Below are 72,089 nucleotides of genomic sequence, written 5' to 3'. Positions count from 1 at the left end.
TACTAGACACTGGGATGACCTATCCAATATCAAACAGCTCATGGGTGAGCCCAGTACACGTTGTTCCAAAGAAAGAGGGATGCTAGTTATAAAAAATGAAAAGAACGAACTCATTCCGACACAAACAGTTACAAGTTGGCGTATGTTCATAGATTACCGTAAATTGAACCAAGCAACACGAAAAGACCACTTTCCATTACAATTCATGGACCAAATGTTGGAACGTTTGGCAGGACAAAAATAGTATTGTTTCCTAGATGGGTACTCAGGATACAATCAAATAGTAGTTGACCCGAAAAATCAAGAGAAAACCGCATTCACATGCCCATTCGGAGTTTTCTCTTACAGAGGATGTCGTTCAGAATTTGCAATGCTCCAGCCACCTTGCAAAGGTGTATGCTCTCAATTTTCACCGACATGATGGAAGAATCTATAGAGGTGTTTATGGATGATTTCTCTGTCTTTAGAAAGTCTTTCGAGTGGTGTCTAAAAAACCTTTCGGTTATACTTAAGAGGAGTAGTGAGACAAATTTAGTTTTAAACTGGGAAAAATGTCACTTCATGGTTACAGAGGGAATTGTCCTAGGACGCAAAATCTCTTCGACATGAATTGAGGTAGATCAAGCCAAGCTAGAAGTTATAGAAAAACTACCTCCGCCGGTCAATCTCAAAGGTATAAGAAGCTTTCTAGGACATGCAAAGTTTTATAGGAGGTTCAAAAAAGATTTTTGAAAAATCTCCAAGCCTCTTTGCAACCTCCTCACCAAGGACAGTGAGTTCAAGTTCGATAAAGCTTGTTTTCAAGCATTTGAGAGTCTAAATGAAAAATTGGTAACTGCTCCAGTGATCGTTTCTCCTTACTAAAACCTTCCTTTCGAAATAATGTGTGATGCGAGTGACTATGCCGTTGGAGCCATTTTGGGCCAACGTAAGAACATATTCTTCCATGCGATATATTACTCCAGCAAAGTTCAAAAATGAAAATCAAATCAACTATGCAACTACAGAGAAGGAACTGTTGGTAGTAATATTTGCTCTGGAAAAATTTAGGCAATATCTAATAGGGTCCAAAGTAACCATTTTTACTGATCATGCTGCTTTAAAATATTTACTAATCAAAGGGGATTCCAAACCCCGACTTCTTAGATGGATTTTTATATTATAGGAATTTGATTTAGAAATCAGAGATAAAAAGGGAGTAGAGAACGTGGTGGCTGATCATCTTTCAAGGCTCGAAAATAAAGAAGTGACAAGCAAGGAAAGTAGCATAAAGGAGAGTTTCCCAGATGAAGAGTTATTTGAAATTACAGGAAGAGCTTGGTTCGCAGACATGGTAAATTTCAAAGCAAGCAATAAAATGTCGGAGGAGTTAACATGGTACCAAAGGAACATATTCTATAAATAAGATAACAAATACATATAGGATGAACCTTACTTATTCAAAGTAGGGAACAATGGAGAACTCATACGATGTGTAGCAGAGAAAGAGGCTGAAAGCATACTATGGCATTGTCACAGCTCCCCAGACGGAGGGCATCATGGAGCCGATCGAACAACAGCCAAGATACTTCGAAGTGGTTTTTTTGGCCAACTCTATTCAAATATAGTTAAGACTTTGTGAAAAGATGCAACGAATGTCAAAGGACAGGAGGAATGTCTAGAAGAAATGAAATGCCCCAAAATGGAATACTAGAAGTTGAACCATTTGACTTTTGGGGAATAGACTTCATGAGACCTTTTCCTAATTCAGGCATCAATCAGAGTATTCTCGTTTGTATTTATTATGTGACAAAATGGGTAGAAGCTATTTCCGTGCCATGAAATGGCACGCAAACTGTGATGGCCTTTTATGAGAAAAAACATTTTTTATCGATTTGGAGTATCCATAATATTAATTAGTGATTGAGGGAGCCATTTATGTAACATATTACTAACTAACCTTCTAGATAAATACAAAGTCAACACAAGGTGGCCACCCCTTATCACCCACAAACCAGTGGACAAGTTGAAGTATCAAATAGGCAAATAAAACATTCTTGAAAAAACAATCAACAGTTCAAGAAAAGATTGGTCTAGCAAATTAGATGATGCATTATGGGCTTACAGGATAGAATTCAAAAGTCATTTGAAGTTAACCCCATATCAATTGGTATATGGAAATTCCTGCCATCTACCATTATAATTTGAACGCAAGGCTTATTGGGCTACCAAGTTTCTTAATTTCGACCCTAGAGCAGCAGGAAGAAAAATGATCAACCAATTACATGAATTGGAAGAAATAAGACTCAACGCGTATGAGAATGTAGTGTTATACAAAGAGAGAACTAAGAAGTACCACGACCAACACATAATTAAGAAGACATTCAATCCAAGACAATTGGTGTTAATGTTTAAATTCATGATTCAAGTTTTTTCTAGGAAAACTTAGATCAAAATGGACTGGGCCATAAAAAGTAGTAGAAGTATCACCGCATGGAGCAGTAGAATTAGAAGATCCCGAAGGGAAAGAAACATTCATGGTAAACGGGCACGAATTAAAACCATATCTAGGGTACCGAGAGGAAACATTGGAGGCAACCCATTATTTTTTATTTTCTGCATTTTCTTTTTGCTAAGCTGAGATGATCTAACTAATCAATTTCTTTTTTTTTCTATTGCTTTTCTTTCAAGTATTATCTAATAAAAACTGCACCTTAAGCAAAGAAGATACATGATCAAAAGTTGATCAGAAGCTGTATAGAGGTATGATAGGTTCTTTGTTATATCTCACTGCATCTAGACCTGATATTTTATTCAGTGTATGCTTGTGTGCAAGATTCCAGTCGGATCCTAGAGAATCTCATTTAACAGCTGTTAAGAGGATCTTTAGATATCTGAAAGGAATAAAAAATCTTGGACTCCTTTATAGGAAATCCCTAGATTATAAGTTGGTTAGCTTCTTTGATGCTGATTATGCTGGTGATAGGATTGAAAGAAAATCAACCAGTGGAAACTGTCAGTTTCTTGGTGAGAATATGATATCCTGGGCTAGCAAAAGACAAGAAACTATTGCTGTGTCTACAGCAGAAGCAGAATACATCCCAGCTGCAAGTTGTTGTACACAACTACTTTGGATGAAACATCAGTTAGAGGATTATCAGATTAATGCTAATAGTATTTCCATTTATTGTGATAATACTGCTGCTATTTGTTTGTCAAAGAATCCAATTTTACATTCTAGAGCCAAGCATATTGAAATCAATCACCACTTTATCAGAGACTATGTTCAAAAAGGAATCTTGGATATACAATTTATTGATACTGAACATCAATGGGCTGATATATTCACTAAGCCTTTAATTGTGGAAAGATTTGATTTTATAAAGAAAAATTTGAAAATGCACTTTGTGTCTGATTAAATGCTTGCCTCTGAATAGGAATTTAGGTTCTGAAGTTGTTCAGAAGCTATTGTACATCAGAATCTCTTCATTGAGGTTCTGAGGAAAATGTGCTTTTGATGACATCAGCATATGAACTCCAGATTCTGGACTTCTTGCTTCTGATAGCAGTGTTAGCGGAAACGTTGGAAGTTACTTTTTAGTGACACTTGTCCCACTAACATGGCAGTAACTCTGAGAAACTCTGACGTGGTTTATTTGTATTGGTTTATAACGTAAGAGGGCAATGATGATTTTTAGCTTTGAATGTACTATCTCGCGCCCCCTGTGTCATTAATGTCTATGTTTGTTTGTCCCCTTATTAATTGCAATCATTTTTACTAAAAACACTTAGACAAAATCACACACTCCTCACAACACTACCTACACTTTCAGTTTTTGAGCAGTTACTCTAAAAACTCCTCTTATTCAAATCAATCATCCTAGAACCCTAAAACTTCATCAAATCATCATGGCTTCAACAAGTTCTAGTCAAGCTCAATCTCAACCCATGTAAATAGATTCTGGTGAATCTTATCAGTTTAAAGACAGAACAATGAGGATCATAGAAGATGACTTGGTTGTTCAAGTTGAGAACCCAGTGGATTTTGTTTCGGTGAAACATCATGATATTGATATCTCAAAGTATCTTCTTCATCAACAACTGGATGACTATTTTTGAATGCTAAATGGACCAACGTATGAAGAGTTTGTGAAATACTTCTGGGTCAGGGCTGAAATCTACGACAAGTATGTGCTAAACTTGAAGAACAGGAGAAGGTTCTCATAGACCCTAGTCTGGAAGGCATGACTAGAGCAGAAATGGGTCTGAAGGAATTTACATGTATTGAGATTCGCTCCAATGTAATGGGAATTCCAATCACCATTACTGAGGAAATCATTGGAAAAGCAGCAAGAAGAGATGTTGATGGTGCATTTCAATGGAAGCTGAACAAGAAAACAAGCTCATGGATTCAAACAACATATGAAGCTTTGTATGCACACAATGCTTCTAACAAGGTCAAAGACATGCAGAAAGAGCACAAAGTTCTTCAGAAGCTGATTCAAGAGCGCTTCTTACCTAAGGGAGGAGGGGTAGATACTTTTTCTCTGGAACACAAGGTGTTCTTATACTTTCTTGTTAATTTTGAGAAAGTTAACCTGCCAAGATACATTTTTAATCACATGATTTGGGCATATTGACTGAAAGCCAAGATAAGAATAGAAGATTCATTCCTTATGGAAGGTTTCTCTCAGAAATCTTTTACCAAGGAGGCCTGCTGAATGCTCTCAAGCATTCTGGTGTTGTATCTGATGACCATCCAGGCACAGTTGTCTGTAAATACATCAATGGCAATACTTTGAGAAGTATGAGTTTGGTCAAGATTGTTGACAAGTTGGACACCGATATGAAGGAATCAATAATAGTGTCTGACATTATGGTTGATTTTCCCCTAATTTCAAAGGAAGACCACCCTGTGGTTCTTGCTGAATTTGTGGCTAGACATTTCAACGAGATTGGTGAAATCATCAATCACAAGAAGACCACTTCAGAAGCTGCTGAAGTTGAAGCTTCTGAACCAAAGCCTAATGTTATACCCTAATTTTGGACCTAAAAATACTTGCTCAAAAATGTTTTTTCTCTGATATGTGTCAATTATTATTGAGAGATTGTCAATTTGCCAATGTTTTACACTGATATTCTACTATGCTTTATCTGCATATTTCTACTGTCTATGTTTAAAAGCATTTTCAATTGTAACTTTGTCTATGTTTCATGCATTTTAAACCATCCAAAGGGTCTCTCTTGCATTCCAAGTCATTTGAAATTGTCTCTGATCAATTGCATCTTTCTCTGCATTTTATTTCAATGTTATTTGCAAAATTCATGAAAAAGGGTATTTTAGTCATTTCCTGCATTCAAACTCATTTTAAATCCCTGAAAATTGTCCCTGAGTCATTTCAAGTTGTTTGTATAAATCCTTGTTTCAATTCCATGTTAAAACCCATCTCAAAAATTGCATTTGAGTCATTTTGAGTCAGTTTAGTCCCTGAGGGCATTTTAGTCATTTCCTGTGTTAAAACTCTTTTAATCCCTAAAAATTGGCTCAGAGTCTTTTTAATTTGCCTGTATAAACTCTTGCTTTAATTCCCTGTTAAAAAACCATGTTAAAATTGCATTTGAGTCATTTTGAGTCAGTTTAGTCCCTAGGGGCATTTTGGTCATTTCACATGAAATTTTGACAGAGAGAGGTTACTTTGAAGTACCTCATTTATGTAGTTGGTTCATTTTAGTCCTTTTTGTGTTTTTTATTGGTTTCACTTTACGTTTTTTTTTCATTTTAACCAATTTTATTCCAATTTTCATTTTAGTCCTTCAAAGTTTTGAAAATTGCATTTAAGTCCTTATTGTTTTAAATTTGTTTTTTTAGTCCTTTTTCTAAAATTGCAGTCCAGTCCCTTATTGTTTTAAATTTCTTTTTTCAGTCCTTTTACTAAAATTGCAGATTGGTCCCAAAGTTCCAAAAATTGCAGGGAGGTCCTTAAGTCCCAAATTTAGTCCAAGTTCGAATCAAACAAGTCCAGTACAGGTGTCACAAGCTCATTGGTTCAGATATCACACTTGGCCTATAAATATAGGCCAACTCATCAATGCACAGGAACAACACCATTCATTCAGTGCCAAATCATCACAAACAGAATCACACTTTCTCTCTCCATTTAGTTACGATCAAAACACAGAAATTCCAAGAACACAGAGAACATTCATCAAACCCTAATTCTCCAGAATCCCAAACTGAACCAAATTGAAGTGAATTTCGTACTAGTTCTCAGTGATTCTCTGCGAAAACCATCATCATCGAACTGTATTTGTTCCTCTTCTTGCAATTCAAGCTCAAGGCGATCACAAGAAGAAGATTGAAGAAGAGAAGAAGAAGAAGAATCGAAGCAAGTTTTGAACCAGTGAAGAAGAAGAAGAGAAGAACACCGATTTATTTTCGGTCCAAACTTACCAGAAGCTTTCAAGGATCTTTTTGTTCGAATCTCCAAATCAAACTCAGGTAATCACCAAAAAACTTCTTTGTTTTCATCGCTGAGGCTCAACGAAGGATCATAGGAACAGATAAACGGTGAATCAAGGTAGATAAACAAGTCTCAAGACTTGTTCCTTCAAAAACTTCACAAAAAAATGAAAACCGAACCCTAAAATGTTAATCTACGAAGATTCACCGTTTATTTTCCAAATCTAAGCTCATATTCATAATCAGTGTAGAAAATAGGTTAGATTAGGGTTTCGTTCCAAGAAGTTTTGAAAAGATTTGAAAACGTTGAAACCGTAAGATTCAAGTGTAGATCTACTCTTATCAAAGCTTCGTTTCAAAAAACCAGTTTCAGAATCATAAAGAGGAGACAAAGATGAACACAATGATGTGAAAATTTCCAGAAAAGCATTCAGGTACGGCGGCGCCACCGGCGGACCACCGTACCTCTGTCGTTGTGTTCGTCGGAGAAGATGATCGAAGAAGAAGAGAGTTGTAGAGCTTCTCTCACTAGGAGAGAGCTTATAGAGAGAGAGAAGTGAAAAATGAGTTGAACCGGTCTCTAGGCCATTATATAGACCTCTGAACCAGACCGGTTCAGCCTTGGTTCACCTCTGCTTCGTTTCCAACCACTAGATCTAGGGGTTGATGGAGCTGGATCAATCCAACGCTCCTGATGCGTTTGGATAGTCCAGATCCACCCAGGATCTTGGGCCTGTGCCTGTTTCTTGCAGATTTTCGTTCTTCACTTGTTTTCTTGCTATTTTGTATACTGCTTTTGCTAATTACACCTCTTTTGACTTTAAAATCTTTTATAAAAATTCCTAAAAAATTCTTATGTGTTTCTTGATATTTTTGTGAATGTTTTACATGTGGAAAATTGATAAAAAGTATATGATATCTCTTGTGATTTGTTTGTTTTTTTAAAATTCTTGTGAATTCTTGCTATGTTTTGCTATGATGTTTTGTCAAATTGATATTGATACTTGATGTGCAATTTTGTGATATATTTGTCTCTGATTTGTGTCTTTTTTTTTACTGTTTGTGAATGCAATTTGTTAATTTCTTGTGTTGCAAATTATGTGGATATTGTTTGTGAAAGTAAAGTGCCAAATATGTCTAAAATATATCATGATTCTTGACTTGAATGTGTTCTTATAATTCTCATATTATTGATTGTGATAAAACCTTTGAAAATTGTCATGATATGGGGATTATAGGTCATATACTTGTCTTGATATTATGATAAATTTTAGGTATATTTTGCTAAGAGTTTTGTCACCTTTTGGGTTAAGCTTTTGCTACTTTGTTTAATGTTCCTGTTGTTTGTAATTTCTATCTTATTATGCCATATTATGTTACTAACTCTCTCATCCATAGTTCATTCATAGCATTCTCATCCCATCTCTCTAGATTTAATTTTCTTGCAATTTACATTTCTTGCAAAGAATTAGGATGTAAAGACCTAGGAGCTTTGTAATTTTCTTTATGTTTTTAATTTCTTGCAAGACCATAGCATGTAAACTAGGGCATATGTAAAGGACAATGGACTCTAATGATGTACACCGATACAAGCACCGACACATGCACACACATTACATGGATACTTTAGATGAATGTTTAGGGAATGTATGCTTTAGATGTATGCTTAGGAATCACGATACTTAGAAAAATTCTCCTTTCAAAAAAATATGAATGACTTCACTCAAATAATTTTCCAAAGAAACCTTGGGATCAAAATCGCATTGTATTTTCCCTTTATTTTCTTAAACAAAAACTTTAATGAATTATAATAATACTTAGACCTTTTTGCAAAATAACTAATTCCACCTCACATTTTCCAAATCTTATGCCCTTAAGGCCTCTTTCTCTTATTCTTCAAAATTCCATTTTCAAAAATTAAAATCAACCAACAAAAACAAAAAACATCTTTCGGAAGAGAACTACATGGAGTTTGATCCCTTAAAAGGGTATGTAGGCAAGAAGTCAAAATTTCTCCAAGTCCAATAAAACAAAATTCAAACACCTTCTTCTCCCTCCAATTCTTAACCTAGCAAACCCTTAGGTGTAAATATCATTTTTCAAATAGCATTTAAAAATAAAGCGCGCGCGTAGAAAGTAAAGACGGTTCCTATAGGATACTATAGTCGTTATGGGTGCCTAACACCTTCCCGTAGCGAAAACAACTCCCGGACCTCGATTCTCAAGGGTTTTTCTTATTTTTCCCTTCCCAAGAAAAAATGAGATATCAAAGGTTAAAAAGTTTCAAACGTAATCAATGTTTGACACCCGGAAAACCAAGATAAAACAGCTGGCGACTTCACTGGGGAGCTTCGAGAGTTACGCATAGTCTTTATTTCCACGCTTGTGCTTTTGTTTTTACTTGCTTCTTTTGCTTTCTTATGTGAATAAATGTTTAAACTCTTGCTAACGTGTGGGGGGTGAGAATATCAAAAGTCCTACACCCGGGCTGAGTGAACTTAGGATTTAGGGGGGATATAATCGACAATTCATTCCGAGGGTTGCCTCGTGTATTGGATTATGCGATCAATCCCACATAGCTGAGGCATTTTGGGCGTGATGTTGTCGGCGCGTGTTGTCGCGTTTAGGCACTTTACTTCTAATTGTTCTATGACGCTATGAACCATAGATAACCGAACCCATCCATGGCCATTTTCTAGGATGTAGTGCGGAGGCTAAACCGAGTGTTTGTCTCGAGTTTTAGTCGTCACGCGATACTACACTCAAGTTAGATCTTCTTACGGATAATCATGGAGCGAGTGTTTGTCTCGTGGCACCATGATATACGTCGGAGAGATTGCGACTTGAGAACTTTTTAGAACCCGGTTACTATTATCCAAAGCCCTAGATTCACCGAACACCGTGTCCACCCATGACTCCGTGACTTTGAATTTTAACCCACCATGTCTTCTTCGTACTTGAACATGATCATGCATACATGCATACATACATACATGCATAAACTTTTTCCATACATTTATCGAGGGGCTTAGACAAATCGAATTTGTAAACATTGTAGGAATGGGGAAGACTAAGTCCTACAAGTTCAAGGAAGTGGATTTGGCTAGTTTGAGAGATTTGGCACTCAAGATCAAGGATCCAACCGGTTTTCGACGTCGTTACGGAGACTTATTTACTCTTCTCCGGACTAATGTGGATGAGAAGCTTGTGCACACTCTAATGCAATTCTTTGATCGGGATTACCGGTGCTTCACTTTTCCCAACTTTCAGTTAGTACCCACACTCGAGGCTTATTCTTGCTTGATGGATCTATCTATTGCTAAGGGGATACCTTTCACGGGTCTTGAGCATCCTTCTACTCCTTTGGTTATTGCCCGTGATCTTCATCTCAAGACCACCGACGTCTCCAAGAATCTTGTCACTAAGGTTCACATTCGAGGATTCACTCTGGAGTATTTACTTGAGAAAGCCAACCTCAAAACTACTTGTCAGGACACTCTTGAGGCTATTCTTGCACTACTCATCTATGGGCTTATTCTCTTTTCGAATCTTGATGACTTCGTGGACATGAATGCTATTATGATCTTCCACTCCAAGAATCTGGTTCCTACTTTGCTAGCTGACACATACCATGCTATTCACGATCGATCCGGCAAGGGTCATGGATACATTCTTTGCTGTGTACCTCTCCTCTATAGGTGGTTTATTTTGCACCTTCCGAAGTCTTTCCATGATAATCCAGAGAATTGGACTATTTCACAAAGGATCATGGCTCTCACTCCTAATGAAGTGGTTTGGCTCACTCCAGCTTCTAGAGTCAAAGAGATTATCTTCGGTGGTGGAAAGTTTCTTAATGTACCTCTTCTTGGTACCCAGGGTGGAATCAACTATAACCCGGAGCTCGCCTTGCGACAATTTGGTTTCCTGATGAAGGAGAAGCCCATCTATCTTGCTACGTCTCCTTACTTCTTCCACTACTCTAATGCTCCTACGGGAATAAGAGAAGATTTCATAAAAGCTTGGTCCAAAATTCGGAAGAAAGAGGTGAAGCATATGGGTGTGAGATCCGATATTGCTCATAAGGCCTATACTCAGTGGGTGATAAGCCAGGCTGAGAAGATTGGCATGCCTTACCCCGCCATGAGATATGTGTCTGCATCTACTCCAACCATGCCTTTACCTCTGCTTCCACCTACTCAGGAGATGTATTAGGAGCATCTAGCTATGGAGAGCCGAGAGAAGCATCAGTGGAAGACTAGATACTATGAGGCTGAGAATTTGATCATGACTTTGGATGGAAAAGATGAACAGAAGACTCATGAGGTTTTGACATTGAAGAAAGAGTTGGCTAAAGCTAGGAAAGAAATTGAAGAAAAAGATAAGTTGCTTATGAGAGATTCCAAGAGGGCTAGGGGTGCCCGTAACTTCTATGCCCGATACTGCAGTTATGAGTCTGAGACTGAGTCCGAGGATGATACTTCCACTTCCTATGCTTGAGGATTTCTGTTTCCTGTTGTTATTTCCAGTTGTTATTGTTGTTTTACATTTCAAAGTCTATCCCTTGGCTTAGTATTTCAAAGGGAGTTATCTTGTAAGACCTTGTGATGTTTGAATGTTTCAGTTTGTTTAGTAATGTTTACAGATTTCTAATTTGTCCTAAAACCCTTCGATAACATAAAAAGAGTCTTTTTTGCATATGCATTTACACATTTCATGCATCATATGCATTCATTGGTCACAAAAGACTTCCCTCGTGCTCATTGCCTCCTGGTTTTTCTGCCGCAGTTTGAAAGGTGGCTCGTGCTCGCAAGGTTTATCAACCAGCTAGAATTCATCAGACAAGATTGTATAAGAGAAGAAACATGGCTAACATTGAAGAAGAAAATGCTCAGCTCCGCGCCGAGCTGGCTGCTATGAAAGAAGACTTGGCTAAGGCTCATGACACTATGTCCGCTCTGATGGTTGCGCAAGAACAACCAGCCACATCTGTCCCAGCTTCTACTGAAGGGATTCCATCTATCCCACTGTCTACTGTGGCTTCTGATGCTCGATTTGTTATGCCCAATGGTCGTCCTTATGGACTCTCAGCTTTCTATACTCCTAATACTGCGGCTGGTATTTCTGGTATTGGCAATCAAGGACAGATTCCTGTGACAACTTTCGCTTCTACATCTACCTCTATGCCTCAAGTGACTACTATTGTTACCGATCCTGTTGTACACACTGTGCAACAGGTAATCGATGTTGACACTCCGCGTGGACTAGACCCTATAATGGAGGCTATGAGAAAACAGTTAAGAGAGCTAGCTGGAGAACTCCGTGAGGTCAAGGCTAGTTGTGGGAACGGTGTTTCTGCTAAGGCTCATGATCTATGCCTGGTATCCCGATTTGAGGTTCCTAAAAAGTTCAAGGTGCCAGATTTTGACAAATACAATGGATCTTCTTGTCCACATAGCCATGTCATTCGGTACGTCCGAAAGATGGCCAATTACGTAGATAATGATGCGTTGATGATCCACTGCTTCCAGGATAGCCTGATGGAAGATGCGGTAGACTGGTACACTGGTCTGAGCAAAGACAATATCCATACTTTTGAGGAACTCGCTGCTGCTTTTGAAAACCATTATGAGTTCAACACCCGCTTGAAGCCGAATAGGGATTCTCTTAAGTCTTTGTCTCAGAAGTCAGATGAAACCTTCCGTGAATATGCTCAGAGATGGAGAGGGGCAGCTGCTCGTGTTTCTCCCCGGCTTGATGAGGAAAAACTGACACAGACATTCCTGAAAACTTTGAAGAAAGAATATGTTGAAAGAATGATAGTCTCTGCTTCAAATAATTTCTCCGACATGGTTACTATGGGAACTCGTCTAGAGGAGGCTGTCAGAGAAGGTATCATTGTTCTTGAAAAGGGTGAGTCCTCAGCTAGCGCGCCAAAGAAATATGGTAATGGCCACCATAAGAAGAAAGAATCCGAAGTAGGGATGGTATCTGGTAACCAGTCTACAGCTGCTGCTCAGTTACCTCTGCCCTACTAATATATGCAGTACTCTCAACATCCTTTCTTCCCACCATTCTACCAGCAATATCCTCTGCCACCGGGTCAACCACCAGTGCCCGTTAATGCCATTGCTCAACAGGTACAACAGCAGCCCCCTGCTCAACAGCAACATCAACAACAACAGGGTCCTCGGCCCAAGACTTATTTTCCACCAATACCAATGTGATATGCTGATCTGCTCCCAACTCTACTCGCTAAAGGCCACTGCGTCACCAGACCAGGCAAGCCTCCGCCTACGCCATTGCCTCCCAGGTTCCGACAGGATCTCACATGTGAATTCCATCAAGGCGCTCAAGGCCACGATGTGGAAGGTTGCTATGCTCTGAAGTACGTTGTAAATGATCTGATAGACAGAGGACGATTGACTTTTGAAAATAGTGTTCCTCATGTTCTTGACAATCCACTTCCAAATCATGCTGCCGTTAACATGATTGAGGCTTTCGAAAGAGTTCGTGTTCCTCAAAAGGCTCCCGCTTTAGATGTCTGTAATGTTGCTACTCCTTTGGTGCCACTACATGTCAAACTTTGCCAGGCTTCTTTGTTTAATCACGATCATTCTTCTTGTTCAGAATGTCTTCAAAATCCTATGGGTTGTTGTGTGGTGCAAGGTGATATACAAAGCCTAATGGATAACAAACACTTGATTGCCAGTGATGTTTGTGTGATCGTGCCAGTGTTTCATGATACTCCTACTGGGAGTGGGCCCCAGGCAAGGAATGTTGAACCCTTAGTAATCAGGCTACCTGGCCCGGTATCTTATGCCTCTACTAAGGCAATCCCTTACAAGTATGATGCAACTATGATTGAGAATGGGGTGGAAGTGCCTCTGGTATCCCCAGCTACGGTTGATAACGTTGCTGGAGAAATTACAACTCTGAGAAGCGGAAAGGTCCGTCCACCCTTGTTCCAAAAGAAGGTGGTTACACCTGTTGCCATAATAACTCCACCAGTTGTTCCTCATGTTGACAAGAATGTCGGCCCATCAGGCCAGTCTATTGAAGAGTCTAATCAGGATGAGATTTTGAGGCTTATTAAAAAGAGCGATTATAAAATTGTAGACCAGCTGCTGCAAACACCGTCAAAGATATCCATCTTGTCTTTGCTCCTGAGCTCAGAAGCTCACAGGAAAGTGTTGATGAAAGTACTGGAACAGGCCTATGTTGATGGTGAAGTCTCCATGGATCAGTTCGATGGAATAGTGGGTAACATTACTGCTTGCAATAACTTGTGGTTTGGTGACGATGAGCTCCCCGAAGCAGGAAAACACCACAACTTGGCTTTGCATATCTCAGTGCACTATAAGTCTGACATGATATCCAATGTGTTGGTGGACACTGGATCATCCTTAAATGTAATGCCTGAGTCTACGTTGAGACAGTTGAGTCATCATGGAATTTCTCTAAGGGGAAGCAGTTATTTGGTTAAGGCTTTTGACGGATCTCGCAAGGATGTTCTTGGAGAAGTAGATTTGCCAATTACCATTGGTCCTGAGACATTCCAGATCACTTTCCAGGTCATGGACATCAATGCTTCTTACAGTTGTCTCCTCGGAAGACCGTGGATTCACAACGCTGGGGCAGTAACTTCTACTCTACATCAGAAACTCAAGTTTGTGAGGAATGGTAGGCTTGTCACTGTACATGGTGAAGAAGCGTATCTGGTTAGTCAAGTGTCATCTTTCTCTTGTGTCGAAGCAGGGTCCGCTGAAGGGACGTCATTTCAAGGCTTGACTGCTGAAGGTGCGGAGCCCCGGAGAGCTAGTGCTAGTATGGCTTCATTGAAAGACGCCCAGAAAACTGTTCAAGAAGGGCAAGCTGCTGGCTGGGGCAAAGTGATACAGATTTTCGAGATCAAGCGTAAAGAGGGCCTTGGGTTCTCCCCGACCTTAGGCGTTTCAACAGGAACTTTCTATAGTGCTGGGTTTATTAATGCTATTGCTGAAGATGCTGCTGAAAGTAGTTATGTGCCTACGTTTGTTGTACCAGGAGGCACCGTGAGAAATTGGGCGGCCATTGATGTTCCTCTAGTCATGCATGCTTCCATGTATTGTGTCTTGTTGCTCATGCTTTTCTTTGTTTTCAAAATAACAATCCTTTCGCTCTGCCTGAGGCGAAAGTGATGACCTTGTAAGGGCATGTTTGTTTCGTCTTTGCCGTTATCAATAAAAGTTGTCGTCTTTTCCGCGACTCTTTGTTTTTGTACTTTTTAGTGCCTTTTTCTTGGAAATAATGGTAATGCCAGAAAAAAAACCAAAACATCTTCATTTTCTTATTAATTTCAAAAATCTGCATGAAAAACATTTTTCTAAAAATCATCCCAATCATATTATGCAGATTGAACCATAATAAACCCGTTGAACACAGTGACCCTATGGTTCCTCCAAATTTTGAATTCCCTGTATATGAAGCTGAAGATGAGGAGGGTGATGAAGAGATACCGTATGAGATCACTCGACTGCTTAAGCAAGAAAGAAGAGCCATTCAACCTCACCAGGAAGAGATTGAGCTTGTCAACCTGGGTACTGAAGAGAACAAGCGAGAGATCAAGATTGGTGTTGCACTTGAGCCAGAAGTGAAAAAGAAGATTACTCAGCTTCTCCATGATTATCCAGACGTCTTTGCATGGTCCTATGAAGATATGCCGGGCCTAGATCCTAAGATTGTGGAGCATCGGATACCGACAAGACCTGAATGTCCTCCTGTCAAACAGAAATTGAGAAGGTCCCGTCCAGACATGGCTCTTAAGATCAAGGCTGAGGTGCAAAAGCAAATTGATGCGGGCTTCCTCATGACAGCTGAATATCCTGAGTGGATTGCCAACATTGTACCAGTACCAAAGAAAGATGGGAAAGTTCAGATGTGTGTTGATTACAGAGATCTGAATAAAGCCAGTCCAAAAGATAATTTCCCATTACCTCATATTGATGTGCTTGTTGACAGTACTGCTCAGTCTAAAGTGTTCTCTTTTATGGATGGTTTCTCTGGCTATAACCAGATACGAATGTCACCTGAAGATAGAGAAAAGACGTCCTTCATTACTCCATGGGGAACATTCTGTTATAAAGTGATGTCGTTTGCCTTGATAAATGCTGGTGCAACGTATCAGAGGGGTATGACCACTCTGTTTCATGATATGATTCACAAAGAGATTGAGGTATATGTTGATGACATGATTATGAAGTCAAGTGATGAAGAGCAGCATGTTGTGTATTTGAAAAAGATGTTTGAAAGATTGAGAAAGTACAAGCTGCGGTTGAATCCTAACAAATGCACATTTGGTGTAAGATCTGGAAAGTTGCTAGGCTTCATTGTCAGTCAAAGAGGCATTGAAGTTGATCCTGACAAAGTCCGAGCCATCAGAGAGATGCCGGCCCCTCAGACCGAAAAGCAAGTCAGAGGTTTCCTCGGACGCCTGAATTATATTTCAAGATTTATATCTCACATGACTACTACCTGCGGACCAATTTTCAAATTGCTCAGAAAGAATCAACCTGTTGTATGGAATGATGAATGCCAGGAAGCTTTTGATAGCATTAAGGAATACTTGTTGGAACCACCTATCCTTATCCCGCCAGTGGAAGGAAGGCCTTTGATTATGTACTTGTCAGTGTTAGATGAATCCATGGGTTGTGTTCTCGGTCAACAAGACGAGACTGGAAGGAAAGAGCATGCTATCTACTATCTGAGCAAGAAATTCACTGACTGCGAGACTCGGTATACGATGCTTGAAAAGACTTGTTGTGCTTTAGCTTGGGCTGCCAAACGCCTGCGTCATTATATGGTGAATCATACAACTTGGTTGATATCCCAAATGGATCCGATCAAGTACATCTTTGAGAAGCCTGCTGTTGCTGGAAGGATCGCACGTTGGTAGATGTTGTTGTCTGAGTATGATATTGTGTACAAAGCTCAAAAAGCAGTCAAAGGAAGTATCCTTGCTGAGCATCTTGCTTGTCAACCTCTTGATGATTACCAGCCGATTAAGTTTGATTTCCCTGATGAAGAGATTATGTATCTAAAAGCAAAAGACTGTGAAGAACCACTGATCAATGAGGGGCCGGATCCCAATAGTAAATGGGGGTTAGTCTTTGACGGTGCTGTCAATGCTTATGGTAAAGGGGTTGGGGCCATTATTGTAACTCCACAGGGGCACCACATTCCTTTCACTGCTCGAATAACTTTTGAATGCACGAACAACGTGGCTGAATATGAAGCATGCATTTTGGGCATTGAAGAAGCCATTGACATGAGGATCAAACATCTTGATATTTACGGTGATTCCGCACTCGTCATTAATCAGATAAAAGGTGAATGGGAGACTCATCATGAGAAGCTGATCCCTTACCGTGACTATGCAAGACGTCTGTTGACATACTTTACAAAGGTTGAGTTGCACCATATCCCTCGGGATGAAAACCAGATGGCTGATGCTCTCGCTACTTTGTCTTCCATGTTTCGTGTGAACCACTGGAATGATGTACCCATGATCAAGGTGCAGCGTCTTGATAGACCTGCTCACGTGTTTACTATTGAAAATATGCCAGATCAAGTTGATGAAGATGTGAATAATGGGAAAATTTGGTATTATAACATCAAACAGTTCTTGCAGAGTCATGAATATCCACCAGGTGCTTCCAACAGGGATAAAAAGACCCTGAGGAGATGGGCTAGTAGGTTCCTTCTGGACGGAGAAATCCTATACAAGAGGAACTATGACATGGTCTTGTTGAAATGTGTTGATGAACAAGAAGCTGAGAAATTGATGCATGATGTGCATGACGGTACTTTCGGGGCCCATGCTATGGGTCACACCATGGCAAGAAAGTGATTAAGAGCCGGTTATTACCGGATGACTATGGAGCGTGACTGCTACAGACATGCTAAGAGATGCCACAAATGTCAAATCTATGCTGACAAGATTCATGTGCCTCCACATGCCCTCAATATTATATCTTCCCCATGGCCTTTCTCTATGTGGGGCATTGATATGATCGGAAGAATTGAACCAAAAGCTTCTAACGGACATCGTTTCATTCTGGTGGCAATTGATTATTTCACCAAGTGGGTTGAAGCTGCTTCCTATGCAAACGTGACCAAGCAAGTGGTAGTGAAATTTATCAAGAATAACATCATCTGTCGATATGGTGTTCCTAACAAGATCATCACTGACAATGGTTCCAATCTGAACAATAACATGATGCAAGATTTATGTGAAGAATTCAAGATTGAACATCACAATTCCTCTCCTTATAGACCTCAGATGAATGGTGCAGTTGAGGCCGCTAACAAGAATATCAAGAAGATTGTTCATAAGATGGTCACTACTTACAAAGACTGGCATAAGATGCTACCTTTTGCCTTGCATGGTTACCGTACTACGGTGCGCAATTCAACCGGGGCAACGCCTTTTTCTCTGGTATATGGCATGGAAGCAGTTCTCCCTTTGGAAGTGGAGATTCCGTCCCTTCGAGTGATTATGGAAGCAAAATTACCTGAGGCTGAATGGTGTCAAAGTTGGTATGACCAGTTGAATTTGATTGAAGAGAAACGTATGGATGCTATGGCTCATGGACAGTTGTATCAAGTACGAATGAAAAATGCTTTTGACAAGAAAGTCCGACCTCGAGAATTCAAGGAAGGCGAACTTGTATTGAAAAGAAGAATAAGCCAGCAACCCGACCCAAGGGGCAAGTGGACACCTAACTATGAAGGTCCTTATGTTGTCAAGAAGGCTTTCTCTGGTGGTGCTTTGATCCTTACACACATGGATGGTATTGAACTTCCGAATCCTATAAATGCCGATATAGTCAAGAAATACTTTGTCTAAAAATATGAAAAGAACAGCGTGGTAGGTCGAAAATCCGAAAGGGCAGCCTAGGCAAAAATGCGCTTCCCGGTGGATCGAAAACCCGAAAGGGCGATTCAGGCAAAAGTTAGGGACACAAAAAATGAATATGAAAAAGCTTGCTGAGATTGTACGCAACTCAGGCAAGAATGAGCGTCTCGATGAGCCGAAAACCCGAAAGGGCGGTTCATGCAAAAATGAGATTGATAATAGAAGACAAGTAACTATATCTGGCAAATCACCATCGCCCCTTGGGGCATCCGCAGCTGTCAATGATCGTCTTCATCAGAAGCCTCTGTACCTGAGAATTCAAAATTTCGATGAAATGTAGTGGTCATCGTGTTCAATGTACCACCAACCAATAAAATTACCATGTTCCAAGCTTTGTAAATCCGTGGAGTTATGTCTTTGGCTGACTTTCACTCTTCTACATCAATTTGAGCATGTGCTATTGTTTGAAACTCTATTTTCTTTCTACTTTCAATACTGTATACAAAATATTTTCTTTTTATTTGATAATGTTCATGTCTGAAACAAACATCTTTGAAAATTGAAAAACCTTTTTCTGTCTATTTTGAAAGCAAACCTGAGTAATAGGGTACATTCCAGTGGAACATGCATGAATAAATGTGTGTCAATGTCTATTCCAATACATGTTACAAGACGGTTGTTCCCCAGGATGATCTGTGGTCAATGGCAAGAATGAAAAAACAGATTGAAAATGAAAGAAAAATTTGAAAAATGCAAATGAAAAGCTCGCTAAGTTGAAAACCCGAAAGAGCGGCTTAGGCAAAAATGAGCACCCCGCTGATTGACAACCTATGAAGGCAATTCAGGCAAAAATGGGGCAATGAAAAGAATTTATTCCCGGTGAATCGAAAACCCGAAAGGGCGGTTCAGGCAAAAATGGGATTGAAAAATGAAAAAAAAAACGATATTAAAAGCATTGACCACAGATACGAACATCCAATGTTTACCCAGCACTGACACGCCTAACAATGGCGACCTGTATCAAAAAATCTTCCAAGTTCCCTCCTCTACAAGTTTTGTATGTGATATGATATATTGCCCTCAGCCATGGCTGCGATACGTCTCTCAACGACGATCTCTCCAAAAGAGGATTCCTGTGTGTGTATGTTATAGCACGAGCCACCACGTGCCCAATCTTCCAATGTTTTGTCTGTCTCTGCGAAACTTCTCTGCCAAATTGTAAACCAATCATGCATTTCCAAGCATTCATACATGCATAATCATGCATTCTACGTGCTCATACATTTGATAATATTGTTATACAATACATACATGTTGCATCCCCAATCTCAATTTCAATTCAACTCAATCTCAACTTCCGATTCAATTCAATTTCAACTCTCAATCCAATGTCTATGGCTATATCTATGTCTACGTCTATGTCTCTGTTAAACTCTCAATTCAATACCATGTCTATGTCTATGTCTCTGACTACTTTCAACTTTCAATATCTCTTGCAATGTCAACTTTCAATTCAATTCAAAATCAATGCTAATTCACCCTCAATTTGCTCTTTGGGCCAACAATAATGGTCATGCCTATTTTTCAAGTCAATATCAACTTACCCTCAATTTGTATCTTGTTAAATCAAACTTCCAATTTGTATCTTGCTATATGTCTTGCTATTGGTCAAGTGGCTAGTTCGATCCAAAGAACAGCTTGTACCTGCTTACATGCCTATGTTTTCGGTCAAACGACAAGTTCGATCCAAAGAATAGTTTGTACCATGCTGATGTTTTGATATCGGTCAAACGACAAGTTCGATCCAAAGAACAGTTTGCACCAACCTACATGTTGTGATATTGATTAAGCCACAAGTTCGACCCAAAGAACAACTTGTATCAACTTTTTGTCTATGCCTCCAGGTCAAATAGCAAGTTCGATCAAAAGAACAGTTTGTACCTGCCTATCTGTTTGTGTTTTCAATCAAGTAGCAAGTTCGATCCAAAGAACAGCTTGCATCTGCCTATATGTCTATGTTTCCGGTCAAGTGACAAGTTCGATCCAAAGAACAACTTGTACTTGTCCTGTATTTCTATTCCCAGTCAAGCAGCCAGTTCGACCCAAAGAACAGCTTGTACTCACCTTCTGTTTGTATTACATGGTCAAGTGGCTAGTTCGATCCAAAGAACAGCTTGTACCTACCTTCTGTCCCTGGGTTTGTCTACCCTGTCAATGTCTACCAAGATCCCCAGTGATATGACATGCTTTGTAGACTCCAGTTGTTTTTCTTGCATTCATAAACGAAAGGTTGCATGGCATTCATGTGTTTGAAAATGTTAGAGCGTATTTTTATGTCCAAAAACAGTGCAAATGTTAATATTTAAGTATCTCCGTCCCGTCAGATCAAAGACTTCGTCTCTTGACCCTCCGGACAAAGAAACTTAAATAGGGGCAGCTGTTATACCCTAATTTTGGACCTAAAAATACTTGCTCAAAAATGTTTTTTCTCTGATATGTGTCAATTATTATTGAGAGATTGTCAATTTGCCAATGTTTTACACTGATATTCTATTATGCTTTATCTGCATATTTCTACTGTCTATGTTTAAAAGCATTTTCAATTGTAACTTTGTCTATGTTTCATGCATTTTAAACCATCCAAAGGGTCTCTCTTGCATTCCAAGTCATTTGAAATTGTCTCTGATCAATTGCATCTTTCTCTGCATTTTATTTCAATGTTATTTGCAAAATTCATGAAAAAGGGTATTTTAGTCATTTCCTGCATTCAAACTCATTTTAAATCCCTGAAAATTGTCCCTGAGTCATTTCAAGTTGTTTGTATAAATCCTTGTTTCAATTCCATGTTAAAACCCATCTCAAAAATTGCATTTGAGTCATTTTGAGTCAGTTTAGTCCCTGAGGGCATTTTAGTCATTTCCTGTGTTAAAACTCTTTTAATCCCTAAAAATTGGCTCAGAGTCTTTTTAATTTGCCTGTATAAACTCTTGCTTTAATTCCCTGTTAAAAAACCATGTTAAAATTGCATTTGAGTCATTTTGAGTCAGTTTAGTCCCTAGGGGCATTTTGGTCATTTCACATGAAATTTTGACAGAGAGAGGTTACTTTGAAGTACCTCATTTATGTAGTTGGTTCATTTTAGTCCTTTTTGTGTTTTTTATTGGTTTCACTTTACTTTTTTTTTCATTTTAACCAATTTTATTCCAATTTTCATTTTAGTCCTTCAAAGTTTTGAAAATTGCATTTAAGTCCTTATTGTTTTAAATTTGTTTTTTTTAGTCCTTTTTCTGAAATTGCAGTCCAGTCCCTTATTGTTTTAAATTTCTTTTTTCAGTCCTTTTACTAAAATTGTAGATTGGTCCCAAAGTTCCAAAAATTGCAGGGAGGTCCTTAAGTCCCAAATTTAGTCCAAGTTCGAATCAAACAAGTCCAGTACAGGTGTCACAAGCTCATTGGTTCAGTTATCACACTTGGCCTATAAATATAGGCCAACTCATCAATGCACTTGAACAACACCATTCATTCAGTGTCAAATCATCACAAACAGAAACACACTTTCTCTCTCCATTCAGTTACGATCAAAACACAGAAATTCCAAGAACACAGAGAACATTCATCAAACCCTAATTCTCCAGAATCCCAAACTGAACCAAATTGAAGTGAATTTTGTACTAGTTCTCAGTGATTCTCTGCGAAAATCATCATCATCGAACTGTATTTGTTCCTCTTCTTGCAATTCAAGCTCAAGGCGATCACAAGAAGAAGATTGAAGAAGACAAGAAGAAGAATCGAAGCAAGTTTTGAACCAGTGAAGAAGAAGAAGAGAAGAACACCGATTTATTTTCGGTCCAAACTTACCAGAAGCTTTCAAGGATCTTTTTGTTCGAATCTCCAAATCAAACTCAGGTAATCACCAAAAAACTTCTTTGTTTTCATCGCTGAGGCTCAACGAAGGATCATAGGAACAGATAAACGGTGAATCAAGGTAGATAAACAAGTCTCAAGACTTGTTCCTTCAAAAACCTCACAAAAAAATGAAAACCGAACCCTAAAATGTGAATCTACGAAGATTCACCGTTTATTTTCCAAATCTAAGCTCATATTCATAATCAGTGTAGAAAATAGGTTAGATTAGGGTTTCGTTCCAAGAAGTTTTGAAAAGATTTGAAAACGTTGAAACCGTAAGATTCAAGTGTAGATCTGCTTTTATCAAAGCTTCGTTTCAAAAAACCAGTTTCAAAATCATAAAGAGGAGACAAAGACGAACACAATGATGTGAAAATTTCCAGAAAAGCATTCAGGTACGGCGGCGCCACCGGCGGACCACCGTACCTCCGTCGTTGTGTTCGTCGGAGAAGATGATCGAAGAAGAAGAGAGTTGCAGAGCTTCTCTCACTAGGAGAGAGCTTAGAGAGAGAGAGAGAGAGAGAGAGAAGTGAAAAATGAGTTGAACCGGTCTCTAGGCCATTATATAGACCTCTGAACCAGACCGGTTCAGCCTTGGTTCACCTCTGCTTCGTTTCCAACCACTAGATCTAGGGTTTGATGGAGCTGGATCAATCCAACGCTCCTGATGCGTTTGGATAGTCCAGATCCATCCAGGATCTTGGGCCTGGGCCTGTTTCTTGCAGATTTTCGTTCTTCACTTGTTTTCTTGCTATTTTGTATACTGCTTTTGCTAATTACACCTCTTTTGACTTTAAAATCTTTTATAAAAATTCCTGAAAAATTCTTATGTGATTTTAATGTGTTTCTTGATATTTTTGTGAATGTTTTACATGTGGAAAATTGATAAAAAGTATATGATATCTCTTGTGATTTGTTTGTTTTTTTTAAATTCTTGTGAATTCTTGGTATGTTTTGCTATGATGTTTTGTCAAATTGATATTGATACTTGATGTGCAATTTTGTGATATGTTTGTCTCTGATCTGTGTCTTTTTTTTTACTGTTTGTGAATGCAATTTGTTAATTTCTTGTGTTGCAAATTATGTGGATATTGTTTGTGAAAGTAAAGTGCCAAATATGTCTAAAATATATCATGATTCTTGACTTGAATGTGTTCTTATAATTCTCATATTATTGATTGTGATAAAACCTTTGAAAATTGTCATGATATGGGGATTATAGGTCATATACTTGTCTTGATATTATGATAAATTTTAGGTATATTTTGCTAAGAGTTTTGTCACCTTTTGTGTTAAGCTTTTGCTACTTTGTTTAATGTTCCTGTTGTTTATAATTTCTATCTTATTATGCCATAATATGGTACTAACTCTCTCATCCATAGTTCATTCATAGCATTCTCATCCCATCTCTCTAGATTTAATTTTCTTGCAATTTACATTTCTTGCAAAGAATTAGGATGTAAAGACCTAGGAGCTTTGTAATTTTCTTTATGTTTTTAATTTCTTGCAAGACCATAGCATGTAAACTAGGGCATATGTAAAGGACAATGGACTCTAATGATGTACACCAACACAAGCACCGACACATGCACACACATTACATGGATACTTTAGATGAATGTTTAGGGAATGTATGCTTTAGATGTATGCTTAGGAATCACGATACTTAGAAAAATTCTCCTTTCAAAAAAATATGAATGACTTCACTCAAATAATTTTCCAAAGAAACTTTGGGATCAAAATCCCATTGTATTTTCCATTTATTTTCTTAAACAAAAACTTTAATGAATTCTAATAATACTTAGACCTTTTTGCAAAATAACTAATTCCACCTCACATTTTCCAAATCTTATGCCCTTGAGGCCTCTCTCTCTTATTCTTCAAAATTCCATTTTCAAAAATTAAAATCAACCAACAAAAACAAAAAACATCTTTCGGAAGAGAACTACATGGAGTTTGATCCCTTAAAAGGGTATGTAGGCAAGAAGTCAAAACTTCTCCAAGTCCAATAAAACAAAATTCAAACACCTTCTTCTCCCTCCAATTCTTAACCTAGCAAACCCTTAGGTGTAAATATCATTTTTCAAATAGCATTTAAAAATAAAGCGCGCGCGTAGAAATTAAAGACGGTTCCTATAGGATACTATAGTCGTTATGGGTGCCTAACACCTTCCCGTAGCGAAAACAACTCCCGGACCTCGATTCTCAAGGGTTTTTCTTATTTTTCCCTTCCCAAGAAAAAATGAGATATCAAAGGTTAAAAAGGTTCAAACGTAATCAATGTTTGACACCCGAAAAACAGGATAAAACACCTAAGAAGTAGAAGAAGGCTAAGGTTGCTCCTCAACTGAATGTGGTTGGACCAGCTCTCCCAACTATCCAAGAAGATGTTGGAACATCCTGTTTGAGCTACTAAATGTTGTCTGGGAGTTTATTCTCTTCATGCTTATCTGAGTAGTGTGTTGTGACAGTTGACTGTCTGTTTATGATGTTATAGGAATTTATTTTTCCTTATATGTCCGCTGCTGCAAGGCTCTAATTTTTCAAGTATGGTACCTATTTCTCTTATCTACTATTGTATATGATGATTTGTGAAAAATTGTGAAAGTAGGTTCAGAGATCTGGAATATACTTCTTCTATGTCCTGAAGATTATGTGTGATGACTGAAGAACTATATTTTTGTATCTATTGATAATCTGAGATTGTGAACCTTTCTTAAAGGATGTTTTTTTAAGAGTGAAGAAAAGGTTGCATGTGGTATATCTCTGGTTTGATTGAACTGGCCTCAAGTTGTTTTAGCCAAAAATTTGCCAAAGGGGGAGATTATTGGATATTTATATATTGGCTTCACTTTTTCCTAAAACAAATATTCACTTCAGTTGTGGAACACAATGTTCCAACATCCAGGCTTGGTATGTATGTTTTGTGCCTTGCCTATGTTTACGCACGCGTTCGCTTGATGTTTATGACCCGCTTTGCTTCAGTATTTAAAGGAGACTGCAAGACCTGAAGAATTCATTTAAGCCATCATTCCAGAAGAATAGTTTATCTAGGGTTTTTAGTCTTTTGTTTGTGAGCCTTTCGTGTTTCATCTTGATGCATGTATAGGACTGTATTTTGAGTTGTATTTGTGCACTACTCCAAAGCTTTTAAGCAAGGAGTTAGGTAGTCTATAAACTGCATCTAAGCTTTTAAGCATGGTTGCAAGTTGTTATGTTTTGAAGGTAACTTCATTTTGATAAGTGTCTGTAATTTGTGAATCACAGGGTTTGTGATCAGTTGTAAGGGAGTGAGATGGGATCTCAGATCTAGGAGTTCCTAGTTTGAAATCTGGTTGGGGTAGGTCCTCGGTCATCAGTGCAAACGTGGTTTGCTGAGAGCTTTTGAATACGGACTGCACTAGTGGATTTCCTTCCTGGCTTGGTAGCCCCTAGAGTAGGTGACGTTGCACCGAACTGGGTTAACAATTTCTCTGTGCCTCTTTTCTTTCTTGTCTGTTATTTTATTTTATTATGTTTATGTTGGTTAGCTTAATGTTCTAAACATCGGGTACAACATCTGCTTTTATGTGTTTGGTGTTGAAACATCACTTAGAACATCTTAAGTCTAACGTGCCAGAATTTCACATAGGACAATAACCAAATCAAGCAACAGATCATTGGTGATTTGATCAAGCTCCAACAACGCCTCTTTTTGATGTGATGGCAATCTACAACGTTCTTCTCACACCTCTATATAAAGCAGTAAAGACTTGAAGATCGAAGGACTCTTACAACAATTTTACAAGTGCCAAAAATCTGCTGAAATTGTTTCACATCAAAGTTCAATTAAAATTTCTTAACAACTTTCATATCTTAGAAATTCCAGAGTCTTAAGTGTCTATATCTGATTTGTATTGTGAACACCACTGATTGTATATCAAGTGTTCAACCTCAAACATTTTTCTTTGTAATTCTGTTTGAATAGAAGTATCTTGCTTTTGTGCTTGAGCATACAAAGTTTACTGCAGTTGTGCTTGAGCATTAGGAAACCTCTTGCAGTTGTGCTTGAGTTAATTTGAAGTCTCTTGTTTTAGTGCTTGCGCAATTGTAATCAGATATTGATCTTTGTGAACTCTCCCTGGAAGTGCAAGGAGGAGTGGACTACTTCCGGATTGTGGAAGGAACCACTATAAATTGCTTTGTGTCTTTCTTCTCTCTCTCTCTCACTCTCTCTATCTCTCTCTCTCTCTCTCTCTCTCTCTCTTTATTTATCCGCTGCAACTAGACTCCAAATACTTCTTCAGAACCTGAACTTTATCAGGTTCTGAACAGTGATTTCAGTTTTAGGAGAAGTAAAGAAAACACAATTCAACCCCCTTCTTGTGTTTTCTCACCTTCAACTTTCAGTAAGATTTAGAAGCAAAAAGGAGGAGTATTAGAACAATTGCCTATGATTTCAGGACTTTTGTAATGTTTTCTATATTTGAGTATGTAATAATAGTTTTCCCGAAACATAGCAATTTTAGGGTGTTTTTAAAGTAATAGACGAAGAAATCATGCAAATCGGCAAATCAAGAACATCTGAAGAATTGTGACAACTTCAAAAAACCAAGAATGAAGATTCAAGAGGTCTCAAAAGACTTACAAATGGACGGAATTCTATTCTGAAAGTTCCATGGCAAGTTATTTGAAGACGAAGACCTAAAACGATGGAAAATCATAGAATTGGGCCCAGGAAATAGATGACATGCGCTTATGGCATGGAAAAATGCCTAGGGCATGAAATTCACATCTCATGCGCCTAGGGCGTCTGGCATGCACCCCGTGCATGCAAAAATACTGAGCGCAACTGTCGTTTCCTGCTTCTGTGTTAGGTAAAGCCCTCACCTTTAGCCCAAACCCAGGTAGAAACTCTCACGTTTAGAAATTCATTCCTCATTCAGAAATTCACGTTTAGAACTATGGCAATTCAAGAAGAAGAGAACTTTGGAGCTTCGAAGAGTTTCTATCTTCTCTTTGATTTTCTACAGTATGTTTTTATCTTTAGTAATTTGTTTTTAGTTACCATGTGTAACTAAATCTTTTTCGGTTAGAGTTCTAAGATGAACCTGTTGAATATTTGTATGTTGGCTTCACTTTTGCCTAAAACAAATATTCAAGTGTGATGTTGGATACGATGTTCCAACATCCTGGCAAGGTTCAGTGTGACCTGTTCCTATGCCTTGATTTACGCACGCGTTTTATATTTAAGGAATCCACACCTTTATTTTTGTTGGTCAAGCTGCGTGTTTTTAGTACAGAATCAGATCGTTTGTGATTTCCTAAGAATGTGCTATCTACTTAGGAAAGTTTTGGAGGTGATCAGGATGTTCCTATAAATGTGCCTACTTATTAGGAGTTTCCTTTTCTGGTTCTGTTGATTGCGAAATGGATCACCGTTTGTTCTGAAGCCTAACAAATGGTTCTGACCTGTTTTGCTTCAGTATATATAGAAGACTACAAGACCTAATTCATTGATCGAAGCCGTCATTTGAATATTAGTGTTATTTTAGGGTTTTGAGTCATTGTTTTTGTGAGCCTTTCTTGTATCATCTTGATACATGCTAAGGACTGATTATTGAGTTGTAAACTCATTGTGCTACACCAAAGCTTTTAAGCAAGGTCGTAGTTGTTTTGTTTGAAGGTAACTTCACTATTTGTTATTGTTTTGAGTCAGATAATCACAGGGGCTGTGATTGACTCTAGGAAGTGAGATGGGATCTCAGATCTAGGAGTTCCTAGGTTGAAGTCAATACGGGTAGGTCCTAGGTCATTAGTGCAAACGTGGTTTGCTGAGAGATTTTGAACAAGGACTACACTAGTTGATTCTCTTGTGCCTTTTATTTTCCTATCTTTTATTTTGTTGTTTTATTTATGTCCACTGCTAGCACAATGTTCTAAACATCTCATTCAACATCCGTAATCTGTGCCGAGTGTTGGAACATCTCGTAGAACATTCTGTTGCCAGCCAGCCAGAATTTCAATTGGCATCAGAGCAGCACCCTGCCTGTTTTAGGGTGAGATCCAGAGAAGGCACTTTCTGGCTTAATGGACAAGGAAGGGGGATTTGTGAACAGACCAAGAAGATATGAGTCTGATGAAGAATCTAGAGATGATAAAGAATTAACTTATGAATAGCTAGCTGCATCTCGCAAAGAACTATATATCAGAAGTGAAGAAGTGATTGCTCAACTGCTGGCGGAAAAGAACAAACAAGTGTCAACTAAATCTGACCTTCTAAATGAGGTAACTCTTCTATCTTGCTAAACTAGAGAAACAGGAGAAAACTATCAATGATTTTTGTCTTGAAAAAGAGAAACTTATGTCTATCATCACTGGTCTACAAGAGGAAAACACCTTGTTAAAATCCAAATTAGAAAACATGACCAAATCTGTTTGGATGTTGAACAATGGTTCTAATGTGTTAGATGAAATACTGCAAGTTGGGAAGTCATCTGGAAATATGAAAGGAATAGGCTTTGACTATGGAACTGTGAACAAAGAAAGCAAAATTCCCACAAAGAAGTTTGTTTCTCCTAAAAAGAAGACTGAGTTTGTAATGTTGGATCACATGTCTCAACATCCTGTCCGACATCTTAACCCCCAACCAAGAAACAAAAAGAAGTCACCATGGGTATGTCACCATTGTGGTAGAAAGGGTCACATAAGGTCGTACTGTTATAAACTGTATGGATATCCTCAACCTCCTGTTCAACCAAAGGTCAATGATAAGATTGCTCAAGCTAGGAAAGAATGGAGACCCAAAACTCCAAATCTAAGTTCTTCTGTGACTTCCTCTGTGTTGACTGGTGTTCCACCTGTTTTGACTAAGTCTGGCAACCTTGTTCAGTCTAGTTTGAATGTTGCTGATATTGATAAAAGTGTTTATGTGTCTGCTTTTAAAACTGCTATTGCACCGGATGTTGCGTTCGATGTTACAACATCCCTGGTTCAATCTGATAAAATAAAGTTTGTGGCTGTGTTACCCTCTGATAATGAAAAGTCCCAAAGTAAGAAGGTTTCTGATCTTGATGATGGTAATTTTGTGTCTGTTGGTGATGAGAATGATGGATCAGAAAGTGATGTCCAAAGTGTGTGGAGTTTATTCCAGTTCTGATCTTATGTTCTGCTACTTCTGTTATGACATGCATGGTTTGTTTGTCATAATTTATGGCTAAAAGGGGGAGTAGTTAGATGCAGTAGTTGTAGTTGGCTTATTTGCTAATGTTGTGCCTGATGTTGAAACATATGTCTGCTTATGCATGAATTTTTCCTGTAGTATGCTTTTTGAAGTCTTCCTTTATCTGTAAGCATGCAAGTATTCAGGGGGAGTATGGAATTCCCTATTTGTATTCACTCTTAGGTTCTTATTTTGAGGGGGAGTGATACTATGAAATGTGCTTGGGTATGCTCAAGCTGTTTGACAGGATGTGGAGTATGATGTGCTGAACATCTTCCTGTCAGATCCTCTGTAATTATGGAAAATTTATTTTTTCCATTGCTGACGTGAAGTTAAGTGTTCCTGCCTAATGTGGTGAAGGATGTTGAAACATCCAAACCTGTGTGGGATTTTTTATCCCTGATCTGATGACTGTAGCATAGGAATTTATTTTTCCTCTGCTCTTGTGAGATTATGCTACTATCTTATCCACTGCTGCATGTCTCTGATATATGTAATACATCTTTATCTCTTAACTAAGAGTATGATGATTTCTTTCTTCATGTCTGTTTGATTCAAGCTGTGAATGAAGATCTTGTGAGGTATTCTTTTAATGTGTGCACATGTTCAAATCTCTTTGGTGATACTGATGTATCTTTTCATTGGATATTCTCTCTGGAAGTATTCTCTGAAAAGTGTTTTTTTTTAATCTTTTCCTTCTTCATGGTTGTATGTTTATGAGGAGTTGAAGAAGTTTATCTAAGGTATCTCTTTAGATATTATGTGCTGGCCGTTTCTTCATGGGTGTGTGTTCATGATGACTGAAGAAATGGAAGTTCTGTATCTCTCTGCTCTGTATATGTGGCCTCAGTTTGTTTTAGCCAAAAATTTGCAAAAGGGGGAGATTGTTGGATATTTGTATGTTGGCTTCACTTTTTCCTAAAACAAATATTCAAGTGTGATGTTGGATACGCTGTTCCAACATCCTGGCAAGGTTCAGTGTGACCTGTTCCTGTACCTTGATTTACGCACGCGTTTTATATTTAAGGAATCCACGCCTTTATTCTTGTTGGTCAAGCTGCGTGTTTTTAGTACAGGATCAGATCGTTTGTGATTTCCTGAGAATGTGCTATCTAGTTAGGAAAGTTTTGGAGGTGATTAGGATGTTCCTATAAATGTGCCTACTTATTAGGAGTTTCCTTTTCTGGTTCTGGTGATTGCGAAATGGATCACCGTTTGTTCTGAAGCCAAACAAGTGGTTCTGACCCGTATTGCTTCAGTATATATAGAAGACTACAAGACCTAATTCATTGATCGAAGTCGTCATTTGAATATTAGTGCTATTTTAGGGTTTTGAGTCAGATAATCACAGGGGCTATGATTGACTGTAGGAAGTGAGATGGGATCTCAGATCTAGGAGTTCCTAGGTTGAAGTCAATACGGGTAGGTCCTAGGTCATTAGTGCAAATGTGGTTTGCTGAGAGCTTTTGAATAAGGACTACACTAATGGATTTCCTTCCTGGCTTGGTAGCCCCCAGATGTAGGTGACGTTGCGCCGAACTGGGTTAACAATTCTCTTGTGCCTTTTATTTTCCTGACTTTTATTTTGTTGTTTTATTTATGTCCACTGCTAGCACGATGTTCTAAACATCTCATTCAACATTCGTAATCTGTGCCGAGTGTTGGAACGTCTCGTAGAACATTCTGTTGCTAGCCAGCCATAATTTCAGAACCTCTGTATATTTTTGTTGGATATTTGTTTAATATAAAGTCATTTATTTTATTTATTTTTTGTTCGTTATTAAGTTCATGATTTAGTTATTTATTTCAAAGGAGCGTAACTCTAGATTAGGTACTTAGGTTGTGACAGGGCCTAATATTGTTATTACTATCTTGCTGCTTATATCTTGATATTATATTTATAGCATTATACTAGTAACTATCTGTCTAAGAGGTAACTAGTTATTAACTAGTGTCAGATACCGAAAGAGAGTTGACCCTAGTAGTAAGTACTTAGGAGGTGACATTACTAAGACTGAGTAATAACTCTGTTGAACCTAATAGAACCATTATCTTTAACCTGTGGTAAGGTATACGAGATAGGGCTGCCCGTTTGTAGAACTACTAAGAGCGTAAAGAGGGTGTGCTATTAGTGTCCTAAGATTCAAAGATGGGCTGAACTAATGGAACCTTGGCCTTCATTGCCTTGGGAAAAACTGGAGTGTCAATTCAAGTTTATGTTTCAATTACATTTGAATTAGCAAGACCATGCACGTAAGGATCATCGTGCGATTAGCAGATGCAGTTAGCCATCGGAGGGATAGACCTATAATCAACCGAGATAGTAAGACCCCGCAGGTAAGGATCACCGTGCGACCAGTAGGTGCAACTTGACGACCGACTAGGTTAGAACGTCCCAACGGCCTCATCACTTGTATAGTCTACCTAAGATAAATAAACACGACATTACTATTATTTAATATCCAACAATATAAACAGAGGGGATTCGAAGAATCCTAACCGCTGCTTACTTTTCTGCAACCAAAACAGGTAAACTTGCTCTGTTGAAAACAGATAAAAATTGCAAGCTTTCTAACACTTATATTTTATATCGTAAAACTTACAAAAATAAGTAACACGAGTTGTTTGGAGAAAACGACAATCCTTATGGATACGATACTCTACTTATAAATTTATTACTTGGTAAATGATTAGGTACACTTGCTATATCCGACCATCAATTAAGATGAATTGAGTGAAAACCATGTTAATTGAAGTATTTGCATAGTTGTGAAAAGAACTAAATTGAAGTGTTTGAAACTTAGGAAATGCTTTTAAACACTTTGGGTGTATGGGGGGATCAAAATAAGCAGTTTTAGGATGATTTTGAGGGAAATCTGAGGGCCAAACACTCAATTGGGGTGCAACGCGGCCACTTACAGAGAGCTATATCTTGAACATGACAAGCCTGGTGCCCAACACATTATAAAAGTTTTCTTGTTTTGTGTTTTGGGTGCTTGGGGGGTGGTCTTGTGTGTTCTTAGGCGATCCTTTGATGATGAATTCTTACTGTTTTGATGGATGAATGATAGGTAATCAAATCTTGCTTAGGATTGAATTTTTTATGTGGTTTTAGAGACGAAATGGAATAAATTGTGAAACTTGAACATGAGTTAGAATGAAAGAGTTTTCCCAAATGAAATAATGTTGTGATCCTTGAACTAATGTGATGCTAGATATAGGGACAACATGTATGGATGATGAGGATGTACGTGAGCATGAAAATTGGCTTTTGTGAATATTGAAAATAGACGAACTTAGAGAATTGATGAACTATGGCATGTTGGCTCGTAATTGGTTATATGATGATTCAACTAATGATGTAATTATGATAACAGGACGTTGTATATGTTATAAACATGATGCTATGATATTATGAAAATATTGGTGTGATAAACATGATGATGTGGTTATGATGATGATGATGCTATAAAGAAGATGTTGGTGTGTAATTGATTGAGTCGTTTGAATGTTGTGCATTGTTGAGTCATGGTTAAATGTTCATACATTCATAGTCTTGTAATCTTGATAATGTTAATCGCGATGATGTGGGAATAATTTGGTAACATAATTCCATATTATCCAATAATCTTGATGATGTGGGATCAAACGGTAATATAACTCCGACATCCAAAGACGGTTCCACATGCATACAGAGTCGAGTACAGAACTGCATGCATGAGTCTATGTGGAAGTTCTATATTTGACTATGTGAATCTATGTGAAAGACGCGTACATGACTATGTGTGTTCGTGTGATAATTATGTAATTGTGACGATGCTGATGAAGTGTGAATGCTATGTATTCGAGTCGGTGATAAAGTGACGATGTGTATACTTGTTATATCCTTGTGATGATGACTTGAGAGTTGTTGTATCTTTTTAATTTATTGAATGAGATTACATGTGATTATAGTATTGTCAGGAAATGAATATATGTATTTATATAATGCGTTATCCTAAATATTATGCACGAGATCCTATCTTCTTTATGTTGAACAACATCTTACCCTTCAGTGGCTTTTTGGTCGCCTATATCTTCCTGGTGTAGACGTGTAGGTTGAGGATGCTTAGTCGATGTGAGTTCCCGAGGACGACATGGTGCCTACTGATGGCCGGATTAGGAAAGTGTACCAAATTGTATACCAAGTAATAAAGTGATAAATAGTGTATCGTATCCACATGGATTGTCGTTTCGTTCAAACAATTCGCGTTACTTATTTGAGAACAAAATAATAATAAAAGAGATAAAGGTTTAGAGTGTTGCAAAGTTAATCTGTTTGCAATAGAGTATAGTTACCTGTTTTGATTGCAGAATATTAGCGACGGTTAGGATTCTTTGAATCCCCTCTATTCATTTGTTGGATTTACGTAACAGTTAAGTCTTATTCGAGTTAATTCACGTAAGGGCTATTTAAGTGATGAGTCCGTGGGGTATGATAACCTAATCAGTTTGTCAAGCTGCACATGATGGTCGCACGGTGATTGATGGGAAAAAATGGCATGTCCGCCAAATTGCAACAAGTAGTAAAGTAGTAAGTTATATCGTTCTTCACAGGGATTGTCGCTCAACTCAATAATTAGCAAAAAATATTTTTAAACGGAAAATAATAAAAGATGATTAGAATAGCAGGGTTTAATTTTCCTACCCAATGTGAGATTAGGTTTTATGATTCAGATGAGTAACAACGATTAGGATTTTCTTGAATCCCCCTTCCTTTGAATGTTAAACAACTTATTTCGTGATCATTGATTTAATGTGCCACGACGATATTCATCGTTCTAAGTCCCTAGGTTAACTTGTGTAGGACCAACCAAAGTCGTGTACTACGCTAGCTAACAAAGGAAAAGCAATACCGAGACAACACAAACCTAACCTAAAAAAGATTAAGTCATTAAAAATGCCAATGAACTTTGAGATTGCGGGAACTCAATGTCTACTTTTACCCTGCAAATCAATTTACAAGGTTACTCTCATAGTTAACCAATTACAAAAGCATTAAGAACGGGCAGTGGTTTAATTTAAATCTCACTATTTCTATTAATCAATTTCTTTTTACTGAAAAAATATTAAAATTTATAAGGCATAAGTATCATGCACACACACTAATTTAGTATGTGACAAATATGTGACAAAGTTTGTATATATGTGATTTAATTTATGGGTCATGTTAACCAGTGACCCCGGGGCACTGGTTAAGGGAACTAAAAATGGAAATTTCAAAATAAAAGTAACACTTTTTATACTTTTGAGAAGTTGACAACACAAGCTCCACTGTAATAGTTTCTACATTTGATTCCTTAACCAGTGCCCCGGGGGCACTGGTTAACATTTCCCTTAATTTATTTATATGCACATCAGTGTAAAAAAAATAGTTGTATACATTCAGTTAATTATAATTGTAAGATTATTTAAAACGTTTGAGTTCAAACATAATAATTTTTAAGGTCACACATATGAGTTAAAACATAATAACTTTTTAAAGTCAAACACATGAAAAACAACATAAAGCTTGGTTCTATTTCTTCTAATGATTTTTTTTTTTTTGCCTTTGATTTTGTTTATGGGGCCTCTGACCTCCTCCATTTTGTGGTTGCTACTGGGGTTTGCCCTCATTGTTCCTATGAGTTTGATCATGAGGCCTACACAGAGGATATTGTATGTCTCGTTTCTGATAATTAGCATGACCATATTTAAAACAATTTTTGTAGGGAAATGGAAATAAACTCTTGGGTTTTTAAAATATATTGTTCCATAATTTACTTGGTTCCTCACTAATCTACTTGTGGTTCCCCCGATTTTGATGATCAAACCTCTCCTACACATACTATTAATCGATCTGGTTTTGAAAGTAACATAAATGCTTGGCCATGGTTTCAAACTTGGTCGCGTATTCTATAACAATTTGGTCTTCTTAGGATAATCTCAAGATCTTGGCCTATTTCCCATACCTATAGCACTAAGTGGAACGTATTTCTTGTGGAACTTCCCCTTGAAAACCTCCCATGTCAGCTCTTCATGAGTTGGTCTCTTCTAGTATTCTACCTCTTCGATCATCCGATAGACTGCATATTCACTTTACTATCACAAAAGGTTAAGAAGTAATGAAAAATTAGTTGAATAATATTCAATTCTTATGATTATCAAGTTTTGTTATATTTCATCATTTCTAAGTGTGAAGGGATAAATACATCACACTGATACACTTAAGAGGCATTTAGTAGTGTTTCTAATTTTATGAGAAGTTTTTAAAATTTTATTAATTATTGAACTATTTAATTATTTTTATGAGAGCTTGAAATTTATACACTATAAATAGATCAAATCATACCTATGTTTTTTATGCAAAAAGGGAAAATATGGCAGAAACTACGAAATTTGTTTATGTTATGACTCTACTTTTTTCCATAATTCTTGTTTTAATAGTATATGATGGTATTTATTTTCGTAAGCCTCCTTCTTGTATTAGGGATAAAGATTGTCCACAAGTGAAAAATTCTAATGTTAGGTGTCGTAAAGGCTTTTGTATAGAGATCTTTAGTTAAAACTAAGACGAATAAGTTCTTCCGCTAGCAAAAGAATTGTACACTTTACTTTATGCTAGAATATTCCACTAGCTGTCATTTAATTTTTGTACCGAATCGTTGTTATTTTTCCCCTTAAATTCTTGGACCTTGAAATTACAATTTTGTACTTTGTTATGATGGCAACGAAATGAAATATGGCAACAAAGAATTTTATTTATAGTTTCTCCTAATATCGTATATTTGGAGGCATCGCCAAGGCTCGTAATCTAGATATATGACTCCACCTACAAGAATCCCTTTGATAGTTACGTTCAAAGGTCATTTTTATCTTACTTTTTTCAACAGAAAATATATTCATTCATTAAAGTTGGTAGAGTACACTGAAAACAACACAAATTTCCATTGATCTCGTTACAATGTATAAAAGGTACTGGAAAACTTAAGAAAGGTTGAGTTTTAATTGTGTTTAAGTTTATAGAATTAAAATATTTTTGTCAGAAGCAGAAAATATTACTTTGTTCAAAACATATTTTTAAAGACGTTAAACAAAAAGTAATATTTTGTTAAGTTCTTTATAAAATATGTTTTCAATGAAGCATCAATAAAAACGTATCTGATGAACACATTATGCTCGTAGTATAAAAATTATAAACTTTGGGATTTTTCACCTATCAATGAAAAAATCGAAAAAATTTGAGGTATTATTAGAATGAAACAAATATAAAAAATGTAAACAAAATATTTGTTGTGAAACAAATATACAAAAAATGAGCACAAAAATCTAGTTCTGTTCTGAATAATAGACTTAGTGGATGTCCATCCTTAATTTTCCACCTTCCTATAACCTCTATTACTGAATGTATGGTTAGTGGTCTTTTATAAATAGGATCTTTATTGTAATGTAAATCACACACTTGAGAAGTAATACAACATATACTCTTTTGTTATCTCTTTATTCCTTTCTCTTTACTCTTCTATGTTGTACATTATCTTACAATACTTTAGATTAATTTCATAACACGTTATCAGCACGAAGTTGTAACAATCTGAGATTGAGTATGAGAAAGAGTATGATATAGTCATAAACAAGAGAAGAAGATTAATCACAATGGTTGCAATGAAAAGTGTTGAAAAAAAAAAGAACAATTTGAATGTCTGATGGCTCTAGAAATTGATTTTGCAATCGCTTGAATCCATGAGGAAAATAGGTAATGTTCATCCTTTCAATCATATGAAAGTTAGATTTTCTTATAAGCGTGATTTCAAATTTATTTCCTCCATTTTTATTTACAATTATCAATATCATGATATTGAATTTATAAATATTCACTTGAATCCTTCATTTCTGTCTAAATCGATCGCTAACAAATTTTTTTATCAAGTTTTTGTGTTTTCAACAAAAGATTCTTAGTAGTTGCAAGTAAGTAGACAAATCATAAAAATGGTGTATGTTTCTATAATATGAGTGATGCGATAACCAGCTTGGAGGTTCCCCGGGGTGCCAACCTAGTTGGGATGTCGGTGTTTCCTCTTGATGCTTGTCCTCTCTCCCTGTTTATCCAAAAAAAATATTGTTTTTTTAATCTCAAAAGAAAAGAAATGATCAAGATGTATTGAGTATCATTGAGGAACTATATTTTAAACTTACAATCCCTCAAGATGTATCGAGAGTATTTTTATTAATATTAAAGCATCTTGATGGATTGCTCAAACAAGGAATTTTTTTTTATCAGTATTTATGAAAATTTGAGAAATGGTTCTGGAAGAACTAATAATTTAAGGAAAATTTGAGATATGGTTCATGAAGAACTAGTAATTTAACATCTAGTGTTCCTGAAGGACTACAAAATTTTAGTTTAAAGCATCCCTGAAGGATTGCCCAAGGAAAGAATTATTCTTGAACGTTATGAAGATCATGTGTAATATAATTCCTAAATAACATAAAAAGAAAAAGTTTAAAGCATCTCTTAAAGATTGCAAACAATCAAATTTTTATCATTGTTTATGACGGTTTGAGATATATATAGTTCTTGAAGAACTAAATATTTAACATCAAACATCTTCGCAGGATGGCAAAATTCACGATATTACTTGGTGTTGATAGATTTATGGTTGAAAATAAGATCTACTTTATCTTTTGGAAAAAAGAAAAAAATGGATTGAAGAGTTATAAGTTAAGAATGTAATGTAGTTCTTAAAGAATTAATTTGTTATTTTAATGATCCCAGAAGGATCGCTTAAATAAAGAAGTCTCTTGATAATTGTTTATGAAGATTTAGAATATAGCCCTTGAAGAACTAAAATTTAATATTGAATCATACTTGAATGATTGCAAAATTGTGATTTTACTTGCTTATTGTTCATAAATTTTTATGGAGTTTTTTACCACAATTCAAATATATGAGATCTATTTGATCTTCGTATAAGTTGAATAAAATCAAATTTGAATATGATCCTGGAGTAGCAAAATCGAAAAAAATAAATTATAATTTATATGATACATGCGAAGATGGGTAAAAGTTTATTATGACTTATGATGATTATGATTTTTGCAACTAACGAGTTCTCAGAAAGCGTATAAATTAGAGGTATCGTCATCTATGTCATATCTTTGCACATTAGACACTTATAATTTGTACTCGACATAATTTCTTTTATGATGAAATAGTAAGTATTATAGTTGTGAATTTGACATTATTGTTCTTTTTAATAGATTAAGATTTAAGAACAATATTGTGTTGGATTGGTTTTTTTTTTTTTATTATTGGTTCATTCTAAAAAGTATGTCTATACTATTTTGAGTTTTCGAGTAAGTGTTGATCCTAGAACTTGAACTCGCTAAGGAGCACTATAATTTATGTATATTTTGTTGGATATTGTTTGTCAATCGTGTTCGATCTCTCTACCTCCAAAGTAATTGTTTTGCCTGTTGGATATTGTTTCTAAATGAAATATTTCTTATGCAAAATTCTATAAAAATGTTAAGATGAGTGATACAAAGAAACTAATTTTATTATTACATTTAATGGTAAAAAATAAATAAAAAAATATTCAAGGCTCGAGAAGAGAAAATATATTGTTATATGGAGTAATAGAATTATGCACTGAGAGTCTAGAAGTCCTAACTCAATTGGAAAATTCTGAAATTGCAAGGTCGGACGTCGTGACCCGGGACCTCACAGTTGTGTGTGAGTTTAATTTCAGTGGATTACCACTTCATTTAAGACCAAAAAAAATAATACGCACTGAGAGTGCATTATATGATATCCAGAAGTGCATTATATGATAATTTCATAGAAATTTATTACGTTTCAAGGATATCATTCTAAATTGATATCATATTGAAGAAAAAAAATGTTAAATATCTCTATATTAAGAGATATACTCTGCAGAAAATAAGTGTAGTGAAAAAAAAAAATTTAGCTATGATTTATACTACACTTATATTAGTTCAATGGAAACACATATTATTGTAAACCTGAAGTTTATATATTATATTATTAGTGCAATGAAAGAACGTATTATTGTAAACCAGAAGTTTACAAATTATATTAAATTTATCGTTGGCAAGACCGGGTGGGTTATCCCGGATTTATTATGATGCAAAAACTTGTTGAAAAAAAATTGATGTATATTGAAGAGTCAGAAGATTCTTCAATCTAGTAACTATCGTGTGTTACTAGCTCCCACAGAAAGTTGACAATTAAAGAGAATGAGTCTCTCACTTATATGAGGTGATATTTAAATCAGTACACTGATCATGTGAATCGCTAGGATATTATATGATTTGAAACGATGCATCAACTAAATGATCACATGTATATCCACAACCAAAAGTTTGTGAGATTATTATGTCAACAAATTTGACTAAGAGTTTATTTTCTGAAGTTTTCAGAAAACATTTGATAAGTATCATTTGTCAATTGATATTGAATAACTGGTAGCATATGCTCATTAATTAAAATGGACTTCAAAATCCATTCTTTAGACGTCTAAAGTTAATTGTATAATTGATACTTATAAGATCACGCCTTATAAACTCTAGTTTGGTTATGAGACCATGTCTTATAAACTCTATTTTGAGAATCAATAATCTTGTATGTTAAGAAATTGATTTGCATCAAGCCAACACATTACAATATATAAATCCTCCCCTTAATCTATCATTGGTTTTAGGTTAACAACCTAATATTTCTCATCCTAGTGGATTTTTGATGTGTTGTGTATATCACAATTGTTCCAATATAATGCACTAAGATAAATCTTGAGAATATTGGGAAAATATATTTGATTGAATCTACATCTATCATTAATTGTGCTGAGCCAACTTATTTATAGCCCAGTAGGCTGATTATCAATTGATGGATTAGTTTTCCCAATATTAGGGAGGAGATAATAAGCAGCTGAAAATGCGAACCTAAAGTTCAAATAAATTATTTGAAAGGAAATATTATTGTCTCATTTTGATCCTCAAGATATAACTCATTTGAAAAGGTAAAAAAAAAATCAAATATCAGCTGCTAGTGCTCCAAACGAAATAGATTTTCATGTCGGATAATCTAATATTGCAAATGAGTCTCAATCGTGCCTGAAGCATGATAAATCAATCGGATCCAAATATAAAAGCCTCGAATAAGAAAATGAGCTTATAGGAAAGATAACACAAACGAGGATATAGAAACTCTAAAAGACTTTTCTGACATAATTGATTTTTTCGGTTCCAGAAGAACTAATCAGGTACCTGAAACTTATGAAATATTAATAAATTATGTCATGAATGAAAGAACTCAATGGAATTAGATGGAACCGAGATGAAGTCAACGTTGACGTGTTATTGCATATAATACAGCGCTATATGTGATAAGTAATAATGAGGATCATGAGTTAAAGTCTACTGAAGTTATAGATAATGAAAATATTTACAAATGAAAAGCGACAATTCTAGTGAAATCAATCTTGCTTCATAAAGCAGACTTTGTTTGGACTTGTATTCCGCACACTTGAAGGTGTAGAGTTAAATGGATATATATGATTTTTCGCGTGAAAAAGGAATTAGAATGGTAACACACACACACACACACACACACACACACACACATATACATAGTTTGATATGTTCACCTGAAGTGAATAGGTAAATGTATACCATTTATTTTTAAGAGACATATATTTTTATACTGATATTCACCTGAAGTGAATTCAAGAACTTTATCATACTTGATTAAGTTCATTAGCACATGAAAGGCTCAAATTATATGAAAGATGCGTTAAAATATATTCATATGACTCATTTGATATTTTTATATAAAATTCCCCGAAGGGATTAATTTTATTGAGGCATATTTTTCATATTCTCAAAGATATTACTGAATCAAATTGAAATATAGAAACATATTGTATAATATTCTTAGTGAATATTTTCTAAAAGAGTAATATAAAAATGATATCATTTTTGCATTTGCAAATAAATCTGAGAACTCCAGAAGAGTTTTTGAAAGTTGATTTCTCAAAGAAAAGAAACTAAGATGAAATATGTAGAAATGATATATATTTATTTGAGATAACAAGTTGACTATTTGAAAATAGAACTTTTTGTGAATCATGAAGCTTATATAGAAATGTGCTAAAAAGGTTATAAATTGGACAAATTGCATTTGTTATGCCCTCGGATGATTGTAAAGTCATTAGATGTAGACAATTTTTTTCTTGAGAATTTGAGTAAATAATGAAGAGCCAATTAGTCCTGAAGTACCATATTTTAGTTCAATCGAGACACAATAATAAATCTTGCTAACTATTCATGTTATGATTTGTGAAATGCAGGTTATTTGTGTCAGGCTCATAATAAAATTTTAGCGCTGTATAAAGAAAGTTGAGAATGTGTTTAGTTGAGGTCTATGATTGAATACATAGAAGAAACTTGCAAATTGTCTTTCGGAAGAGTGAATATGAATATGATACCATGTGCTTTGCTCAATTTAAAGAAGGTGATCTTAAGAAGAGTGATCATATAAGCCGTCAACATATTTGTTCGTGTGATAATTTTGTAGACCTTTTTCACAAAGTCACTCCCAAACATAATTTTTGAACAGATGATACAAAGATTGATCTTCATCGTCTCAGAGATGATTTTTTGGTTGAGGGGGAGATATAAGTATATCTTGCACTCTTTTTCCCTTCACCATGGTTTTTTCCCACTGAGTTTTCGTGGTAAGGTTTTTAACGAGGCAGATATATCGGATATTGTACTCTTTTTCTTTCAATGAGATTTTTTTCCCATTGGATTTTTTCTTAGTAAGGTTTTAACGAGGCATATCCTAATGGACATCGAAGGGGGAGTTATGAATAATAGACTTAATGGATGTCCATCCTTAATCTTCCACCTTCCTATAAACCCTATTTTTGAATGTATGTTTAGTGGTCCTTAATTGCTTTGATGATTCCCTTGTTCATTTGTATCCTATAAATAGACTTATATTGTAATGTAAATCACACACTTGAGACGTAATACAACATACTCTTTTGTTATCTCTTTATTTATTTCTCTCTACTCTTCTATGTTGTACAATATCTTACAATATTTTAGATTAATTTCATAACAAGTTCTAGGTTTTGATGTTTTCTTATAATATAAACAAGGCTGAAATGCATTTGTGACCCCTTAACTTTTAAAAAGTTGCAATTTTGTCCCCCTAACAAAAAATAAGAATTTTACCTCTTAATTTTATAAAATGTTGCAAACCTGCTGAAAAGACGCCAGAGGTTTCAAAACAGAGAGCCAAAATCACAATTTTTTCTAAAGATAAAGGGCCAAAAGTGTTTATTTCCCTAAAGATAGAGGGCCAAAAAAGTATATTCCCCTAAAGTTAGAGGGTCAAAAGAACATATTTCCCTAAAGATAGAGGGCAAAATTTTAAGTTTTTTATTTAAAGGAAAACTACATTTAAACCTATAACCAAAAGTGTAAAAATACTTAAAACAATAAAAATTATTACACTGCTTAAATATCTAATCACAATTTATCCATCAGCATACATCTCGATGTATCATATATAACCGAAATTCTATTTTATCTTTTTACTTCTGATGTCGTGCTTAGTTAATTGATAAAATAGAATTATATTCTGATAGTTATATTTTGATAGTGGTTAGTGATTATAAATATAGCCTGATGTCTCTTAACTAGCATCCATAAATAAATCTATTCCAAGTCTCTTAAACCACTATCATTCCAGGTCTGTATAAAACCTCACATTCCAGGTCTGTATATTTTCCACTTTGTTCACCTATGTACAAACAATTCTACATATGTGCTACAGCCTTACACCCCCCCGCAGTATTCTACCAATTTGGTTAATGTCTTCCTTCTCCTGTGTTATATCACAAAGTCATCACCTGTAGCTCCATTATCTTTGTGCCATTTACCAATCCTGCAAACTGCTTTGTCATTTGACAGTGCAGACTCAGTTCCCAGATAGTGCACATAAGTTCATATCTCGCAGAATAGCTCCCCTATTCAGTAGACTTTCTTTTATTGCTAACCTGTTTTAAAACAAATTCCACACCATCACAGATATTTTTTGACGAACATCTTTGTTCAAAATATATGCTCATCAGCAACTCCATTCCAACTCTAATTTTCACACTCAGCCCCCTTGAAACCCTATTCTTTTATCACTCTCCGGGATGAAACTAATAAAGTCATTCTCAGTCTCACAATGAAAAAGTTCCCATCTCTAGTTCCATTTCCAATTTTTCAGTTGTGATTAGAAATAACTTCTCAAACCTATCCTTTAGTACTTTCTAGTACATTCTCAGCAACCCATGGGATCTCTACAAAACAATGTCCCCCTCCCGTGTGTGAATTGCTACAATTAGCCATGCATTGAGGCTCGTTCTTTGTAATTATAATATTTAAGATTTTAGATTGCCTACAATCCCTTGTTAACTTTAAATACACAATACTATTTCATTTAAGAAATTAATTTTCCGGTCAAGATAGGTTAATACACAGATACAATCAATTAGACATAACACTCGCTAATGAAAAGGTTAATACACATATAGGTTATCCTTTTCATGTGATAGTCAACATTAATACACCATGAAAAGGTTGTTAAGTAAGGAATCATTTGAGATGCATTGAGGCACCGTTTTTTTTTTTTTTTTTTTTGGAACAATTGCACTCTCCCTCCTACCATATGATTATGCATCAAATCAGAATTTAGCCTACAACTACTTAAAAATAAATGTGTATATGAAGTCATAAACAAATGAAAATAAAATTACTTGATGATTTAAGGAATACTTTTCCTCAATTTATGCACCAAAGACAAGGTTAATGACATCAAAGTTCTACTTCAAACAACCAAATCTAGCCATTGCATAGTAGAAGCTAATTAGCTAATTAAAAATGATAGAGTGACTATTGCTTACATGGATCATGAATAATCTTAAACTATAAGCTCACACGTTGAAGAGGCCCTTGGAAATGAGGATAATTTTTTTCCTACATCAAGCTGTTCAGCCTTCCAGATTTTCATGGTTTGTAAGACTATTGCATTCTTCAAAATATACCTTGCTACCCTAAACTCACATTGAAAGCCTATGAAGTTAAGAAGATTGCAAGTTCTAAGGTGTAATGAAAGGCATTGTGGAACAACATCTGAGTCTACCCGTTTTTCTTCCTCATCTCTAGTCCATGTCACGTCCATCTGTTAATAATGCACAAAAATTAAATTAAAACACAAAGGTGTGAGACTACGAAATTGATCAACTACACGCTGATTTTATAGGGTTGAGTTAAGCTTAACACAAATTTGAAGAGTGTGAATGAATAAATAAATAAGATATTATCCTTAACAAACCAGATCAAGGTTAAGCTTTCGAAGTTTAGAACAGTGGTTGAGAACTTCTATTAAGAATTTCAAACTGAAATTGCAGGAAACAAACTCCAGCTGAGTCAAATTTTGAAAAGTAGGAAGGAAGTCATCACAGCAAAAATCCTAGAGTATATGTACAAAGACAAATTGTTAGAAATTAGGGCAAACATATATTTTTCCCATTCAATTCTATACTAAGTGTCATAAACAAACCTGATCCAATTCAAAGCTCAGAGAGTGTACATTCGGAACCGCTTTCAAAGGAAAATAAGAATGAACATAATTAATATCTGCTAGGATCAAGTTACTTAAGCAAAAGCTCTTCCATTCTTCAGAGGTAAGAGATTCCTCACGATCATATGGCACATTATATATGAGTAAATTCTCAAGGATTGGGCAACCCTTTAGAAATAACATAAAATCTCGAAGTTCAGGGAACCGAAACCGTTCCAAATGAAGAGTTTTGAGAGAAGGAATTAGAACTGAAGAAAAACCCTCGTCCATACGGAAACCAAAAAGCTTGAGAACAACAAGCGTCTTGCATGTTACAATACTAATGGGTAATTTTTGTAAACCCACTCTACCCACATAGAGATGAAGGTATTCAACACCCCGTGGTACCACAAAGTTGAGCCATATGGTGATACTGTTACCGGGGCAGTGATGTTCAGGAGAATCATATAGTGCCTTGAGACGGAAAGTCTTAATAGGAAGTGCAGCATCTCGGGACAGCAAAACTGAGTATACAAAGTCGTTAAATCGAAAATCAATGTTTTTCTCGTCGGCCCCTATAGTTTTTTTGAAGTAGAGAGTGGGAACTGAGAGCCAGAGATGTTTCCACCGTTTGGAAAGAATGGTTGTGACATTTGCTTGTTTGGTTTGGAGAAAAGAGAGAATATGACAGAGAATCTCGTCTGGTAAAGTGCTTACGATATCCTTCTCCTCCTCCTCATCCGCCATTGATATTGATAACAGAGGACGAAGAATTGAAAATCGAGAATGAAGAACGGATGAAACGAAGTGAAGGACGTAGAGTCGTGGAAGCCACTAGCGAGATGAAGTATATGCACAGAGATCAGAATCAGAGGGATGGAAGCGAAGAAATTTGAGTAGAAACTAGGTCAGACTCTCAATACTCTTTTTATCATACGCCCTAACACCTTATATTCCAAAAATACCCTTGACTTTAACAATAAAAAATAATATATTGTCTTCTTTTTTTTTTTTTGACAAAAATATATTGTCTTCTATTATCTGATTCTGAAACTTAATGTCTATAAAAAATACAACCTTATCCCTTCTTAATTTTTTGACACATCATCAAAATTATATTTTGTATCGTGTCTTTTACTTCAACCTCCCTCTATTTTTATCTCTTAATAGGTTTACCAAACTTTAGGTTTTATTAACCTTTGAGGGTTTTGGTGTTATGTCCCCCCTCTCTTTTTTGAATCTTGTATATCTCGTTTTATCATCAATATATTCTGGAATTGCAGCCTTGCTGCAATTTCCTTTGTAAAAAAAAAAAGTTTGTTTCAATTAAATAACTTTTTATTTTATATGCAAAACATCGTTCAATGTTTGCATCGCATATGTTGTAGATTTTATGCGTTTTATTGCAAAAACAAATTTTTATGTAAATTTATGAGAAAGTTGATATGATAAAATTGTGGAAACTCATTAATATTGCCAAATTATAAACATTAATATAGTGTTATTGAATTAATTTTTGTTTTATATGTAAAACATCGTTCAATGTTTACACCGCACACGTTGCAGATTTTATGTGCTTATATAAGCATAAATAAATTTTTATGTACATATATGAGAAAATCGATATGATAAAATTTTGGAAATTCGTGGTTATTTTCAAAATATCAACACCAATGTAGTGTTTCTATTAAATAACTTTTTATTTTATATTGAAAACACTATTAAATATTTAAACCGCACTTGTTGAAAATTTTATATGCTTATATATGCAGAAGAAATTTTTTAATTAACGATATGTGATAGTAGATGTGATAAAATTTGGAAAACTCGTGACTATTTTCAAAATATCAATATCACTGTATTATTTCCACAAAATACCGTTAAATATTTATACCGCACTTATTGTAGAATTTATGTGCTTATGTCTTCAAAATCAAATTTTATGTATATCGATATGAGAAAGTTGATATGCTTAAATTTTGAAAACTAATGATTATTTAAAAAATATTAACATTAATGTAGTGTTTCTGTAAAAGAAAAATTATATGCAAATTAGTAAGATTAAGAGATTAAAAGAGATGAGAATAAACTATTTTCGTATATTTATGCTTTACTAAACTGCTTTTTCTTATTATTTAATACCAAACTCACCATGAAACAAACTAAATTAGTGATATTAGAAGTCTAACCAATGAATTTTTGGGCAATTTATTTAAAAATTAGATATCTAATAAGAAGGAGAAGAAAGAAGAAACGAATTGACTTTTTTATTTGCAAAATATAGGGAATTAGTTGTAAGCTTCGTAATGATAAACCATAAAAATTATATATATATATATATATATATATATAAGGAATCACAAATGATATGTGGGACAAGATGGTCTAGGATATTAGAAAAGTAGAAAAAGAGATGTTGGGAGAATCAAGAGGTTTTGGATTTAGGGGTAAATAATCTTAGTGGTGCAATGAAAGTTAGTGAAAACCAATTCAATTTTATGCCTATTGCACAAAGGTTCAACAATAATCCTTTATCTTTACAACTTAGTTTTGGATGTACTAGCGAAACACGTGCAAGAGTGAGCACCTAAGATATATGCTTTTATAGATGATATATTCCTACATGAAGAGTCAAAGGAAGAATTAAATGGGAGGTTAGAGACAAGTCTTCGAAACATATGACTTTCGCTTGAGTAGAAGCAAGACAAACTATATGGAATGTAATTTAGTAAAAGGAGAAGCATATTTAGCGTAGAGGTGAAAGTTGGACATCATATCCTACCATAAGTTACACAGTTTAAATATCTTGGGTCTATTGTACAAAACGACGGAGAAATAGAAGGGGATGTAAACCATCGAATCCAACCTTGATGGTTGAAATACAGTGGTTGAGAACTTCTATTAAGAATTTCAAACTGAAATTGCAGGAAACAAACTCCAGCTGAGTCAAATTTTGAAAAGTAGGAAGGAAGTCATCACAGCAAAAATCCTAGAGTATATGTACAAAGACAAATTGTTAGAAATTAGGGCAAACATATATTTTTCCCATTCAATTCTATACTAAGTGTCATAAACAAACCTGATCCAATTCAAAGCTCAGAGAGTGTACATTCGGAACCGCTTTCAAAGGAAAATAAGAATGAACATAATTAATATCTGCTAGGATCAAGTTACTTAAGCAAAAGCTCTTCCATTCTTCAGAGGTAAGAGATTCCTCACGATCATATGGCACATTATATATGAGTAAATTCTCAAGGATTGGGCAACCCTTTAGAAATAACATAAAATCTCGAAGTTCAGGGAACCGAAACCGTTCCAAATGAAGAGTTTTGAGAGAAGGAATTAGAACTGAAGAAAAACCCTCGTCCATACGGAAACCAAAAAGCTTGAGAACAACAAGCGTCTTGCATGTTACAATACTAATGGGTAATTTTTGTAAACCCACTCTACCCACATAGAGATGAAGGTATTCAACACCCCGTGGTACCACAAAGTTGAGCCATATGGTGATACTGTTACCGGGGCAGTGATGTTCAGGAGAATCATATAGTGCCTTGAGACGGAAAGTCTTAATAGGAAGTGCAGCATCTCGGGACAGCAAAACTGAGTATACAAAGTCGTTAAATCGAAAATCAATGTTTTTCTCGTCGGCCCCTATAGTTTTTTTGAAGTAGAGAGTGGGAACTGAGAGCCAGAGATGTTTCCACCGTTTGGAAAGAATGGTTGTGACATTTGCTTGTTTGGTTTGGAGAAAAGAGAGAATATGACAGAGAATCTCGTCTGGTAAAGTGCTTACGATATCCTTCTCCTCCTCCTCATCCGCCATTGATATTGATAACAGAGGACGAAGAATTGAAAATCGAGAATGAAGAACGGATGAAACGAAGTGAAGGACGTAGAGTCGTGGAAGCCACTAGCGAGATGAAGTATATGCACAGAGATCAGAATCAGAGGGATGGAAGCGAAGAAATTTGAGTAGAAACTAGGTCAGACTCTCAATACTCTTTTTATCATACGCCCTAACACCTTATATTCCAAAAATACCCTTGACTTTAACAATAAAAAATAATATATTGTCTTCTTTTTTTTTTTTTGACAAAAATATATTGTCTTCTATTATCTGATTCTGAAACTTAATGTCTATAAAAAATACAACCTTATCCCTTCTTAATTTTTTGACACATCATCAAAATTATATTTTGTATCGTGTCTTTTACTTCAACCTCCCTCTATTTTTATCTCTTAATAGGTTTACCAAACTTTAGGTTTTATTAACCTTTGAGGGTTTTGGTGTTATGTCCCCCCTCTCTTTTTTGAATCTTGTATATCTCGTTTTATCATCAATATATTCTGGAATTGCAGCCTTGCTGCAATTTCCTTTGTCAAAAAAAAAAGTTTGTTTCAATTAAATAACTTTTTATTTTATATGCAAAACATCGTTCAATGTTTGCATCGCATATGTTGTAGATTTTATGCGTTTTATTGCAAAAACAAATTTTTATGTAAATTTATGAGAAAGTTGATATGATAAAATTGTGGAAACTCATTAATATTGCCAAATTATAAACATTAATATAGTGTTATTGAATTAATTTTTGTTTTATATGTAAAACATCGTTCAATGTTTACACCGCACACGTTGCAGATTTTATGTGCTTATATAAGCATAAATAAATTTTTATGTACATATATGAGAAAATCGATATGATAAAATTTTGGAAATTCGTGGTTATTTTCAAAATATCAACACCAATGTAGTGTTTCTATTAAATAACTTTTTATTTTATATTGAAAACACTATTAAATATTTAAACCGCACTTGTTGAAAATTTTATATGCTTATATATGCAGAAGAAATTTTTTAATTAACGATATGTGATAGTAGATGTGATAAAATTTGGAAAACTCGTGACTATTTTCAAAATATCAATATCACTGTATTATTTCCACAAAATACCGTTAAATATTTATACCGCACTTATTGTAGAATTTATGTGCTTATGTCTTCAAAATCAAATTTTATGTATATCGATATGAGAAAGTTGATATGCTTAAATTTTGAAAACTAATGATTATTTAAAAAATATTAACATTAATGTAGTGTTTCTGTAAAAAAAAAAATTATATGCAAATTAGTAAGATTAAGAGATTAAAAGAGATGAGAATAAACTATTTTCGTATATTTATGCTTTACTAAACTGCTTTTTCTTATTATTTAATACCAAACTCACCATGAAACAAACTAAATTAGTGATATTAGAAGTCTAACCAATGAATTTTTGGGCAATTTATTTAAAAATTAGATATCTAATAAGAAGGAGAAGAAAGAAGAAACGAATTGACTTTTTTATTTGCAAAATATAGGGAATTAGTTGTAAGCTTCGTAATGATAAACCATAAAAATTATATATATATATATATATATATATATAAGGAATCACAAATGATATGTGGGACAAGATGGTCTAGGATATTAGAAAAGTAGAAAAAGAGATGTTGGGAGAATCAAGAGGTTTTGGATTTAGGGGTAAATAATCTTAGTGGTGCAATGAAAGTTAGTGAAAACCAATTCAATTTTATGCCTATTGCACAAAGGTTCAACAATAATCCTTTATCTTTACAACTTAGTTTTGGATGTACTAGCGAAACACGTGCAAGAGTGAGCACCTAAGATATATGCTTTTATAGATGATATATTCCTACATGAAGAGTCAAAGGAAGAATTAAATGGGAGGTTAGAGACAAGTCTTCGAAACATATGACTTTCGCTTGAGTAGAAGCAAGACAAACTATATGGAATGTAATTTAGTAAAAGGAGAAGCATATTTAGCGTAGAGGTGAAAGTTGGACATCATATCCTACCATAAGTTACACAGTTTAAATATCTTGGGTCTATTGTACAAAACGACGGAGAAATAGAAGGGGATGTAAACCATCGAATCCAACCTTGATGGTTGAAATACAGTGGTTGAGAACTTCTATTAAGAATTTCAAACTGAAATTGCAGGAAACAAACTCCAGCTGAGTCAAATTTTGAAAAGTAGGAAGGAAGTCATCACAGCAAAAATCCTAGAGTATATGTACAAAGACAAATTGTTAGAAATTAGGGCAAACATATATTTTTCCCATTCAATTCTATACTAAGTGTCATAAACAAACCTGATCCAATTCAAAGCTCAGAGAGTGTACATTCGGAACCGCTTTCAAAGGAAAATAAGAATGAACATAATTAATATCTGCTAGGATCAAGTTACTTAAGCAAAAGCTCTTCCATTCTTCAGAGGTAAGAGATTCCTCACGATCATATGGCACATTATATATGAGTAAATTCTCAAGGATTGGGCAACCCTTTAGAAATAACATAAAATCTCGAAGTTCAGGGAACCGAAACCGTTCCAAATGAAGAGTTTTGAGAGAAGGAATTAGAACTGAAGAAAAACCCTCGTCCATACGGAAACCAAAAAGCTTGAGAACAACAAGCGTCTTGCATGTTACAATACTAATGGGTAATTTTTGTAAACCCACTCTACCCACATAGAGATGAAGGTATTCAACACCCCGTGGTACCACAAAGTTGAGCCATATGGTGATACTGTTACCGGGGCAGTGATGTTCAGGAGAATCATATAGTGCCTTGAGACGGAAAGTCTTAATAGGAAGTGCAGCATCTCGGGACAGCAAAACTGAGTATACAAAGTCGTTAAATCGAAAATCAATGTTTTTCTCGTCGGCCCCTATAGTTTTTTTGAAGTAGAGAGTGGGAACTGAGAGCCAGAGATGTTTCCACCGTTTGGAAAGAATGGTTGTGACATTTGCTTGTTTGGTTTGGAGAAAAGAGAGAATATGACAGAGAATCTCGTCTGGTAAAGTGCTTACGATATCCTTCTCCTCCTCCTCATCCGCCATTGATATTGATAACAGAGGACGAAGAATTGAAAATCGAGAATGAAGAACGGATGAAACGAAGTGAAGGACGTAGAGTCGTGGAAGCCACTAGCGAGATGAAGTATATGCACAGAGATCAGAATCAGAGGGATGGAAGCGAAGAAATTTGAGTAGAAACTAGGTCAGACTCTCAATACTCTTTTTATCATACGCCCTAACACCTTATATTCCAAAAATACCCTTGACTTTAACAATAAAAAATAATATATTGTCTTCTTTTTTTTTTTTTGACAAAAATATATTGTCTTCTATTATCTGATTCTGAAACTTAATGTCTATAAAAAATACAACCTTATCCCTTCTTAATTTTTTGACACATCATCAAAATTATATTTTGTATCGTGTCTTTTACTTCAACCTCCCTCTATTTTTATCTCTTAATAGGTTTACCAAACTTTAGGTTTTATTAACCTTTGAGGGTTTTGGTGTTATGTCCCCCCTCTCTTTTTTGAATCTTGTATATCTCGTTTTATCATCAATATATTCTGGAATTGCAGCCTTGCTGCAATTTCCTTTGTCAAAAAAAAAAGTTTGTTTCAATTAAATAACTTTTTATTTTATATGCAAAACATCGTTCAATGTTTGCATCGCATATGTTGTAGATTTTATGCGTTTTATTGCAAAAACAAATTTTTATGTAAATTTATGAGAAAGTTGATATGATAAAATTGTGGAAACTCATTAATATTGCCAAATTATAAACATTAATATAGTGTTATTGAATTAATTTTTGTTTTATATGTAAAACATCGTTCAATGTTTACACCGCACACGTTGCAGATTTTATGTGCTTATATAAGCATAAATAAATTTTTATGTACATATATGAGAAAATCGATATGATAAAATTTTGGAAATTCGTGGTTATTTTCAAAATATCAACACCAATGTAGTGTTTCTATTAAATAACTTTTTATTTTATATTGAAAACACTATTAAATATTTAAACCGCACTTGTTGAAAATTTTATATGCTTATATATGCAGAAGAAATTTTTTAATTAACGATATGTGATAGTAGATGTGATAAAATTTGGAAAACTCGTGACTATTTTCAAAATATCAATATCACTGTATTATTTCCACAAAATACCGTTAAATATTTATACCGCACTTATTGTAGAATTTATGTGCTTATGTCTTCAAAATCAAATTTTATGTATATCGATATGAGAAAGTTGATATGCTTAAATTTTGAAAACTAATGATTATTTAAAAAATATTAACATTAATGTAGTGTTTCTGTAAAAAAAAAAATTATATGCAAATTAGTAAGATTAAGAGATTAAAAGAGATGAGAATAAACTATTTTCGTATATTTATGCTTTACTAAACTGCTTTTTCTTATTATTTAATACCAAACTCACCATGAAACAAACTAAATTAGTGATATTAGAAGTCTAACCAATGAATTTTTGGGCAATTTATTTAAAAATTAGATATCTAATAAGAAGGAGAAGAAAGAAGAAACGAATTGACTTTTTTATTTGCAAAATATAGGGAATTAGTTGTAAGCTTCGTAATGATAAACCATAAAAATTATATATATATATATATATATATATAAGGAATCACAAATGATATGTGGGACAAGATGGTCTAGGATATTAGAAAAGTAGAAAAAGAGATGTTGGGAGAATCAAGAGGTTTTGGATTTAGGGGTAAATAATCTTAGTGGTGCAATGAAAGTTAGTGAAAACCAATTCAATTTTATGCCTATTGCACAAAGGTTCAACAATAATCCTTTATCTTTACAACTTAGTTTTGGATGTACTAGCGAAACACGTGCAAGAGTGAGCACCTAAGATATATGCTTTTATAGATGATATATTCCTACATGAAGAGTCAAAGGAAGAATTAAATGGGAGGTTAGAGACAAGTCTTCGAAACATATGACTTTCGCTTGAGTAGAAGCAAGACAAACTATATGGAATGTAATTTAGTAAAAGGAGAAGCATATTTAGCGTAGAGGTGAAAGTTGGACATCATATCCTACCATAAGTTACACAGTTTAAATATCTTGGGTCTATTGTACAAAACGACGGAGAAATAGAAGGGGATGTAAACCATCGAATCCAACCTTGATGGTTGAAATAGAGGAGTGTCTCGGGTGTTTAATGTGATGCGAATGTAATGCTTATTTTACAGGGATAATTTTATCGGACATCGGTAAGACCAACGATGTTGTACGAGACATAGTGTTTGGTGGTAAAGAACCAACACGAACATTCAATAAGTGTAGCAGAGACAAGGATGTTACATTAAATGTGTGAAAAGACTAAATGTGATCGAATAAAAAATACGGACATTAGAGAGAGGTAGTAGATGTAGCACCTAAAGTAGAAAATAGGGTAGAAACTAGACTTAAGGTCGTTTGGGCATGTATAGAGAAGACTTGTGAATTCTGTAGTATGGTGAGTAGATCATATGGAGGGTAGTCAAATCAATAGTGGCATGGATAACTCTAGAAAAACTAAAAGAGAAACTATTACGAAGGATATAGAGATAAATTAGTTGAAGAATGAAATTATGTTTGACAGAACACTGTGGGATCGCTGGATTCATTTAAGTGACCCCTACCTTAATGAGATAATACTTGATTGTTTTTGTTGTGACCATAGAAGCGATGCTCCAATACGAAAGGTATAAACATAAATACAATAGCAAGCTTATTGAGATATCCCTGCCAGTGAATGACGATAAATTTCCAATACAAATCTTACCACTTCGAATTATTCTTACTAGTCATACTTACAATATATCTTTTTTTTTTGAAGGATACTTACCATATATCTATCATGGCGTCTTCTTAAACTGCATATATCTATCATGTCCAGTATCATTCTTCCTAAAAAAATGATTTGCTTCCATAAACATTCTAAGTACATTCAAAAGTGGTAGCAGCATACACTTGCTAGTTTTATTTTTTATTCATTTTGGGATAAAAACACTAATTTATTTCATTCATAAATGCAGTCATATTTCAGTGACTTATGTTCATGAACTTGGAAATAAGCATACGACAATACCACTCTAACTAACAAATGATCAACATTATTTGTTTGTCTGTTAATTAAACTTGTCGCCATGTTTCTTGTAGAACAAAGAAGTTTCAGAAAAAAATTCAAATAGCACAAAAATTGAAATTGAGAGTGAATTTACTACAGATACCGTCAACCATTTGCTTCAAACGAACTAACTGCGTCATCTAAACTGATGTGTCAAATGAAATCAACTTTCATTGTGAGATTTTCAGCATCGCATCGTCATTTTTCACTCTATTGTCTGATATCAATAGAAAAAGAAAGAACAAAAAAAGTTAAAACTAATAGATATTTCATCATCATTGTTCTGTTTTATATTATGAATCATAATAAATTCTGCCATGGATCTTAACAAAAAGGCGTGATTTTATCGGTTATCAAGACAATAGGTAAAGAAAAGTAAACCATTATGTTATTCTTATAGCTTTATTGTTGCTCAACGCAGAAAAATACAACTGTAGTATTAGTTCATTGCCGCATCAAACCATTTTATTACAACCCAAAACAAAACCAGTATCATACATACACAAAATTAAAGCACAAAAACATAGGTTAACCAAAAATAATTTCAAATTTTACAAGAACTGCAAAGTTTAACCAGTATATGAAGAATTACTATGCTTTGTAGGAGAAAGAAAACGTCTGGTTCAGAAATTTTCCTGATGAAAGAAATCAAAACAGAATGCTATTTAAGAGTATTGCAAAAGGAATCAAAATCAGTTAGAGCTTGGAGGAAAAACTAATGTCCTACCCTTCTTCACGATACAGTTTAAAAGAGAATGATCAGATAGGATGATTTATTTGATAATAACTAATCGGGATCTTGAAAGTTCAATAAGCCATATTATCCCCCTAATTATGCTATATTATTCACTCTTGTAACTAAGAAAGACCACTATCATTCTTGTATAAAACCTCACATTCTAATGTCACTAGTATTCCTTCATGAAAGGTCTGCATAATTTTCAATCTGTTCACTAATGTCACTAGTACTCCTTCATGAAAGGTCTGCATAATTTTCAATCTGTTCACCTATGTTCATATGCACTTTGTTTGTTCATATGCACCTATATTCACTCACCCCCTTGAAACCCTCCTCTTTATCACTCTCCGACAAGAAACTAATAAAGTCGTTCTCACAATGAGAAAGTTCTCATCTCTAGTTCCAATTCCAATTTTTCAGTTGTGGGTAGAAATAACTTCTCAATCTTATCATTTACTTTTGTTTTTCTTTCTGAAACAGCATATTATATAGCAAGCCGATTGCATAAGCACAGCAGTAACAGCAAGAAAGGACTACAAACAGTGCCCAGTGCATACACATAGGTGCTCCTCACAGCATAACAGAAAAAACAGCACCAAACCACAAAAAACAACACCAGAAGGCACCTAAGAACAGCAAAACAAAACCCCTTAACAGGGGCGAAGTTGCAAACAGCAGCACAGGCCTGCTGATACAGACCAGAACAGCAGCGCCTACTGCCTGAAAACAGCCCCCCTTGATCACCAAAATCTCGCTATCTCAAGAGGCAGTCCCTCGGATTCCAACTCCACTCGTAGAAAAGGCACGACGCAACTTTTAGCTTACTTAAAACCCAAAACCACGACAACGCCTTTACATCCTTCACCATCTCTTCAACACCTTTTACTTTGTTATTGAAAATCCAGTTGATTCTCTCCCGCCAAGTCACCCACACAACGGCATGCCAAATCAACCAAAAACCACTACGGATCTTCTTAGGGTTAGCCTTATCCGACCAGCACGCAAAATGGAAAAATAAATTCGGAGGGGTAACAAAATTAAACTCCAGCCCAATTTATCACCATTGTCCACACCCGATCAACCGAACAGTGAAGGAAAATATGCGATGAAGATTTCTCGACCGCTCCACAAAACACACAATTCACATTCACGTCATACCCTAAGCAATTACGCAAAACCAGAATGTGCTTAGAGGGAATACGGTCCATAAGAAGTTTCCATGAAAAGGCTATCACTTTGGATGGCGTCGGGCTACTACTCAACAGCTGAAACACTTCCTCCTCTAGCTCACTAATGTTCTCCCCCGCATTTACTGAAATCGCCTCTAATAAAGTATACACCGACCTGACTGAATACACGCCTCCCTTGTAACACCCACGACGTGGCTTTCGATATCCCGCCAGTTGGATATGAAAGGTTCCCGCCAGTTGGAACGGGCACTATCCGTAAGGATGACCCCACGTTAATAAGAGGAACCGAATCACATCGGAATGAGAGGGATCCGGAGGCCGTGTAGGTATGGGACTACATGGTTGAAGGAAGGCTTATAAGAATTGTTAGGTACTACCCATATCAACAAGATGCATCTTCTTTTCGGTAGCTCATTCCATAAGAACTCCACAGTTAAGCGTGCTTGACTTGGAGTAGTCTTAGGATGGGTGACCTTCCGGGAAGTTTCCCGGAAAGCGTGCGAGTGAGGACAAAGCACGCTGAAAAGACTCGTGTTGGTTTGTGGGGTTAGTCGGCAATCCTAAAAGCAGTCTGGGATGTTACATCCCTCCTCCTTACGCCAGAACCACGGATCAGCTTCTGTTGTTGCCGTAAAAGTATGCCTCCCTCCTCCTATCCTTTACAACTTAGTACATTCTCAGCAACCCATGTATTGCTACAAACAATTAGCCATGCATTGAGGCTCGTTCTTTGTAATTATAATATTTAAGATTTTAGATTGCCTACAATCCCTTGTTAACTTTAAATACAATACTATTTCATTTAAGAAATTAATTTCCGGTCAAGATAGATTATGCACAGATACAAGCAATTAAAACATAACATTGATAGGAAAACCTAACTTTTTTCATGTGATTGTCAAAAAATTAATACAAAATAAAAAGGCTGTTAAGTAATAAATTATTTGAGAATACAACTACTTAGTTTAATCTTTGTCCATGCTAATGTAAAAGAATAAAGAAGGTACATGGCAAAAATGAGATACTAATTTACAATTGCACTTTTTTTTTTTTTTTTTTTTGCAACAATTGCACTCTCCTCCCTACCATATGACTTATGAAGTCATAAACCAAGGAAAATAATATTAGGTAAGCAAATACTTGATGATTTAAGCAATACTTTTCCTCAATTTATGCAACAATGACAAAGTTAATGACATAAAAGTTCTACTTCAAACAACCAAATCTAGCCATTACATGGTAGAAGCTAATTAGCTAATTAAAAATGATAGAGTAACTACCACTTACATGGATCATGAATCATCATAAACTATAAGCTCACATGTTGAAGAGGCCCTAGGAAATGAGGATAATTTTCTTTCTATTTCAGGTTGTCCACCATTCCAGATTTTCATTGTTTGTAAGACTATTGCATTCTTCAAAATATACCTTGCCACCATAATCTCATATTGTAAGCCTAAGAAGTTGAAAATATTGCAAGTTTTGAGGTGTAATGAAAGGCATTGTGGAACAACATCTGGGTCTACCCATTTTTCATTGTCATCTCTAGGCCATGCTGCGTCCGTCTGTTAATAATGCACAAAAAATAAATTAAAACACGTAAAGGTGTGTGTTAAAAGTCCCACACTGGATGAGACTACGAAATTTATCAACTGACATGTTGGTTTTATAGGGTTGAGTTAAGCCTAACGCAAATTTAATGAATAAATAAATAAATAAGATATTATCCTTAACAAACCGGATCAATGTCAAGCTTTTGAAGCTTAGGGCAGTGGTTGAGAACTTCTATCAAGAATTCCAAACTATATCTACGAGAAGTAAACTCCAGCCTGGTCAAATTATGAAAAGTAGGAAGGAAATCTTCACAGCAAGGATCCTAGAATATGTACAAAGACAAATTGTTACAAATAAAACAAACGTATATTTTTTCCAATTCAATTCTATAGTAAGTATCATTAACAGACCTGATCAAATTCAAAGCTCAGAGAGAGTACATTGCTAACTGCTTTCAATGGAAAATAAGAACGAACAATATCAATATCCGCTTGGATCAAGTTATTTAAGCAAAAGCTCTTCCATTCCTCAGAGGTAAGAGATTCCTCAGGATCAAAGGGCACATTATATGTGAGCAAATTCTCAAGGATTGAGCCTTTAGAAATAACATAAAATCTCGAAGTTCGGGAAACCGAAACCGTTCCAAATGAAGAGTTTTGAGAGAAGGAAGTAGAACCGACGAAAAACCCTCGTCCATACAGAAACCAAAAAGCTTGAGAACAACAAGCGTCCTGCATGTTAAAATACTAATGGGTAATTTTGGTAAACCTGTTCTGTCCACATAGAGATGAAGGTTTTCAACACCCCGCGGTACCACAAAGTTGAGCCATATGGAGATACTGTTACTGGGGCAGTGATGTTCAGGAGAACCATATAGCGCCTTGAGACGGAAAGTCTTAATAGGAAGTGCAGCATCTCGGGACAGTAAAACTGAATATACAAAATCGTTAAATCGAAAATCAATGTTTTTCTCCGCCCCTATCCATCTGTTATTGAAGTAGAGAGTGGGAACTGAGAGCCAGAGATGTTTCCACCGTTTGGAAAGAATGGTTGTGACATTTGCTTGTTTGGTTTTGAGAAAAGAGAGAATATGACAGAGAATCTCGTCTGGTAAAGTGCTTATGATATCCTTCTCCTTCTCCTCCTCATCCGCCATTGATATTGACAACAGCCGACGAAGAAGTGAAAATCAAGAACGAAGTAAGGATGAAACGAAGTGAAGGACGTAGAGTCGTGGAAGTGACTAGCGAGACGAAGTATATGCACAGAGATCAGAATCTGAGGGTGAAGAAATTTGAGAAGAAACTAGGTCAGACTCTCAATACTGTTTTTATCATACGACCTAACACCTTATTTTCCAAAAACACCCTTGATTTTAACAATAAAAAATAATATATTCTCTTCTATTCTCTCATTACGAAACTTAATGTCTATAAAAAAAAATAAAACCTTATCCCATATTAATTTTTTACCTCCCTTTATTTTCTCTCTCTTAAAAACAGATTAAAACAAACTCACTCATAAAACAAACTAACTTAATCTTTTGTTAAAAACAAACAAACTTAATCTTAATTCCAATCAAAACAAATTTTTCTATAATTTTACTTCTAATATCTAAAGAGTTAAAAATAATTTACAATATATTATCTTTCTCTGATTATGAAAGTAAATGACCGATAAAAACACAATTTTGACTCATCTTAATATTTTGACACATCAACATATATTTATCTTTTTGCGTCTTTCATAACAAAAAATCCTTTTTTTTTTTGGATAAGCATTGAGAGAGGACAAACATCAAAAGGATGCACCGACATCCCAACTAGGTTGGCACCCAGGAGATTCTCTATCTTGTGCTGCCAAACTCAAAATATTATTAAAAAAAGGAGAAAATATGTACAAGAGGGAGGACTAGCCAAAAACCTTGAAACAAGAAAGAAAGCTAAAACAGAAAATAAAGAAAAAATAACAGCAGACTAAGGCTATCTATAATTAGGCAGACCACATCTGTCCCTAAAGAAATCAACACTCAAAGTTGGGGGTAAAGCAGTTAACCAAACATAACCCTCATGAGCACCAAACACAACATTAAAGTCTCCCAAAAACAACCAAGGGTCGTGGTACCTGCCCTGAATATGTGTAAGATCAACCCATAAATTCCGACGGGACAAGAACGATGTGCTAGCATATTTCGCCACAATATAACAAGTTGATTGTTGACACTTCACCTCCAATGCTATACAAATAACAGTAGGTTGTATATCATTTCCCCAAAGCACTCATAGATTAGGAATCAATGGATCTCTATTATTAACGCAATAATTTCGAACCCCAATACTCTTCCAATATCAATCGGGAATTTTATCAATAGTAATCATCGGTTCAGCAGTAAAAAGTAACAGAGGCTTATGCAACAAAATTAAATTCTTTAAAGTAACTCTAGGTACTGAGCTACCAATACCTCTAATATTCCAGTAGAAAAAATTCATTGGGTAGTTGGAGAAGGTCCCCTAGAGCGGGTACTATACGGCAACTTTCCATCAAGAAGTTCCTTTTTCATAATTTGTTTGTGCTTCTTCGTCAAAACTGTGAAGGGAGGTTCTTCTGCTGCTTTTTTATCATACTCTTTAATTTGTTGCCAAAGATCCAAATCATGTTGAAGTATAAAATTAAAATGTTGGACGGGGTATCAAATTGGGAAGCTATGGGATAGTCAATCAAACTCTCATCAATTGTGGCAATCATCGCAAGTTCTGAATTTGTCAAAGGTTGCTGGATAGAGGCGCAAGCTGCAGCAGCGGTTGCATCTGTAGGTGAAGCTTGCTGCTCAGACCCTGACTTGCTGCCAAATCATCTACGGTATCAGCCAGGCAGTATCACTTGAACCAGTATCATCTACGGTATCAGCTCAGACCCTGACTTGCTGTTCAACAGTGCTTTGATTGTCTGAGGGTATCACTTGAACCAGGGAAACAAAAGTGTCTTCATGCACGTCAATGTGCTCAATATTGGAAACAGATGGAGAAGAACGGACAGGTCTCTTTGAGACCTCAATGTCCAACCTCTCCTCTTAAAAAATATGCACGTCATCGTGCTCTTCATCCGTCACCAAATCTAACACGGCTATGGCTGGGCTAGGCAGCGCACCTTGAGGAATCGAATCAGTGACATTGTTGAGTGCAAACCAAAAGGTGCTGGCCGAGACATCTATTGGAGGTGAAACAATTTCCGAAGAGTTTCTTGTCACTTCCATGGCTGCTGCTGGCGGAACCACTACGACATATTGAAAAGTGTAACGCCCCATTTTTATTTAATTATTTTTAGTAGATGTGTGAATATTTTTATATGACTTTATTTGTTATATATATGATTTTATGTGAAATATATGACTTTTGGTGTGATGTGTTTTATTTAAATATATGTTGTTTTGTTATTTAATAAAATAGGAGTAAAATATTATTATTTTGGTTAATGGGAATTAAGTAGTATTTATGTGAGTTTAGTGGGAGTTAAGTGAGAAAAGGGGATGTTATAGTTTTTGAGTAAAAGAAAGAAAAGTCAGACAAAACATTTTCATGTACAAACAAGAAAAAGGGAGTTTTTGAGAGAAGGAAGAGAAAGCTAGGAGAAGAGCTAGGAAGAGAGAATCCAACCATTTCTTGCTGTAGATTTTACGGAGTTAAGGTAAGGGTGGGATTCCTTTCAATAATATGTATATATAATTGTGATTTTTGATGAATTGTTGTTCTTGATTTTATGTTTAGAAGTTTTATGTTAATTGAGGAAAATATGATGAATTGTGTTGTTTGATGCATGTTTCTATGTTGTTTTGGTTTCTATGTTGTATATAGAACCTGTAAACATTGTTCTAATTCATTTTGGGTGATTAGGGGATCAAAAATTGGGTTTTGGGGTGAAAAATGGTGCAAAAATCGTAACAGCCTGTGCCAAATCGTGCTCCGATTTTGCCAAATCGTGCTCCGATTATTTACGAATGAAAATGCAAATTTTGACCCAGAAAATCGTGCTCCGATTTCCCAAATCGTACTCCGACTTGACAGCATTCCCTGTTTCGCGTTCTTATGTCTTTTTCACCCGTTTCTGTTTTGAATTAGCTTTCGGTGTAAACATGAAAGTTGTAGATAATTGAGTTAGCTTCCTAATGGCTTTGGAGTGACAAGAAAATTATTTGTAGATTTTGAGTTATGATGTAAATAGTCTAGGTGGGTCTTGAGAAAACTTAAGAAAAACTCAGCATACTAATTCCGAGTTAGTCCAAAAACTTATGGTTGGTTTCCTAACTTCAAACTTAAGTATTAGGGATTCAGTTGAAGTGTTTTACGAATATTTGGCTTATGTATTACTGATCAAACTTCATTTGTTTTGAAGAATGTTTTGGTCTGATGTGAATGTAATCAATTAATGTATATGTGTTATGTCGATGAATTTCGTTGTTTGGTGTTATTGTGTCGATGTTGTTTAAGTTGTGGGGTTATGTGTCATAAATGATTAGGCACATTGTTGTTGTCGTAGATTTTGTTGGAGTTGTATGTTGATATACACTAATTGAGTCCATTTGCATACTCATGTTCTGGTGGGGGCTTATGCCCTGGAATGCTAGTCATTCAACTGGTGGGGGCTTATGCCCTAGAATGTTTATCATTCACTTGATGGGGGCTTATGCCCAGGGATGCTTTAACCATCCAAATTGGTGGGGGCTTATGCCCTGGAATGCTTAGCATTCAACGCGTGTAGTTGGTACCACATGCATAATGCATTAGTTGTTGTCGGAGTTGCATTGTCTTGGTTGTCGTTGTCGGTTGAATAGTTGGTGTTCATTGTTGATAATGACGTTTGTGTTGTTGTTGATGTTGTTTAATGTTGTTGAAAATGAATATGATGCAGAGTTATATATATATATATATATATATATATATATATGAACTTGATAATGCTTGTTGTTGAATTGTTGTTGTTTTCCTTAATTTGATAAATTATATATTATTATTGGATGTGTATCTCACCCCTTCTGCTTGAAATTGTTGCCCTTCGTATGGGTAACCTGCAGGTTCTGAAGATTAGTAGGTATGACTCAAGTGTCTAGGGCTCTGATACATATTAGGATGGGATCGTCGCGAATGTTTTCCTTATTCTTTATGTATCGTATTTATGCAAGTATTTTATTGTTGGAGGTTTATTAATGTTGAAGAATAATATTGATGAATATTATGATTTTGTTGAGGCCTTTGTGCCAAGTTATGTTGACGTTGGATTATGTTAAAAAGAATTATTTCCGCTGCGATATTTATGAGATTGATGGTTGTTTAAATAAATAGTATTATTTCTATTTATGATGAAATTTTGATATGTAGTGTAATACCTCGTTATTTGTTTGACTCTGATGTATATTATATTTAATATTACGACGTTGGGAGAACAGGATGTTACAATTGGTATCAGAGCAAGTTGGTCCGTCCGGCCAATTAGTAGAGTCGTGTCGAGCCTAGTAGTGTTGTGTGACAATTTTGGATTGTCCTCGTTGTCCTGTTTGTTGTTTGTTGTGTAACCCTTAGTATGAACTGGTTGGAGTACAACCATGTTCATATTAATTGTTTTAGGAAGACGGTGTACTTTTCTTCTGCTGAAGAAGAGAGTGGAGCAGAATTTTTATCTACCAAGCAGCTGAAGCAGTTAGAACATGATGGAAACTTGATGTTTTCATTATTGGCGTATTTGTCTGTGGAGAATGGGTCAGTAATTGATAGATTGCCCGTTGTGAATGAATTTCCTGAAGTTTTTCCTGATGAGATTCCAGATGTGCCACTAGAGAGGGAGGTTGAATTTTCAATTGATCTTGTGTCGGGTACGAAGCCTGTGTCGATGGCTCCTTACCGTTTGTCAGCTTCAGAGTTGGCAGAGTTGAAGAAGCAGTTAGAAGACTTGCTTGATAAGAAGTTTGTAAGACCGAGTGTTTCACCTTGGGGAGTGCCGATACTGTTGGTAAAGAAGAAGGATGGTAGCATGAGATTGTGCATAGATTATCGTCAGCTGAATAAAGTGATGATAAAGAATAGATATCCACTTCCGAGAATTGACGACTTGATGGATCAGCTAGTGGGTGCACGTGTGTTTAGTAAAATCGATTTGAGGTCAGGTTACCATCAGATTAAGGTGAAGGATGAAGATATGCAGAAGACGGCGTTTAGGACACGTTACGGTCATTATGAATTTAAAGTGATGCCTTTCGGAGTTACTAATGCACATGGTGTTTATTGAGGAGTGTTTTATCTTGGTTTTTCGGGTGTCAAACATTAATTAAGTTTGAACCGTTTTAACCTTTGATATCTCATTTTTTCTTGGGAAGGGAAAAATAAGAAAAACCCTTGAGAATCGAGGTTCGGGAGTTGTTTTCGTTATGGGAAGGTGTTAGGCACCCATAACGACTATAGTATCCTATAGGAACCGTCTTTACTTTCTACACGCGCGCTTTATTTTTAAATGCTATTTGAAAATGTTATTTACACCTAAGGGTTTGCTATGTTAAGAATTGGAGGGAGAAGAATGTGTTTGAATTTTTGTTTTATTGGACTTGGAGAAGTTTTGACTTCTTGCCTACATACCCTTTTAAGGGATCAAACTCCATGTAGTTCTCTTCCAAAAAAATGTTTTTGTGAGTTTCAATTGATTTTAAGTTTGAAAAATGGAATTTTGAAGAATAGAAAGAGGCCTCAAGGGCATGAGAATTGGAAAAGAGTGAGGTTGGTCAATTTATTTACAAAACTTTAGTCAAAGTATTTAGCAATTGTTTTATCATTTATTAAGAAAATAAAAGGGAAAATTCAATGGGATTTTGATCCCAAGGTTTCTTTGGAAAATTATTTGAGTGAAGTTGTTCATGTTTTTTGGAAAAGATGATTTTTGCCTAAGTTTCAAAGTTCCTAAACATACATCTAAGCATACATTCCCTAAACATACATCTAAAGCATGCACGTGGTGTGTGTGCATGTGTCGGTGAGTGTCGGTCTACATCTTTAGAGTTCATTGTCCGTTACATAGGCCCTAGTTTACATGCTATGGTCTTGCAAGAATTTAAATTGCATAAAATAAAGTACAAAAATCCCTAAGTTCTTACATGGTAAGTCTTGGCATGAAAATTAAAGTGCAAGACATAAAACTAAAGCTAAAGGATGAGAGATGCTTATGGAAAGTATGAAACATGAGATGAAAATGTTAGTAGAATAAGGCATAAAAGAATAGAAGTTATAAGCAAAAAGAACACTAAACAAAGTAGCAAAAACTTGACAAAAAGTAACAAAACTCTTAACATAAAGGTAGCAAAATATACCTAAAATTTAACCACAAAAGCAAAGCCAATACATGACTCATAATCCTCATATTTCAATTAATTTTTAAAGATTTCATTTCAGTTTTAACAATGAGGGTTAGAGAAAAGTATCAAACTAAGCAATTATGATACATTTTAGACCTATCTTACATTTATTATTCACAAACAAAACTCACATAACTTGTGAAGCAAGATATCAACAAATCACATCAGAATCAGTAACAAAACTACAACTTCAGAGGCATATTCATCACAAAATCATATCAAGTACCAATATCATGCATCAAGACATCATGATCAAAGACATAGTAAAATTTCTCAAAAATTAACAAGAGAGTAAACAAATAGCAAGAAACAACACACATACCTTCTTATCAAATTTTATCATGCAAAAGTATCATAAAACACCAAGAAAATTATCAATAACTCATAGAAATTTGATAGGAATTTTTGCACAAAATTTTTACATGCAGAGGGTGTAAAAAGCAAGATCTAGTGGTGTGCATAGCAAAAAAAGAAGGAAAAAGGAACAAACAAGATCCAGGCCCATACAGACAGTATCCAGGTCCAAGGCGTGTTGAAACAGAGCCACAGGATTGATCCGGAAGGATCAACCCTAGATCTGATGGTTGAGAGCGCCAGAGAACTTGAACCGGACTGGTTCTTGTGAACCGGTCTTGTTCAGGCGTCTATATAAAGGCGCATGGACCGGTTTTTTCATTTGCACCAAACGCTTTCTTTCTCTAAACTCAACGCTCTGCCTTCTCTCTAGAACTAGGAACCTCGCCAGAAACTGGGAACGGAGGCGGAGGAAGGTGGCAGACGGTGGAGGAAGATGAAGATTCATCGGAATCTTCATCTTCTCCGGCGATCTGACGTCATTTTCAAAACAAATTACACAGAAAGGATCGCCTTCCCCTCCCATTCCCGTTTCTGGCGTTCAAAAGCTCAAGAACTTCCTAGGTTTCACTAGATCTAATGATATGTAGGTTCGGTTCTTTGAAACATGAGTGTAGTAGGATCACAGCAACAAACTCAAAACTAACGTAACCATGCGTATACCAAGCTACGAGAGGAAGGAATGATACCGGATCAGTTTGCGATGATGAAGTCTTGATGAGAATCGAGCGATTTCCTCTTCGTCTCTTGATTTTCTGGAAACTGTTCAAACCCTAACCGTTTCAGTTCTTTTGCAGATTCGAGATTCTTTCGCTGTTGATCTCTGATTCGATGCTTAATTCGAAACCCTAGGGTTTTGGATTGGCTCGAATTGGACTTTGATTTGATTTTGTTGAATGTTTTGATTCGGTTTTGGCGAAATTGATCCAATCTTGATGAATTTGCTTCTTTTGCGTTTGATTTGATTTTGTGCTGGTTTCCTTCATTGAATTTGATTCGGATTCGAAGAATTGTGTGGTTACTGTATTTTCTGGAGATGAATTTGATGATGAACTCGATGAAGATTCATCATATTCTTCATCATTTTCTGGATTTTGATCGGTTTTGGAAGAGAGAGAAATGTTGATTTCTGTTTCTGACTGTGGTTGTGATGTGGCACTCTCTGAATGGGACTGTAATGATTGGGCCTTTTATAGGCTGACGCTTGTGCTTGAGAACCAGTGAAACGGTGACACCTGGATTGGACTAAGAGAGGCTCGGCTTTGCTGGGTTCTTGGACTTGAGGGCCTTTGTGCAATTTCTGAAAAATAAAGGACTTAACTGCAATTTTTAAAACTAAAGGACTGAAATGAAAAAGGACTAAAAAGAAAAATAAAAACAAAATTGGATTAAAATTGGTAATTTGGAAATAACGTAAAGTGAAACAAAAAATAAAATCAACAAAAGGACTAACACGAACCAACTACCAAATGATGTACTTTAAAGTAACCTCTCTCTGTCAAAATTTTATGTGAAATGACCAAAATGCCCTTAGGGACTAAATTGACTCAAAATGACTCAAATGCACTTTTTGAAATGAATTTTACCATAGAATTAAAGCAAGGATTTATGCAGACAAGTTGAAAAGACTCAGAGACATTTACAAGGACTAAAATGAGTTTGAATGCAGGAAATGACTAAAATGGCCTTTCTAATGATTTTTGCAAATAAGGTTCAAATAAAATGCAGAGAAATATGCAATTGATCATAGACAAATTCAAATGACTTGAGATGCAAGAAAAACCTTTGTGTGGTTTCAAATGCAAGAAAACATAGAAAACATCACAATTGAAAATATTTTCAAACATAGATAGTAGAAATATGCAAATAAAGTAGAGTGAAATATCAGAGTAAACAGTAACAAATAGGCAATCTCTCAAAGGTCAAAGACACATATCAGAGATAAAAAAAACATTTTTACCAAATATTTTTAGGTCCAAAATTAGGGTATAACAAGGAGCATGCAGAGCATTTGAAGATTGTTTTGCAGGTGCTGAAAGAAAAGAAGTTGTATGCAAAGTTGTCAAAGTGCGAGTTCTGGTTAAGTGAAGTAAGTTTCCTTGGCCATATTATTTCTAGCAGTGGTATTGGAGTTGACTCGTCGAAAGTTAAAGCTGTATCACAATGGGAGACTCTGAAGTCAGTTACAGAGATTCGAAGTTTCCTTGGCTTGGATGGTTATTACCATAGATTCATTGAAGGATTTTCGAAGTTGGCACTTCCATTGACTCAGTTGACCTATAAAGGTAAAGCTTTTGTGTGGGATGCTCAGTGTGAGAGTAGTTTCAATGAGTTGAAGCAAAGATTGACGACAGCTCCGATTTTAATTTTACCGAAGCCAGAAGAACCTTTTGTGGTATATTGTGATGCGTCCAAGTTGGGCTTAGGTGGTGTGCTTACGCAAGATGGTAAGGTAGTAGCTTATGCTTCTAGGCAGTTGAGAATTCATGAGAAGAATTATCCTACGCATGATTTAGAGTTGGCTGCTGTGGTTTTTGTGTTGAAAATTTGGAGGCACTATTTGTACGGTTCCAGATTTGAGGTGTTTAGTCATCATAAAAGTCTGAAATATTTATTTGATCAAAAAGAGTTGAATATGAGGCAGAGAAGGTGGCTAGAGTTGTTGAAAGATTATGATTTTGGTTTGAATTACCATCCGGGTAAAGCTAATGTTGTTGTTGATGCCTTGAGTAGGAAAACATTGCACATGTCGGCTATGATGGTGAAAGAGTTTGAATTGCTTGAACAGTTTAGAGACTTGAGCTTGGTGTATGAATTGGCACCTCAGAGTGTGCAGTTGGGCATGTTGAAGATTAATAGTGATTTCTTGAATAGTATCAAAGAGGTTCAGAAGGTTGATGTCAAGTTTGTAGACTTGATGGTTGCTAGTAATCAGACCGCAGATGATGATTTTTGAGTTGATGATCAAGGTGTGTTGAGATTCAGAGGTAGAATATGCATTCCTATCAACGACGAGATGAGAAAGATGATTCTTGAAGAGGGTCATAGGAGTAGTTTGAGTATTCATCCGGGAGCTACGAAGATGTATCATGACTTGAAGAAGTTGTTTTGGTGGTCCGGGTTGAAGCGAGATGTCGCGCGGTTTGTATATGCGTGTTTGACTTGTTAGAAATCGAAAGTTGAACATCAGAGGCCTGCTGGTTTGTTGACACCATTAGATGTGCCTGAATGGAAATGGGATAGCATCTCCATGAATTTTGTGACAAGTTTGCCGAATACTCAGAGAGGGCATGATGCCATTTGGGTTGTTGTCGATAGATTGACTAAGTCTGTGCACTTTATTCCAATTAATATTACTTATCCGGTAGCTCAGTTGGTGGAAATTTATATTCGTAATATTGTGAAGCTGTATGGTGTTCCGTCAAGTATTGTGTCGGATAGAGATCCGAGGTTCACTTCAAGATTTTGGAAGAGTTTGCAAGAGGCATTTGGTTCTAGAGTGAGGATGAGTTCAGCTTATCATCCGCAAACTGATGGTCAGTCGGAGAGAACAATTCAGTCGCTAGAAGATTTGTTGAGGGTATGTGTACTTGAGCAAGGTGGAGCTTGGGATAGTCATCTACCATTGATAGAGTTCACGTACAACAATAGTTACCATTCGAGTATTGGTATGGCACCGTTCGAAGCTTTGTATGGTCGAAGGTGTAGAGCTCCTTTATGTTGGTTTGAGTCGGGTGAAAGTGCTGTGTTGGGACCAGAGATAGTTCAGCAAACTACGGAGAAGGTCAAGGTGATAAGAGAGCATATGAAAGCGTCGCAGAGTCGACAGAAGAGTTATCATGACAAACGTAGAAAAGACCTTGAGTTTCAAGAGGGTGACCATGTGTTCTTGAGAGTTACCCCTATGACCGGTGTGGGTCGTGCATTGAAGTCTAAGAAGTTGACTCCAAAGTTTATTGGTCCTTATTAGATATCTGAGAGGGTTGGAACGGTGGCTTATAGAGTTTGTTTACCACCACATCTTTCGAATTTGCATGATGTGTTTCATGTGTCGCAACTTCGGAAGTATGTAGCGGATCCTTCGCATGTTATTCCTAGAGATGATGTGCAAGTTATAGACAACCTTACGGTGGAGACTTTACCTTTGAGGATTGATGATCGCAAGGTGAACACGTTGAGAGGCAAAGAGATACCTCTAGTGAGAGTTGTTTGGAGTGGAGTAACTGATGAAAGTCTAACCTGGGAGTTGGAAAGTAAGATGCGGGAGTCATATCCTGAGTTGTTTGCTTGAGGTAATATTTCGAGGACGAAATTCTATAAGTTGGGGAGAGTTGTAACGCCCCATTTTTATTTAATTATTTTTAGTAGATGTGTGAATATTTTTATATGACTTTATTTGTTATATATATGATTTTATGTGAAATATATGACTTTTGGTGTGATGTGTTTTATTTAAGTATATGTTGTTTTGTTATTTAATAAAATAGGAGTAAAATATTATTATTTTGGTTCATGGGAAGTTATTTAATAAAATAGGAGTAAAATATTATTATTTTGGTTAATGGGAATTAAGTAGTATTTATGTGAGTTTAGTGGGAGTTAAGTGATAAAAGGGGATGTTATAGTTTTTGAGTAAAAGAAAGAAAAGTCAGACAAAACATTTTCACATACAAACAAGAAAAAGGGAGTTTTTGAGAGAAGGAAGAGAAAGCTAGGAGAAGAGCTAGGAAGAGAGAATCCAACCATTTCTTGCTGTAGATTTTACGGAGTTAAGGTAATGATGGGATTCCTTTCAATAATATGTATATATAATTGTGATTTTTGATGAATTGTTGTTCTTGATTTTATGTTTAGAAGTTTTATGTTAATTGAGGAAAATATGATGAATTGTGTTGTTTGATGCATGTTTCTATGTTGTTTTGGTTTCTATGTTGTATACAGAACCTGTAAACATTGTTCTAATTCATTTTGGGTGATTAGGGGATCAAAAATTGGGTTTTGGGGTGAAAAATGGTGCAAAAATCGTAACAGCCTGTGCCAAATCGTGCTCCGATTATTTACGAATGAAAATGCAAATTTTGACCCAGAAAATCGTGCTCCGGTTTCCCAAATCGTACTCCGATTTGACAGCATTCCCTGTTTCGCGTTCTTGCGTCTTTTTCACCCGTTTCTGTTTTGAATTAGCTTTCGGTGTAAACATGAAAGTTGTAGATAATTGAGTTAGCTTCCTAATGGGTTTGGAGTGACTAGAAAATTATTTGTAGATTTTGAGTTATGATGTAAATAGTCTAGGTGGGTCTTGAGAAAACTTAAGAAAAACTCAGCATACTAATTCCGAGTTAGTCCGAAAACTTATGGTTGGTTTCCTAACTTCAAACTTAAGTATTAGGGATTCAGTTGAAGTGTTTTACGAGTATTTGGCTTATGTCTTACTGATCAAACTCGATTTGTTTTGAAGAATGTTTTGGTCTGATGTGAATGTAATCAATTAATGTATATGTGTTATGTCGATGAATTTCGTTGTTTGGTGTTATTGTGTCGATGTTGTTTAAGTTGTGGGGTTATGTGTCATAAATGATTAGGCACATTGTTGTTGTCGTAGATTTTGTTGGAGTTGTGTGTTGATATACACTAATTGAGTCCATTTGCATACTCATGTTCTGGTGGGGGCTTATGCCCTGGAATGCTAGTCATTCAACTGGTGGGGGCTTATGCCCTAGAATGTTTATCATTCACTTGATGAGGGCTTA

General features: G+C 35.7%; 3 protein-coding genes and 2 pseudogenes across 3 annotated transcripts; 1 reads left to right on the top strand and 4 right to left on the bottom strand.

Annotated features, from left to right (window-relative positions):
* Nucleotides 1-44,458: 44,458 nt before the first annotated feature.
* Nucleotides 44,459-45,849, bottom strand: LOC146905762 (putative F-box/FBD/LRR-repeat protein At5g22670). Its single transcript, XM_085728635.1, has 3 exons — nucleotides 45,101-45,849; nucleotides 44,873-45,010; nucleotides 44,459-44,719 (listed from the first exon to the last, which is right to left on the bottom strand). Exons 1-3 carry the CDS (start codon nucleotides 45,845-45,847, stop codon nucleotides 44,459-44,461), a joined length of 1,146 nt encoding a protein of 381 aa, XP_085584761.1. The 5' UTR covers nucleotides 45,848-45,849.
* Nucleotides 45,850-47,912: 2,063 nt separating this feature from the next.
* Nucleotides 47,913-48,928, bottom strand: LOC146905761 (F-box/LRR-repeat protein At4g14096-like). The gene is made up of 2 exons (XM_085728634.1): nucleotides 48,180-48,928; nucleotides 47,913-48,089 (listed from the first exon to the last, which is right to left on the bottom strand). The coding sequence occupies exons 1-2, from the start codon at nucleotides 48,924-48,926 to the stop codon at nucleotides 47,913-47,915; spliced, it is 924 nt and encodes a 307-aa protein (XP_085584760.1). The 5' UTR covers nucleotides 48,927-48,928.
* Nucleotides 48,929-50,992: 2,064 nt separating this feature from the next.
* LOC146905760 (F-box/LRR-repeat protein At4g14096-like) lies at nucleotides 50,993-52,008 on the bottom strand. The gene is made up of 2 exons (XM_085728633.1): nucleotides 51,260-52,008; nucleotides 50,993-51,169 (listed from the first exon to the last, which is right to left on the bottom strand). Exons 1-2 carry the CDS (start codon nucleotides 52,004-52,006, stop codon nucleotides 50,993-50,995), a joined length of 924 nt encoding a protein of 307 aa, XP_085584759.1. The 5' UTR covers nucleotides 52,007-52,008.
* Nucleotides 52,009-55,175: 3,167 nt separating this feature from the next.
* On the bottom strand, nucleotides 55,176-59,751 carry LOC146905759 (F-box/FBD/LRR-repeat protein At5g56420-like; annotated as a pseudogene).
* A 10,393-nt stretch (nucleotides 59,752-70,144) lies between these two features.
* Nucleotides 70,145-70,630, top strand: LOC146905758 (uncharacterized; annotated as a pseudogene).
* Nucleotides 70,631-72,089: the final 1,459 nt, after the last annotated feature.

Source organism: Medicago sativa, chromosome 7, assembly GCF_051527215.1.
Source record: "Medicago sativa cultivar Bolivia chromosome 7, Bolivia_mono, whole genome shotgun sequence".
Lineage (NCBI taxonomy): Eukaryota > Viridiplantae > Streptophyta > Magnoliopsida > Fabales > Fabaceae > Medicago > Medicago sativa.
Note: the sequence above shows the minus strand (reverse complement) of the source record. Positions and strands in the feature narration are given on the sequence as shown.

Coding starts and splice junctions, on each gene's coding strand:
- LOC146905761 (XM_085728634.1), bottom strand. CDS start 48,926: ATGGCGGATGAGGAGGAGGAGAAGGATATCGTAAGCACTTTACCAGAC. Junction 48,090..48,179: donor TGAGCTTTGAATTGGATCAG/GTTTGTTTATGA, acceptor CATATACTCTAG/GATTTTTGCTGTGATGACTT.
- LOC146905762 (XM_085728635.1), bottom strand. CDS start 45,847: ATGGCGGATGAGGAGGAGGAGAAGGATATCGTAAGCACTTTACCAGAC. Junction 45,011..45,100: donor TGAGCTTTGAATTGGATCAG/GTTTGTTTATGA, acceptor CATATACTCTAG/GATTTTTGCTGTGATGACTT. Junction 44,720..44,872: donor GAAAGCTTAACCTTGATCTG/GTTTGTTAAGGA, acceptor CATTATTAACAG/ATGGACGTGACATGGACTAG.
- LOC146905760 (XM_085728633.1), bottom strand. CDS start 52,006: ATGGCGGATGAGGAGGAGGAGAAGGATATCGTAAGCACTTTACCAGAC. Junction 51,170..51,259: donor TGAGCTTTGAATTGGATCAG/GTTTGTTTATGA, acceptor CATATACTCTAG/GATTTTTGCTGTGATGACTT.